This window comes from Polyodon spathula, chromosome 3 (assembly GCF_017654505.1).
Source record: "Polyodon spathula isolate WHYD16114869_AA chromosome 3, ASM1765450v1, whole genome shotgun sequence".
Taxonomy (NCBI): Eukaryota; Metazoa; Chordata; class Actinopteri; order Acipenseriformes; family Polyodontidae; genus Polyodon; species Polyodon spathula.
This window is the reverse complement of record NC_054536.1, coordinates 67,505,315-67,577,403: the sequence shown is the minus strand read 5'-3', so window position 1 is coordinate 67,577,403 and position 72,089 is coordinate 67,505,315. Positions and strand designations below refer to the sequence as shown.

Below are 72,089 nucleotides of genomic sequence, written 5' to 3'. Positions count from 1 at the left end.
TCTATTTACTTTAAGTCAGCAATTTATTTTTTAGCAGTACTGATATTGGTTGAGAATTTGTGTTCATAAAATTATAATCAGGCCTTTTTTTTTGTTCCCATCAGGTCAGTGTTGAGGTTTTGGTTGAGTACCCCTTTTTTGTTTTTGGGCAAGGCTGGTCTTCATGCTGCCCAGAGCAAACTACTCAACTGTTCAACCTGCCCTGCATCAAGTTATCAGTGGGAGATGTCTGCATCTCCCTAACCCTCAAGAACCTGAAAAATGGCTCTCTGAAGAAGGGCCAACCTGTGGATCCGACCAGCAGCCTCTTCCTGAAACCACCAAAGAACGACAGCCTATACGGGAGCAGAGTCAGGTACGTGGAGCACGAGAACGGAGTCAGGCAGAGAGGAGGTGGTGGCACTGTCGGCACAATCGGCACACAGACCATCTCTGAAAATGGAGAACTGAAGTTTCTTGAAAAGACAGGAGAGCTGGCTGATTGCAGACCGCTGGTTATCAAAACAGAAGCCAGCAGCAAGCCCACAGCCAGAAAGAGAAGGTGGTCAGCGCCAGAGAGCCGCAAAGTGGAGAAATGGGAAGAGGAGCCTCCTTTGACTCTTCCCAGGCTCTCTTTTATTCCTCAGGAGGTTAAGATTTCCATCGAAGGCCAATCTAATTTAGGCAAGTGAAGGCTCACAGGGACATTTTATGACGACGATGACAGCGAAAATTATCCCTCATTCATGTTTTTTTTTTTTTTTCCATCGAGATTACTGTACTGTAGGCTACATAACCGAGTATTTACATGTTATCATCTTATGTTAGGTTTATGTTATAATCTTGTAATAGCTGCATCTGATATTACGCAGGCAATTGGTGCATATTTTTGTTTCGCAAATCTTAGGCAGTAATTCAAGGATGTTGGCGCACCACTTGACTCCACAGGGAATGTGATTGGCAGGTCTGCAGCTCATTTAAAGCAATATTTATAAAAAATAAATTATGTACTCACCCTCCCTTATCCTTAGGCCTTGGTGTTGGAGCAAAATAGATAAACAGGGCTAGCAGATGGCTGGAATTCTGCAGTTACCACTTTATAGTTTGTTAAACATAACTTGAACAAGGAGATATGCAGAGCCTGTTCAACCAAACTTACTAACATACAGTATGTGAGGCTGAACTGTCAGTTTTGTTAACATTTTAAACATTACACTCTTGCTTAACAAGTTATTTTTCTTGTTCCAGCTTCTGATAAAGGAATATGAAATATGTTATTTGCTGTTATCTGTTTGAACACACCCCAAGCTCAGGTGTACTGCTGCACTAACATGTGTGGGCTAAGTTATGTTTAACAGTCTATACTTGGTATTTGGCAGAAAAAAAGACAAGGTAAAACAAAGTAAAAGATGGGCTGGTAGACTTACTTAGGAACTGTTAAAAAGACTATCTCTAGACTATGATAAGGTAGCTGTGCACCTAAGCTATGGAATTAACTGCTTAGAAGCAAATACAATCAATTAACTGTTTGCAATCAAGGTTAAAGATTAATTTAGTTGAGAAGGCCTTATCTTTGCAGTAGTTTAAAGTCTGGTTTGTAAAGCCCCTGGGGATGGCTGTACGTGAAAGGCGCTATAGAAGAATGAACTGTGAAGTGGGCCTTGGTTCAGATCCATGGAGTGGCTGGACGGAGTTACTTCCTTACCCACTTTCTCATTCACAAGGCAATGATGCCTCTGGTAGGGTAGGCATGATGTCAGTCATCCCCTGGAATTTGAACTTGCATCTCCCACGTTTCTTTGTGTGTTTATTTTGAGATCACAGACCATGTATTTCCTGAGAGGGGTGTGTTATTTTATATACAATGCACTAAAAGGAAAACAAATACATTTATTATGGGAAATTTTATTTAGTTTCATGTTTACAAGTGGACAGTGCAGGAAAGGAACACAGACAGTGTGGATGTGGTCTTAGTGTCTGTGTATGCGAGTCAGAGACACTAAGTGCTTGTTGTGCAGCAGAGGCCTTACATGAAAAGAATCCAGACTGGCCAAGGGAAAGCCTTTCATCAACACTCTATATCTTCTTCATTACCACAATTGTTTCCTTGTAAACCTGAAACATGTCTAGAAATTGTATTTTTTTTTTCTTTCTACAGCGCATTGTTTATTACCTCCCTGTATATAGGAGACCCCGTTTAAACATTCACAGAGGTAGCAGTATCTTTACTTGCTGATAACAAGCTTTTTGTTGGATCTGCAAACTGGAGGGACCCAAAAGGTGCCAATACACGTCTCACAAACAATACAAGTGCGTGTGTATGTGTGTGTCCTTAGCAGTTGTTTCTTCCCAAAGCAGGTTTCCAAAAACCAGGTCCAGAAAAGATACAGATGGTCCACTCAAATGAAAATTGCACAGTTATAGATAAAAAAAATGAACTGCCTGGGTTTTCTTTCTTCTTTCTGAGTCTGCAGCACTAGCCTGTCACGTCAATCAGGTATGCAAGCAATGTCATTCGTCTCTTAGGAAATGGAGAACGCTTTCACCAGTTGCTATGGATAAGGTGGAGAACGCTTTGTATCGTTAACTCTAGTACTGGTTATTTTTGTTGTTTTTTTTTTAAAAAGAAAACAGAAAAAAACCACAATCATCACTATGGATAACTGGTGCCACTTTTAACCTCTTTTCCGTTTAACAGAAGATCATGTGACACACAAGAAAAGGGTTAGGGGTGAAGAGAATGTCTTTAAGTACTTAAAATATCTGTCACGCCTACTTGCTTAGAATTGTTGTTTTAATGTAATTTTGGTCTGAGTATTCTGTATGTCATTTATCAGTTTATCTAGAAGAATAAGAAGAAAAAAACACCTTCAGTAACACTGTTACCTACAGAAAGACAGAAAGTAAAGGGTGATATGTGGGGTAAAAGGGATGAATGTGAACACTGAACTAGTATGTGACAGCAAAAAAAAAGTCTGTGGGACTGCTTTAGAAGAGGCACTTTCAGGGGCTCTAATCAACATAGCATGAGGGTCAAGGAAGGTTTGGAATATATATATATATATATATATATATATATATATATATATATATATATATATATATATATTACACACACATACATATACAGTAGTTATATGTATGTGAGTTAATGCATTACTTGTCCAGTGTTTTGTAAAAGTTGGACTTTTAAAGAATCTTGCAATTTGCACATCTGGAGAGTTAGTAAGTTTTGTTTTCAGCTGTAAATATGAGGAAGCTGAAAAGACATGTAGCAGTTACTTACAAGTCTGTCTGAAACTGTAGGTCCTTTCTTAAGGGACCACTCTCCTCTTTTTCTACCACTTAGTTGCATTCAATCTTTATCATATCTCTCTAGAAACCGGGTCTTATAGGAGCCTGCCATCACACTTCACCTTTTTAGGCATCTTGTTTGGAAGAGAGTTATCAAACTGAATCAGGTTTTATTTTTCTTTCAGTAAATTTGTTCGCTGAGGGTAAAACGGGAAATATAAATAATAGTAATAGATTTGCATTGCTTTATTTTTATATATTATTAAACAGGGTTTCATAGACTTACATCGTGCATACTCAAGTAATCTTAAAAGAGAATTTCATGCTTTTCTTTTAGTCTGTACACACAAGTGCTTTGTTTTTAAGCACATCGCAGGGAAAATAAAAAAAAGACTTCCATGCTCTTTTTCTACAAAACAAAGAATACATTGTGGAAGACTAAGCGTTGGTAGCAGTTGAAGGTGTTGGATTCTTGTCCTATGGGCCAAACTGGCCTGAACCTTTTAAAGAAAACCCCTATTGAGCTACTCATATCCCTCCATATATATATAGTCTTACTATACAGATATCCCAGTTTCCAAACTTACCATCAATTTATCACAAAGAACAGAGTGTAGAATCACATATTGTAGGAGATGGGGGCTGGTTTCAGTTGCAGAAAGACTGCTTTGTTTTAGTAAGCAAAGGAACCCCTCCACACCATATTTTCCAAGAGTGCTGGTTCACTCCTCCATCTGTGCATCCAAATAGCCAATGCGAAAGAGGCCCAATAATGCAAAGCTTTCAAATTTCGCATTTCAAACGGCGTAGCAGACTTAAGCACACGGTTTACATGGTCAGGTAAATCATTGTTAAGCACTGCACAACTGATAAACATGAAACGTAGGCCTCCCTTTTGACCATAGGCCAAAGACTGCACCTTCAATTAAAAAAAAGGTCTCTATTCTTAAACCTAAACAGAAGGTTTTACTTTTTTTTTCCCCTCAAAGTTACTAGAATTTTTGGAACCATCTTCCAAAATGAAAAAAAAAAAGGGGAGTTTTTGATTTGGCCCTAGACTGTGGCCGAATTAAAAAAAGGTTGCCAGCGTTTTAACCAAAAAAAAAAAAAAAAAAAAAAAATATATATATATATATATATATATATATATATATATATATATATATATATATATATATATATATATATATATATATAAAGCTTGGTATATTGGTAAGATTCTTTCCGATACTGAAGATCACACTGCTTGTGATCTTCAGCCTTTTCAGTTTATTAGCTTAAATACTTTCATATTCTCTGCTCAGGGCACCCACATTCTCTCAATGTAAAAAGAATGCACAAAGTCAAGCAGAAACTGGTGAAAACCACAGTAGACCTAGATAGCCATGGCTCACAACTACCACCGCTGAGAATTTATAATTGTACAATCCAGAAACAGATATAAACTGACTGACTATGTAACACTAAAATAAATGATTTATCATATTTAAATACAAGAAATCCCAGGTAGTTTGTCTCTATCTTTGTATTGCATCAGTTTCCCTTCTTTTTTTCTTACTGTATTTAGTATGTGCAATACCCTTTTTTTTTATTTATTACGTGCCAATTCAAAGCGGCTGGATGGCATTTGCTCTGCTTGTTTCCAATAAATATTAAGCAGACTTAACTCCCTCCCCCCAGACTACACTATAAATGGGAGAATATGTAGATACAGAATGAACCTTAACTGATTAACCACTTGCCTGTTTCAAATGTGTACGTAAAACATATATACAAAATTACTGAACACGGATGTTATGCTCCAGTTATAGTACTTTCTGTTAAACATAATCCCTGTATTAGGGAAGGCTGTGCAGTGCAGTATGTAAAATGTATTGACTGTTCATGACCCGTGCTATATTTATATATTTTATTTATTTTTTGGTCTGGGCCACACTATAGTTAACTCAGCCATTTCTGAGCATCTTTAAAATTGGTAAATTAAAAAATACCAACTAATTTTTTTAATTTCCCCTGCAATTTTATTTTTTTATGTTTTTATTTTTTTCAAGATAGGGGCCACAGAAAGTGACATCATCTATTTCTCCCCACTGAATATATTTTCTGTGTTTTTTCATAGCTTTTACTCAGGGATGGGGTTGGTGTATGTGTGTGTGTGTGGTGCACTCATGTGTCCAGAAGCAGCACTTTTACTGCCCATGAGCAGAGGGAAACGTCTTCGGATTTCTGAACCTCTCGCCAGGTTCTGGTTCTCACTTTGATTTCCTTCCCTCCACACCAGACCACACTATCCTTAAGAACATACAGTACATCACTGTTATATCACAGACCATGGTATTGTTGGCTATTAATAATTTTTTAATTAATAATAATAATAATAATAATAATAATAATAATAATAATTATTATTATTATTATTATTATTATTATTATTATTATTATTATGACACCTCAGAGAGTGGGGACCACTTTAAAAAATGCACATGTAAACCTTTTTAGGGTAGAATTAATAATACTTTATATGCACTTTTAAAACCTAGAAGGCCAAGAGCCTGTTAATATTACTGCTTTTTTTGTTTTGTTTTGGGTTTTTTTTTTTTTTAACAGAGCTTGGTCAATCCTAGGTCAAACTGAACTGGCAGGCAGAGTATCACCGTTTTTTATTGAAGCATGCAGCGCAGTCTGGTGAATCTTTTCATAACACACCTCTAAGGGGGAAAGGCCAGAATTTCAAACTGTTGTAACAGTTGATGGGGAAATTCAAAGGAGTTGGACACCTCTACTCCTGGGCAATTATTATTATTGTTATTTTTAAATAGATCTCGCTTCAAATATGTTACCTTACTGATAGGATATTTTTGTTTGTTTTCTTTGTAGCACTGTAATGTTATAAAGATATATAAACTTTTTTATGTTGTAACTAACTTGAGAGACTTAAAAATATGAAAGCACTCACAGGTAATTACAGGTAATGCTTTTTTTTTTCTCCTTAAATTGCACAAAAGAAAACTGAATGTTGATGTGAGTATTTCAGTATTTGAAAAAGGCATGTTTTTTGTTGTTTTTTTTGGTTTGTAATCGCAGTGATTGTCACACCTTTTGGGGAGAAGATGAGAAAACGAACACAAGTTAAGTGGTTGCTGTTTGTTAAGCACATGTAATGTGATATTAAAGGCTATCGCCAGAAACAGACAGGCTCAACTACACACTTCTGTTTAACCCTGAATACAATTTGTGTTCAGTTTAACTTGTGTTCTGTTTGTTTTTTGTTTAACCTTGTTGGAAATGGCAAGCCGTGCACCCTCGCAGGGAGCATTTGACCATGCTGAAATGAAACTCAAGCAGAGTATTTCAGCTCAGCATACTCCCGTCTTGATACAGAAAATTGCTATTAAATTGATCATTGATAAATCAGTCGCTTTGAGTGTTTATCAACCAGTCCAGCTGCAGGAAACAAGAAGCCATTTTCAGTGTTTTGTTGATGTTTTGTTACTCCTCATGTCAGACCCCCATTAAGCCAGATTGCATTGCTGTATTTCGAAACATGACACTTCTAAAGAAAGTTAAAATGTGCTGAATGTGTGTTAGTTTGCTTTTGACTATCATAAAAATATACAATCTAATCCGGCGTATATATTTTAATAAAATGCATTTAGAACTGTCCACACATTCAAAAGAAAATGTGATTAGCATTTTACATGCTTGTCAAACTAACACTGGCCAACCAGTCTAATTTCAGTTATATGAGTCAAGCTCCTGGGGTTTAAAGCACTACTCTAAATGTGTCCCATTGTACTAGTAGTCCACAACGGACACCAGTGTCTAAAACCACTGTTGTCAATAGGTGACAGGTGGAACCCTTGACGCTGACTCTGTGGATCAGTGTTTGAATATCCCTTTCATTCAACTGATTAAAAAAAATCACGTGGGAACTGGATTTTAGAGCTGTACCTCTGTACATTTTTACAAGAGCAATTGTTTTCATTAGTTTGAATACCAAATGGCAAATAGAAGAGAACTAGTTCTGGCACAGCAAAGAGATGTATGTGCTATTTCAGCAATGTTACTTGGAAATGCAGAATGACCATTTACCCTCCCACCCCACAAAAACTAAAACAAACTCGTTTCCAGTTTTCTGATGCTTTTATTTTTCTGTGGTTAAGTACCTTTGGACATGGGAAAGAGTTGTTTTAATGTTGTTATTATGTAGTTGTTATTGTTTTATAATGGGGAGGGGGGAGGTGGGGTAATGAGACAAACAAAAGAATAGACTTCAGCAGCCTAAAGTTTATTATAATTATGGGAGGGTTGATGTGTTAGAAGTCTTCCTGCAGAAATTAACTGGAGGCTGTGCTGTGAAGTCATGGCAGATTTGGACAGTAGTGAGGGGTCATGCGAGAGGGAATAATGTTTTGCACCTTACTGATAATAGAAGAAACCATTTTAAGTGAGTACAGACATAGTTAAGAGTTTTTATTGTGAAAGGAGAACTTTTCCATATGTGTGCATACTCTCTGTAATTCCAGTGTAATATATTGTACTTGCACTAGCTTTTTTAAAAAACAAATATAAACAAAAATGGAAGAATTCAAATTCTATTTTCTAATCGTGGTGTGTCTGTTTGTAGGATACACTCAAGTCTGTTCATTGGATTTTATGGTCCCTATCTTTGATGGTGCTTGCAGGTTTTCTAGTTAGAATTTATTTCATTATTATGAATAACAAAACAATATTTGATTCAGAATTTGAACAAATGTGTTTAAAAAAAAAAAAAAAAAGAAAGAAATTGTCTGTATACCAGTACAAGTCTATTGTTTCAGTATACTCGTACTAATAAAAAAAGTGCCAATTGCAAAGCTGTGTCTCTTGAGTTTTATCTGCTTTAAACAAACAGACAAATGTAAAATATTACAAATGTGGTAGAAATAAATGCCTTTTTGTCTGTTTATTTTGTATGTTTTGGACTTTGCCAATGTTGCTGACAAATTCCCATTACTGGTGACTTCAACTAAAAACATAGGCTTTAGTTTTTCACCTGCTCCTCTGTTTCTGCACACAGCTAACAACTTGAAATATTGACAAACTCTTATTTAGGGGTATCTGAACCACTGGAAAATGTCTTGCCTTCTATTATGGTTAGCCATAATGATTAGCTCTGTGGGAATGTGGGAGTGTTCGATGTTCTTCTGGTGGAGGAGATGTCAAATAAAACATACATGCTGGTTCACAGTTTCACAGTAGTATATCCTGTACCATGCTATAAAATAATCCTGCAAATAACACAATAAATTCAGTGATTTTGTCAGTAATCCCATACACATAAATGTAATTCTTAAAATTAATGTTTTAATTTAAATAATCTAATTATTTTTATTATTTACACATGGCTTGCCAAAACTAAAAATGAGAGTTTAGATGGCTTACATTCTGACACCGATGAAACCAATTAGTGTCACTTGAATGACCTGTCAAGCTACTTATAAGACAAATTTCAGGGATATAGCAGTTACGGCAAATAAAAATGTAGTGTACTGTAACAAGAAGGCAAGAGTAGTAAGACTTAATGAAGAAGAGAGAGGTTGAGAGAGCACAGCCTGTTCTGTTATTTGTTGCGTCTGTACTGCTATGTTCCTCTAAGAAGTGGAGTGTATGCAGCAGTCTTCACTCTGAGGTAAGGTATCAAGGGGAATTTAAACACTCAACACAGGTACATTAGGATAGTAGCAAATGCCTTTCTCAGTGTTGCTGAAGTCACTGTAGCCAAACCGTTTGTCTACTGGAAGTTTGACCTAAAAAATTATTGAATATATTTTGTGAACAATGGGGTCTGTAGGATATAGTAAAAAAACAGTTCCACCAAGAAATGGGAACAGCCAAGCTCTCTGAGAGTATGCACTCTACTGTACCATTGGGATACCATGGTAACTCCAGAGTATTACCCTCAAGAAACCCTAAAAGAACCTTTAGCAAATCACACCATTACCATCAATTGCCACACAATGGAGAAAGTGGTACTGCTAAGGCATTGCACTAATAGTATTTTCACATACGATACCCTTTTATTCCAAAGTTGTAAATCAATATTCATCGATTAATTAGAAGTCACTCTGTGCCTTCACAATAGGAAACTAAGACAGCAAATAACTTGTAGTAGCACATTATACCCCATTTGAGCTGCACATGATTATAAACACTGTAATTCAAATGCCATTCCCAGAAAGTAAGGAACAAGGGTGTACACTATTTTCACTGTACTGTGCTTGCCTTCACATAAACTACTACAGGCTTATTTTGTTGGTTTGTTTTTTCATTTCAAAACTGCCTTGAATTCCAGTGAAGGCAAACAGTTGATACCATATTAAAACCTTGTGTAAAAATGGATTAACGGTGGAAGTTGGTTCACACTATATGTTAAAATATGACAATGTTGTAGAAGCCCTTGCACTGCCATTGTCAATTAATGATCTACTGCATTGCCAGTGTAGATTATTTGATTTGATGTTTATCATAGTCATAGACATGCTATCTTTTCCACAATGCTTTCCACACATCGACTTTAACCCTGGAAGGATCACTATAGTTCAGACATCCTATCCCTGGGCTCTTTAAAAGAGAAGGGTGCCAGTTACAGATGTTTAACTTTTTGAAAACGTGTATTATGTCCCAGATTGATAAAGTGCTAAATAACATCCTAATGTGAATTGCAAACAATAACAAGTGTGTAGACAAAAAATAATGAACAGTGTGTTACTAATGGATACTGAAGTTGCTTTAACAGGAATCATAAAAACAATATATCAATCTAGCTAAAAACCTAGAACTAGATATTTTCTCTTAATATAGTGTCACGCAATTACCATTGTAGCAATGGCATGGGGCTTCAATACTTCAATACCCAGCATAAAATTAAAAAAACATTTGTGCTGAAAAGTAAATGAAAGAACAGAGGACACTGCAATAGCGAGTAGTGACAAGGGCAATTAAATAAATATGATTTTGTAATTTGTTTCTGAAATGGTCTTGTAATACCTGGTGTCACAAGTGACTCTCAAACCCCTTCTTTCTTGTATAAGTTATTGGTTCATTTTAAATGGAAGTCCTGGGCAGCCAAAGAAATTGGTCCTTTGATCAAACCAACTTCATTTCTAGAGGGTTTCCCCACTGATGATGGAGATGATAATAAGGCTTGGGAACCTTCTGATATGAAAAATAGAGAATTCTGTCCAACTCAGATATTTTGGATGAAAGGAATACTTAACAAAATAGCCTTCTGTGATCAAATTCAAATGCTTGAACGAAATAGCTATAAGTCCAGAACCATTAATCCCTGTGGGGAAACAATCTGAGAACTCTCTGAGAAGGGGGCACTCCGATATCTCGGAAATTAACTGGAAACTGTGTTCAAAAGATAAAAATAACTTCTGGGCAATAGTATTATTGTGAAAAAGCTATAGCAGAAATATTATTGCAGAAATCTGTATTGCCCTAAATGAGAGACTAGTTGAAACTATAACACAATTCAATACACTTGATGGGGCCTCTTGGAATGCACGTGTAGTTTCTTATTGGCAGTTGCAACTTAGGGCTTAAGGGCTTCTCACTTTATAATTTGTACTTTTCTCATTAACTTTAGTTTATGAATGAGCATTTGCACTGCCTGCAAGAAAGTCATGAATCAACTGTTTCAACCAATTAGTCTTGCCGTGTGCATGCTGGCATTTAATGTTTCAACCAGTCAGCACTAAGCATTGCTATGCGAGGGCAGGCATTCATTGTTTCAATCTATCACTGATAGTAGTTATGTGAGACACAGTGTTTACTTACAAATGTGTCCTAACCTAGCAGCTGGTTTCGATATTATAGTTGAATACCCCCGGCTTGTTAAAGAACTGATGTGATTATTATTTTTGGTCAACATTATTATAACAAAGAAGTGTCAGTTTACATAAATATAAAACCAGTGTGTGGTGCTCCCAGAAACTTTGATTAAAATTAAGATGAAATAGAGATAGACCATCAATTTCCAATTGTTCGGCTATTTTTTGCCATGTGGCATCCTTTTTTTTTTTTCTAACCACTGACACTGGCATCATAAAGAACATTATGTTTTTATTCTTTAATAATTAAATTCTCATTAAGGACCATTTTTTTTATTTCTGTGGTAATCTCTGCATGAGCGAGACAGTAACAGTGATAGACACTAACTTTGACCTTGTTTCTGATTAGTCCATTGCGACATGACCAATGCATAGGGTGAATAGAAAAATGTATTTATATATTTGCTCGCTTCATTCGCGTCCAGTGTGCATAGCCCTTTAACATTCTAGCCCACACCCATTGACGCGTTTGATTTGGCATTGTATGCTGCAGAGCTGTGCTTATATTCCAACTTTTAAGAATCTGTTAACATTTATGTATTTGGCTTAATCTGGACTTTTTTGATTAAATCTAGGAAAAAAGATATGTGATTTACATTAAATCTGGTAAAAAAAAACAGCTGTTAAAACATTAGTGATTTTTTTTACACTCAATACATGGAAGCCGCCATTTCAGTTCTGTTCACTGCAGTTTCACGGATACTCGCCACTTCAAACATAATTTTTACTAGTCCTCGAGTGATCGTTAACGGCTTCTTTGAAAGGTAATTAGCTGTCATTTATGTGTTTATTTAAAATATTTTATCCTTTAAAAAAAACTGCCCCTTTAATCATAATCGCACCCACCTTACTGACTAGAGGAAGGATACTTATCAGGAGTGATGTATAAAATACTGACCTGTCTGTCCTTGTATGAAATATGGGAGGTATCAAACACTTCAGGGTTGTTGGACACCTCCGTAGACAACAGTTTTATTAATAAATTAATGATTTTTCCTGCCAAGCATGTGTTGTCATCACTTGGCTGTGATTGGTTAATCCACCGATAATACAGCGTGGCAGCCAGAAAAAAAAATCACTCTGGATTCGATTTGAGCGCCACCGCTCAGCATCACCATGGGACTAGTGGTATCATCCCAATACTATAAAGCAATGGCAGCGATATAGGAGGCAAAATGCCTTGCGTGCCACGCCATGCCTGTCTATCCCAGGCATAAAGCAGACTACCATTAACCCCTACATGGTATAGGTATATAGCTTTTCTTTTGTCTGTCCCGGGTGTGTGATGTAACCATATTGCTTTAAGTATTAACACTGTTAATTTGCAAAGACACCAGACTGCCTGGATTGTCTATGAGCTAGGATTCTAAATAGATCTGCAATCACTCGATCCATTTAAGCATTAATACACCGAAGGAGTAAATATATACTCTGATTCATTAAACTTTGAATAACCAAGTCTGTGTGATTATTCTTGATTAACTGTTGCCTATGTATGTGAAATTCTGTATGCCAGTACACGAACAACGTACATTAGGAGTTTATATAATCTTATTTGCCCTCCTATTTGCCTCCCCTTACGCTAGTAGAGAATGAAAGAAGTGCACGAATGTGACACTGGGGTATGTTTACCAGCTGGCACACTAAAATAAAAGCTAGAGAAAACACCTGTTTGTAAGTTAGTAGATATATTTTATTTTCTCTAAATTTATATATACCTGCATTTGCATTCAAGTTGCATTCTACATCCACATTTTACATTAGCATGACACTTTTTTTTAATAGCATTCCCCACTTTCCTTATCTTTGAAACATGGTGTAAAACAAGCAAATCCATGTTTTCTTTACATTTACCATGTAAAATTTAACACCAAGGTAAATGAAAGAATCCTTAGTTCTTATTTTTCCTTTCTCCCTGAGACCTGGATGTACAGTACAAAAGAAAGAAAGAAATGGAGTCTGTTTCTTCCTCATCCTGGTCACTGAGCCAAACATGAATCAGGATTAAGGTCCCACAGTGAAGAAGTAGATTTGAATATATTTTGAATAAACAATTTAAACACGTGAACACAGAACAACGATTCTACTGTACTATTCCCACAGTGGCTCATTTCTTCAATATTAAGTCTAAAGTGCATTTACTACTGAGGAGTTTAACATTACACAAACATTTTTTTTCACCATGCCTTTTTTCAGAAGCACTAACTACAGGTATGATTCAAACCTGGCTGGGATATTGGAGCCAGTGCGACAGGAGTTCAACTACTGGTAATTTATTCATTTTCTAATACACAATATACTTATTCCTGAAGTACTTAAGCTGTTTGACAATACAGAATACAATTAACTTAACTTTGTATACTTGTGTTGTACACATAATAGAGTAGATGCCTCCCCATGAAAAAAAAAAAAAAAAAAAAAACTTTGGGATTAAACTAAGGCTGTAAGGGTTTAAAAGTTTAAACAGTAAACAAAAATAAAAATCCCAAAATGGCATAGTACTTTACAAAATGTTTAACATAAAATGACGATCTTGCATTGACTTTCACAAGGTTTCATTATTTATAGTATCATGATGCACTGTTTAACATAAAAACAAAAGTAAAATATAAAGCTGCCTATGTATACTAAATAATGTCTGCTGTTTCATTAAAAATGTGCATGACAGTTTAAATGGCAAACTCCTGCTTACCTAAAAGGTTTAAAATTTGTATTTATTATTTTTACATCCTTAGGTTAAACTGAATGGTGTTTTACACCCAATCTTTGGTAAAGAAACTATCTTCAAGGTGTGTGATAGTTATTCTCTCTGATTATATAAAGAAATAACCTGCTTTTGAAGGTGCAAAGCTGAATTTAACTAAAGCTACTGATCAAAAAAAGGTTTACGGAAATTCTAAACCAGCCTGAGACTGAAAAGAAATGTCTGTGACTCGTTTTGTTAAACTCCTGTAAAGAAATTCTGGTGGGTAATCCGCAGCAAAAAATCTGTGTCTGACACCCAGGTTAGGAAAACATGTGACTGGACTGCTGTGTGACCCGGATGAAGGTAGTCCTTCGACTCAGCTCCTTCAGCTTGGCAGCTCCCACGTAGGTGCAGGTGGAGCGCAGTCCCCCGAGGATGTCCCGAATAGTGTTCTCCACATCTCCCCTGTAAGGAACTTCCACCGTCCGGCCTTCCGACGCTCTGGACACAGGAGCACAACACAGTAGAAAACAGTACTAAAATCATTTAGGGCTTAAGTTTACAGTCACAGGCTTATCAAAATCACAAATGGCCCTTCACCCAGTCTGTTGTTTAGGTTCATTATTAAAATTAAACCCTCCTGTAATGTTTCAGGTCTATTTGACCTGAGACTTGGTTTCTATTGACCTGAAATGTATTGTGTGTTTACTATTTTGCCACATACCTGTCCAGCACTGTGTGAAACGCTCATTTGTGTTTTCTATACATGCACCATTTCTGGTACAGCGTTCAGAAAAGTGCATTTTTCGTATAGAATATATAGATGACGGTATGTCATCAAGAGTCCCTGGGCAATAGTAAGTTAGACTTCACAAGTTTTAAGCATTGATAAAATAAGCTCAAAGCAGCTCAATCCGACACCACTCCTTGAATGTCAACAGAAAATCTTCTCCCAAGCTCATTATATTCCACAACCCTTTGCGCATAGTGTGACAGAGGTCCCCATAGAGAATCAGTGGAGTTGAGTATCTTGGTGTAATAAAGCTTAAATGTGGACAGGTGTATTGCAACAGTTTTGTACTGGTGTTGCAAAGCGAGTTGGAAAGTGTTATCGTATCTGTATATTCTAAACTGAAACTAATTTGTTCCGATGCTGAACAGGGTATGTCACCGGAAACATTTCACATCATTGCTAGAGTGATTCACTTTTATAATCGTGATACCAGATTTTTAACTGTTTACAACACATACTGTAGTTCCCGAACAGGCTGACAAATCTGGAGATTGTGGTTGGCTTGCTCTATAACTGAGCTGACAGACAGTAGCACATTGCGACACAAATTGCCTTTAAGGTCCTGTAAATTTTCTCCAGTCTTTCTAGGAATTTCCCTGCCGTTTCATATTTATGCAAACTGTTTCCTTTAAGAGGTAAATTAAGGCCTGTTACAGCCACAGCCGTAGCAAACAGAGAAGCAGTAGTAGTTAATTGAATTAACTGAAATACTAACTATAATTTTAATTATGTATGTGATTACACTATTACTTGCAGAAGCCAATGAAAACAGATGGTTGAAGACTATGAGCTACCCTAAGGCTTCACTAATTAGCACAACTGGCAGCCTTGACACCAAAACGGGGTCCTCAATTGAATATTCACCGGTCTTGTTTTTCTCAGACAAGCAGGCATGTCCTGGATGTCATGCACAGGGTACATACAGCTGCCAACTGCTAAGCGTGTGTTTAGCGAACTGGGTAACTCCAGCATTATGGATGTGACATTTGCACGCAAAATGCAACTGTGTTAACAAACACAAGGGTTCATTTAAAGAATTAACTAAATATGATACACTAGATAATGTGCTTTTTAAACTGTGTCCTGTTAAAATGCTAAGGTTTGGGCAGCTCCTGAGTGGCGCATCCAGTAAAGGCATGCTGCATTGAGTGCAGAATGTGCCCTCTAGTCTGGAGATCACAGGTTCAAATCCAGACTATTGCAGACAGTGACAGGGTTTCCTAGGGGACAGTGCACAATTGCCCAAACGCCACCTGGGTACAGAGGGCTTAGGTTGGCAGGGCAATCCACAGTTCACTGTACACTAGCAACCTCTGTGTCTGTGGGTCTGCAGTGTTGTCCTCTGGTGGATTGTCAAGAATGTTTCAGAAGATGTGTGTTTCAGCCTCCATTTCCTGACTTGCCAGGCAAAAACTGGTTATTGATGAAAGACTAACAAGGACAGGGGTTAACCTTTCAGGATAATATACTTTAATTATTTTGTTATAGATACATATCTGTAAATTGTTGAAAATATCTGCAAACATTTAAACTGACATATATTGAAATATTTACTTTCTATTACAGTTATTTAAATGTCTTCAAATAACTAATTTCCAGCAAATATATTGAAATATTCAGAAACGATACTAGGTCTGTTGCAGACTATTAAGTTAATAAAGGTTTCATAATGTTAAAACTGGCAATTCAGTAAATACGACTGACAAGATTTAAAAAAAAACAAAACATTTTATTATAGCCTATAATTAATTATTTTTTAAAATTATTATTATTATTATATTATTATTATTAATAATAATAATAATAATAATAATAATAATAATAATAAAGAATATAATTTAGAACATGGGGTTCTCTTCAATATTAATTGTAAAATGTAGAATGTAGAAGGATCTTGTGTGGAGGAATGCAATATTCTCTGACCGTCCACTTCACAGCTGCTAACTGACCTCAGAACCCGTCAGCACTGACAGTGAGTGAGACAGAAAAACTGCAGCGGGAAAGGTTTTTATTTATTTATTTATTTATTTATTTATTTATTTATTGTTTTTTGGAACAGTGACCAATCAGATTACAAACACGCCCCCTTTTACCCATCAGTGAGGGAGTAGGCTGTGCGGACCAAAACATAGTAGACATACGACAAGCAATTGATAACAGAGCCAAAAACTATTGAATAAAATCATGTAAACCAGTACTGAAAAAAAACACACACACACACACACAAACACCCTGGAGTGTGTCCTCAATTGTTAATGCGAAGCAAAGTGAAAAGTGAAATCCTTTTGAAGAAGTTGAACATCCTCGTAGTGTTCCAGCTGATGTGAGCGATTTTACAACAAATAATATAATTTTAAATTATACCTTGCATGTATTATACGTGTGTTTTTAACACTTTGCCACAAACTATTTATTTATTTATGTATTTATTTAATTTAATAGCCATTGCACGATGTTACTAAGGAGGAGTACTTTTTTTTTAGTTCAGCAGATGAAAGGAAACATTTCAAACCCCAATAAGATTTCTGACGGATTTTCTGGCATTGTGATCTGTTAATATGATGTCATGACAATGTGCTAAGATCAGTAATGTAATTCATAGTTTGCTTGTGCATAGTAAAACGTATTTTATTTGCAATCTCATCAAGCATCTACTACCGTCACGTCCATAACGCTAGTTTGGGGCGATTATGATTAAGAAAGGGGTCGACATTTTTATTCCATAACGTACATTTTAAAAAGTTAGCTTTGCAGAGAAAGATTGCAAAAAATATAAATGTAGTATACAACTTTTATTTTAAAAAATAAATAAATAAAAAGAAAACTTTATTGGCGTGACATTTGGTTTTATTAGAAACACCACTATTTTTAATGACTGTAAAATATTTTCCTTTCCAAAAAAATTAAAAAAAAAATTATATTACTAATTGGTATTACATACCCAGAGTTAAAATGAGGGCGGCCTATTTACAAATGTATAACTAAAACATTTATCCTACCATTGAAACCTAAAAATGTATTTTAGTCGGATTTCTGAATGTTTCTTTTTAATTTTTTAACAGTACCTTAACAGTGGAAAGTAAAGAAAATGCACAGAGTGAACAAAAATAATACAGCATGCACAAATATACACCTTTTAGTAAAAATTAAAGAAGATGTTTTTGATATATGGAACTTTTGTTTTTTTTCATGGCCAGGATCACTATAAGACTCCCCTACAGCTAATTTTATTAGCAAACGTTTTTATTTATTTATTAACAGGCAGTTTCACAGACCTTGATTAGCACTAATCTTGGGCTATCTTTCCTAAAGTAACATAAGGTTGTCCAAGTTTAGTGCTACTCTGGATCAGTGAAACCAGCCATATATAATATCAAATTATATACATTTTACGATTAAAAGTAACCAACCTTTCAATTCTTACTCCTTTCCTCATAAGTATGCAGTAGAAGTTCTCATTTTATTTGCATTGTAAATGTGAACTTTTGATAGTAACCGATTTTCTATTTAATAACTCTGAAGTGTCTAACCCTCAGTACCTGTCATAGCACTGCCACCTGGTACAAAGGCACTATCATTTGTTGTTGGTGGTGTTGCGGTGCTCCTTGAGAATTGCAGGTCAAAGGTAACCACTTATTTAATTGATCTGGACCTATTTTGAGGCTTGTTTATGAGGCAACAATTACTTGTAGCTTATTCAAATTGTTAATTTGTTGATTCTACTACAGCATATAAAATGTTTTATAAATTTACAATGTTGAAGAAATGTGGCAGTATAAATTCATAAACATTCAGTAGTCGTAGTTGTAGTAGAACGAACGTGAGAGATGAAGTAATGTATATAATAAAATATTAACAGTTTAGTCTTTAAGTTCCAGAAACCTAAGAAAATAGGGCCTAAACTAGCGATCACTGACCTGTACTCAGCGACACCTCCCACATATTTCTTCATGGCGGTATCAGAGCTCATTCCATAGAAGAGCTTCACCTTTTTGCCATTCTTCTCAATGACCTCCCCTGCACACTGATCATGACCGGCAAACATCCCTCCCAACATGACAAAATCAGCGCCTGCGCCTATGAGACAGAAACAAACAAACAGGTTGTATGTATTAGCAATGACTCGACAGCTGCTGCTTCCAAAAACACACAATGATAACATTCTGTAGATTTATACGTAGATATAAATCTACAGACATGTGGTTATAAAGCTACATGGAAACATTTGGTTACTTTCCACTGTGGCATATAGAGGTAAATGTTCCTAATCAAATATTTCAATCTATATACTGTTATATGTGATGTCTGCATTTTTTATTGCAGCATCCACTCAGGGCAGGATGTTTTGAACAGCTGAGTGAAGCATATTCACTGCAAGGGCCTTATTGATCCCAGGCTCTACAGCTGCAGCAACATTGCTCTTTTTGGCTTTATAAAGGCGTATTCACGGTTCCTACAGTAGGTTCCTATTTTATCTGTGCTAGACTCAACTAATACTTATCTGTGAAAAGTGTAAGGCACTTGTCCATACAGCATCACTGGCAAGGCTGTTTCTACCAGGAAGTGAGACTCGGACACAGAAGCTGCAAGTTAAAGTGCTAGTTCGCACTTTTATTAATAAATACTAAAACAATAAACAAAACACTGGAACAAAACAAACAGGCACGGTGGCCAAAATAAACAGTTAAACAGAAACAATACAAACACTTTTAAATAAATACACATGGTTTCAGGCAGAGCCGCCACTTCCACTGAAACACCAACGATATACAGCACACCAACACATGCCTTCACTAACAAACAACATAGCTTCTAATATTAACACCCGTGATTACCCGTTATATACACCTGTGACTGGAGCCTAATAATCATTATTATTCCATGTACTGCCCCAGCCATATTCCCATGTGTGCTTCTGGCAGGGAGGAATTTAACCCCCTCCCTGCCAACCCAATATTCCTCACACACACCACACATTAATGGCTGAGTGAATGAGGAAATGTGTTTACGAGCATACTAAGAGGGTTCTGATTTCTGAGACAGCACGTGAGAAAATGCAGATAAGAGAAGCCCTTGTAAAAGCATTGTATGACAGAGCTAACATGATAAATCTGTGATAATTACGGAAAAACACTGTAAACTATGCAAAACCAACTTTTACACATATCCAGCCACATTCAGGTTGTGTGTCTTCTTGCCCAGATGCAAATCAAATCAGGAGTACTGGCATTCAAAATGCACGACTAATGATACAGGCGCTTGCATTTTACATGATTTGTCTTTTAACCTGTAATTTAGTCCTACAGTCACAAGATGTCGATATAGCTTCCACAGTAAGCCACATAGTGAGAAATCCATAAACAGCAATCCCATCACGTTACTTTAACCATTTGAATTGTCATCCTATTACTACAAAGTAGGTATTAGCAGATTAATAAGCAGAACACTCTAGATGGCGACTGACTTTTATTTAACCCTTCCATCCCTGTGAATACGGACAACAGGATTCTAAAAGGATATTTAAAAAAAAAAAATATATATATTGTTTCTGAGAACTTGTGTAAATATGTTATTTATAGGTTTTAATTTACCAGTACACTTTTATGCAAATCATTTTGTGAATATTTTTTATTAAATGTTCTTGACATTTCTCCAAAATCTGGTCAAAGAAATTCCACTACCGTTTTCTTTTGCATATAGTTTGTAACCCTCCATTTCTGATTTATAGTGAGCATCAAACCCTGCAGTACAATCTAATTGGAGGGGTTCTTTATCCAAACTACAAACATGCTGTGGGTCTGAAATCCTCACTGCCTTCAGAAACTTGTGAGCTGGTACAATAAAACGTGGTTTTATTCTGCACTGGTCAGGACTGTAGTAACTTGTACATTTTTCAAAAACTTTGTGGAAAGTTTTAGCATACTTTTTATTTATTCTGCCAGTGTTAGTATGTAGTTATTAATTCTGCAACTTTATTATACATTTGATGAATTCTAATGTTACAGCTTTCAAAATAAGTTCTACCCATCAGTGTGCAGCACACCAGGTGGATATCGCTGCATGCGATCTCTAAAAGAAATGCTTTTTTGAGTTTGTTGGTGCAACTAAAACAGCAAGTCTTGAGGAAAGCTTTTTTATAAACGCATCAGTTTCTAGAATGGCAATAATTGTCCCTCGTAATTAGGGGGTGTTTTCTAATTAGCCAGAATTTAGGTTAATTACTTAATTATTCTTTTGATCAATGTAGCTGGAGTGGCTACACAGACATCTTGAGGTTTAGGACTGAACTGCAGGTTAGTCATGTCGTTCTAATTCTGCCATTAATTTCACAATGATGAGAATGACTGCTAGCATTTTTCACCCAAGATAACCCTGAGATCCCACAACTCATTTGCATTCTACACCAAGTTAAGATTTGCACATTAATAACTTACCAAAGGCTTTAGCGACATCACCTGGGCAGCTGCAACCCCCATCCTTTATATATAAATACAAAAAAAAAATAGGGTTAGCACTCTACAGATAAAAGACAAAACCTCCATCAGATAATGGCTTTACATTAGGTGTTTTTATTTATTTATTTAAAAGTCCAGCATTATTTCTAAAAAAAAAAAAAATAAAAAATAAATAAAATCAATGACAAAAAAGACCCCAAAACTGCAGCGTTATATTCCAAAAAGTTTAGTATAAAATAACTGTTACATTGCCACATTGCTTAATTCATGTTTACAAACCATTGGATTACAGATGTAAGCTGTTACGTTGTTTTTGTTTACAAACCCCTTCTAGTTTACTTTTTCTTGTTTCCTTTAAATCAACCCATAAATTATCTTTTTTTAATATAATTAACAGGTATTTTTCTCTTATGAGAATAGGAACCAAAATATGTTTCATTTCAGGGTCTTGGATGTTGGTTGAATGACATATTCATTAATAAAGCTCTGTTTTTCACCAACTTGTGAATCAACACCTCTTCCTGCAAGCAATGCAAGGAGAATATATTGAGCATTACATTGACTAGACAAAGAACCCCTGGTGTGAAAATGTATTTGTGTTATATATAATGGTTTTAAATGTGAGCAATTAGGTTACTGGTAGTTATATATTGTTACAAATTCATTTTCAATGTTTCATGGAGCACAAGGGGAATGACTCACAGCCTTATAAAAGAAAGGCCTGAGAGCAGAGATATTTCCACAACATGTTCACTGCCAGCAAGCCAGTCCATGGAGCGATTCATTATAGAGTTTCCATTGTAGTTGAACAGGTTTAAGAGTAGCATCTAATGCTTCCCTGATCGTTCTTGCTTTTATCTCAATATGTATGCCACTTATTTTTAAAGGAAAAAGGATAACTAGTCAACCATGTATTAAACAGCTCATGGAAACATCTACACATGGTCTTTATATACTGCTGATGATTTAAAGCTTCAGTGTTCCACAAGCATGTTCAAGAATATGATTACTGCAACCTCCCACAGATCAGCATGCTATGCTTCATCAGAACAGGCATTAATAGCTTACTAGTGTTTTTGGTTTTTATAGTTTTTTTTTTTTTTTAGTTTTCTGATGTTGTTTTAGCTCCAACAAACATCCAGATGGGCAAAAAATACATGCTGCTGTATGGAAGTTTGAGTGCCATGTCCTCTTTGTGTTAAAACCACTACTGCAAAACATAAAGCAATACAAAAGTAAGAGTATGCCCCAGGCTACAAATGTAGTAAACAGGCAGAGAGAAATTATATTTTAGTTTAAAACTGGACACTACAGTGGTGATCTATAACTGTTCTGAAAAGCTTGTGTCTGTGCTGCCATCTCTAGGCCATGCACTGCAATTACTTGCCAGTCTTAAGAACCTTGATTTTCAGTGGGTACCAATTCTATTATTATTATTATTCGCAGTAGTAATAGTAGTCGTAGCATTGTAAATAAAATAGCATTCTCACAAAAAAATGAATATGCAATAATGTGGTCATATTTTTAAGATATGCCCTGTAAGCCTCACACCCTCCACAGCCTTGTAACTTCCAGCTAACACAGAAGCACTTTAGAAATCAAGTGTGGGCTTACAAAAATAGAAATTGCTATATGCATTTTAGGCTCAAACTAATCCCCAATTTGAAATGCCCACTGTCAATGTCTCTTCACTGCTTAAGCCCACTTATCATGTGAGCCTCCAGCCAAAAAAAGCAACTCTGCATGACTGAAAGCTCTCGATCACACAACCCTGCACTCTTTTAATAGGTGACCAACTGGATAAGCAGGCCAGTATAAGTAGGTCTAGCATTTTCCTCCACATTTTACACATAAAATGGCTCTTTAAACAGGGATACTAAGAAGTTTATAATTACCACTATATAATAATAATAATAATAATAATAATAATAATAATAATAATAATAATAATAATAATCTGTTTTGATTAGCTTTAGCAGCATATAGTATTTTGGGGGATTCACTATTCCAAGTACTGTACAGTTGCTGTTTGTTGTTTGTTTTGGGGAAATGTTCCAGGACTTGCAGAGTTTATGAAAATAATAGTGTAAAAGGGGGTTGTGGGTCATCCTCTGACATGTGCAATGCCACTCAGATGCACAAGATTTATTTACAGTATTTACATATTGTTGTTGCAGTTGTAAGGTTTGCTGCTGCAATGGTAGCACCACACCTAGGGCTGGGTAGCGCAGAGGAACCCATGTAACTGTACCAGCAATGCTACAGCTCCCAGGCACACATACACAAACTGGAGTGTAAACAAAAGAAAGAAAAAAAATTAAAACACAGTAGGAAAAAACAGGAAATAAAATATAATTGCATAAAGGCAGCCAAGTGCTGTTCCCACTAAAAATGGAGGTCTGCTCCAGGAACCTAACCTAACCCATTCTCCATACACCCTGACTAAACACTATTCTAATTACTAAAAGCAAGAGCCCGATTCCACAAGCGGTGGTCAATGGGTTGGATTTCTGTATTCACAAGGTTTGTTTTCCTTTCCCCCTTTGGTGGAGTTGTTACTGGTTCTTTTTATAGTGAGACGCTCCGCTGGGACACGTCCACCAGCCGGTCAAGGACCCACAGTTGTCCAATGCTTAGCTACAATTCCCTGTAAACAAAACTCGGCTGGTAGTCTGCCACAGGCGGAGTGTCTGGCTCTTTCCTGCAGACACACGCACGTGTCCAACAAGCCAGTGACGGTGGTTTGTCCCTGTTACAAATGGCCATTAGGATACCTTATTCCGGTAATGCAGTAGGTTTTGCATGTTTTATGAATGTAGTTGTCATAAGCACAACCTTTTAAATTAAACCTTAAACCTTTTAAACCTTTTAAACCACAACTCTTTTGAGATGGCAAGTTATGGTGTACTGTATGAGGTGTTAAATTATTATCTCAGTGCAAAAGCAAGAATTATATTTTTCAAAAGATGTTTGGTGTGTTTGTAGAGTTTGTGTGGTACAAGAAAGAAAATATGCACTGCGTGTGGAGGGCCCATGAAGCTTTCACAAACATGCTGTATATAAATATTTGGAATCAAATCAAATAAAAAAGGGTGAAATTACTCTATTCTGATTCACCATATTTTACGGTACATGATTTAACTATATTAAAGATGAATGATGATTTATTTATTTATTTGTTTATTTTAATCAAGTGTTCCAAATGACATTCTTCAGTACACCATCTTTGGTTAGAGTGGTCCAACACATTCAATATTTACCCTTTTCCCTGTAAATCAAGGAAAGGGAATTATACTGCAGAGACTATTTGAACAGGAGAGACCGCAAAGACATTAGCCTTTTCATATCTAGCACAGAGCAAGAGTGCTTTTAAAGCACCACCTAGCAACAAGCCATGAGCATATGGTAGGACAAGAGCGGAAGGTAATCAAATACAGTTTTATTAATAGACACACAGCATTTGCTGTCTTCCGTGTTTGATATATTTTTCACTGTGTATATATACGCATACATCTGTTTTAACATTCAGCACTTGCTGGTCAATAGTGACCTTGCCATGCGGCAACCAGTAGTGATGCCTTTGACAGACAATTTATTTAGAGGAAAAACATCTAAAAGGTGCTAATGCACTAATACCTGTTTTGCAACATTCTGCAATACAATAAGTGGCACTGAATAACTGGAATGTAGTGATTGTTGCTTCACTGGCAATAGGAACAGCTTTTATTTCATTTGTTAATAACATCAAACCAACCATTTTGTAAACATTTAATTTAAAATGTGGCATTTTTGAAGTTGCTAACTCCCTATAATTTTTCGATTTAAATGGTTAGAAGACAGTAATAATAAAATATTGTGGAAATATCCCACTATCCCAGTAATTGGATAGTTTATTTGGGAAACATTTTGCGTTGCACTCTGCTTCATCATTTTAGGGTAGTGCTCCAAATACTCAATCAAAAGTTTTGACTAGTGGCTTCATAACCCTGACGAATATGTACCTATGGGTACACCTGCAAATGAAGTAGAAGTGATTTAATAGCTCCCTTCACTTCTATGCCAGTTATTCATCCTGAACAGTAGGAGTGAAAATGACATTAATAACCCAAAGTAGCAGGGGTTTGTGAGGTAGTTACCATGTGTCTAGTGGTGCTATATAATATCTGATTCCTTATATTAATAATGTTATTGTTAAAATGATCCATGAAGTCATCACAGCTTGCTGGTAGTTGGGTATTTATGGTGGACTCCCATTTATTTGTTAGTTTTGCAATTATTTCAAAGAGAAAGTGAGGATTATTTTTATTCATTCCTATCAAAGTTGAATAGTATAATGATCTTTCCAGGCAACATAAAAAACCTTTAATTTGGTATTTTTCCATTTAGCTTCAAGCTTACGACATGTACGTTTAAGTTTTTGAGTTGTATAACTCAAGCATACAGTGCCTATATCTCAAGCATACAGTGCTATAGGAAGTATTCACCCCCCCTTGAACATTTTCAGTTTGTTGTGTTACAACCTGAAATCTTGACACATTTAAATTGATTTTTTTCCTTTGATTTACACAACGTACGCAACACTTTCAATGTGTCAAAAAATGGGGGGGGGGGGGGGGGGGGGGTCCATCTGTGTGCAATAAAAGTGGTTGACATGTTTTCAGATTAAATACACCTGTCTGTAAGGTCCCACAGATGGGTAGTGCATTCAAAGTAAAGATACTACCATGAAGACCAAGGAGCTTTCAAAACAACTACGGGATAAAGTTGTGGAAAGGCACAGATCAGGGGAGGGGTAAAAAAAACATTTCAAAGGCATTGAATATCCCTTGGAGTACAGTCAAGTCAATCATTAAGAAGTGGAAGGTATACGGCACCACCCAGAATCTGCTTAGAGCAGGCTGTCCTCCCAAACTCAGCAGACGGGTAAGAAGGGTATTGGTCAGAGAAGCCACCAAGAGGCCAATGACAACTCTGAGATGGGAGAAACATCCATGTGTCAATGTTCCATGGTTGAGATGGGAGAAACTGTCCATGTGTCAACCATGTGTACACAAATCTGGTATGTATGGAAGAGAGGCAAGAAGGAACCCATTTCTGGAAAAAGCCCATGTAAAATCCCGCCTGGAATTTGCAAAAAGGCATGAGGGAGACTCTGAAAAGATGTGGCAAAAGATTCCGTAGTCCGATGAAACAAAAATTGAACTATTTGGCCTAAATGCAAAGCGTTATGTCTGGCGCAAACCCAACACAGCACATCACCCAGGTAACACTATCCCTACTTGAAGCATGGCTCCCAAACTGAGCATCCGGGTAAGAAGGGCATTGGTCAGAGAAGTACCAAGAGGCCAGTGACAACTCTGAAAGACCTACAACGTTCCATGGTTGAGATGGGAGAAACTGTCCACGTGTCACCAATAGCTGAGGTACTCCACAAATCTGGCCAAGAAGGAAGCCATTTCTGAAAAAAAGCCCATGTAAAATCCTGCTTGGATGTGGCAAAAGATTGATGTGACAAAAGATTCTGTGGTCCGATGAAACAAAAATGGAAGTATCTGGCCTAAATGCAAAGCATTATATCTGCCGCAAACCCAATACAGCACATCACCCAGGTAACACCATCCCTACTGTGAAGCATGGTGATGGCAGCATCATGCTATGGGGATTAATTTCTGCTTTAGTCTTCACATCCTGGTGAGATTTAAAGCACACCTGTGGTCTCAATATAGCTCTGGAATACCAGAGTGTTGTCATTGAAATGCCGCCCCCCCCCGCAAACCTCCACCTCTGGAGGATTTAAGAAACACCAGATGTGTTCTATGTAGTATTTTCTACTAAGGATGGGACACTATTCGTAATTTGTTCATGCTGCTTGGCACTTTCAACTGTAAAAAATAACAAACACATTGTTATTCTACATTGCACCAGCAGGTGGAGGTCAAGGTTATATTTCTCAGCTGATACCAAACTGCTGAGCATTGCAAATTTAGCAGTAAAATATATGAGTGACACACAAAATGATTACATTTGAGGTATTTGAAAAGCATTTGCAATTGTTGTTACTACAGTCCTAGCATTTTCTGCAATGCCTTACTAACACTTATATTAGGCATTAAGTGTTACACCTAAAAAAATGAATTCCACCTTGTGGAGGGGGTTTCTTCAAAAAATAGTTTTTATTGATTTAAGTGATTAATTCTATGATTCAAATTAAGCATGTTGAAAAATACCACTGTGGCCTGCTGATTTCTGTCTTACATGTGAGTGAACATTTAGGATGGACTTACAGAGATGATGTGTCCTTTCAGCCCGTGTGCAGAGTCAGCGCACTCAATCACAGCACTCAGCTGGGGGTATCCCACTCCTGTCTTTATACGAGTGGTGCAGACTGAGCCTGGGGGAAAAAAAACAGAAGTCTATTGAGTAAAATAATGTTGAAGATGGGGTTCACATGAGCAATCCACTAGAATGTGACCCAGCACTGGTGTACTCAACTCAAACAAAGGATGACATTAACTATTTCAAAGTAAGTACATTGTAAACAAACTTTTCACATTTACCTCAAATAATATATCTTAAAGTGTAACTTGGTACGAATATGAATTATCAGTTATCTTAGTCAATGTATTATTGTTGCTCTTTAGATTCATTTTGTCTAATTTTTATTTCAGTCGTCACATCTTGGTGACTTTTTAAAACGTTGATATTTTAAAACACTGTACACCAGAGTACAGTAATCTGTATCGCGTATCCACCCATCACTATCCCTAACCGTTTATCCATCATGATCAACCTCTTCAGCAATGTTAGTTTCTTACTGAACAGAGAAGATCAGTTAACATAGTGTAGATCCTACCAAAGTGTCCTACCAAACACCGTGTTCCATGCGCTGTGTTCCATGCGGAGTATTGACTTCAACCTCCGTCTCATTTCCCTGCACGTCACTCAGCAGTGAATGCACACACCCCCAGGGCAGACGCCTACCCTGTCACAAGCATTAATACCCTGTATCTTTCTAAACAAGGGATTTAGAGGAGCTCCCTAACAAAAGCTTAATCTCAAAACAATAAGTGTGTGAATATAGTAATTGTTACAGCTGTGTATAATGGTATTTAAAACAGGATTCATTCATCCACCTTTTTACTTATCTGCCTTTACTCTGGTCACGCCGCAGTCGGATATGCGACTGATTACTGTGTAACCATTACCACGTCCCCCTGCAACTCTGCCTCTAGTGGATATAAGAAACGCCACATTTGTTCCATTTACTGTGGTACTTTTACTGGTGTATTTCTTACACTCACTAGTGCTGTTGCAGAAGTACAGGTTAATGGCTACTCTTGTTGTACCAGGTGTACTTAGACATGATTCTGAGAGTCTTGAATGTAACGACTGAAAAATATGAAGTAAATCCGAACAACAAAAATAACACATTACTTTTACTGTAATAATCCCCCGTCATACCAAATCGCAATAAAAAAAGGTTTGTTCGTTTTATACTTTTTTTTAGCAGTGAGAACAGTAAATTACTTTTAAGGAATCAAGAAAATGTGCAAGCAAAATAGTTAATAACCAGGTGTAATAAACAGCTTGATACGCCTTCACTTCTGGAGGCCTGGGTTCAAATGTGGCTCATGAGAAATTAGTTTGGTGTTCTCAGCCTAGTTCAAGTGCGCACTAAGCAACATCACAGAACCCAGTTCAGTACTTGTGTATACACACAATAAGTTGTGGATAACATTTCAAAACATTTTGATTAAAAAGCAATTTGCAACAAAACACAACTAAACATTTAAGCAGTGGAAGTCATAAAAGGTTTGAATGGTTCATTTATTTAAGCCCGTCCTGTACCTGGTCCAATGCCCACTTTAATAATGTCAGCTCCAGAAAGAATTAGCTCCTCGACCATCTCTCCTGTCACCACATTGCCAGCCTAAATTAAAAGAAAAAAGTGCAGTTTTTTTTTTTTTTTTTTTTTAGTTTTTCGAGATTTACGATTATACTGTAAATTTACAGTATAATTGTAAATCTCAAAACTACTCACTTCTAAATCTTTTGTAGTCATTTTTGTATTACATTAGTATAAATAAATGTTAATTTGGATTCATATGTTGTTTTTTTCTGACTTTATGTGAACGAAAAGACACAAAAGCTCCCGTTTTCTCATTGGAAATAGTGATATTTCAAAATATCACTGTCCTGGTCACAAAAGCAAAGTTTGTGGGGAATAATAGCCATTTTCTATACTTTTGAGGCATAAGCAATTAAGAAATAACACTTACTACCTAGGAACAAAAAAAAAAATTGTTACACGGTGTTATCAGCCATTTCACAACGGTACAATAATATTAAATACAGACATCAATACAGTATGGGGCAGTCAAGACTGTCATGAAGGGGAGTACCTGATACGAAACATACCGTTAAAGTAAACAGTGTTTTGACATTTTTAATAAAAGGTGAGCTGCCCATGCTTTTACTATGGAAAACATGTATAAGGGCTTTAACAACAGGCTAGAATAGTTTAAACCATAAACACAGACTTTAAAAAAAAAACATTCTTCAAATAGCTCACAAGTTAAAGCTTTGTAAACAGAACAACTTGATATTTTAAAATATTACTTCATATTATCAATTTCTGGAGAAATGATCCCTAATAATCTGCCTACCATGATTGTGTGATTGGGGAATTTGCCTCGGACAGTTTTCACAAATTCCACAAAGTGCTCAGAGTAACCGTTTGCAACATCGAGACAGATGTACTTTATTTGTGGGATCGACTCCAGGATGCTGCACAGCTTCTCCAAGTCAGCCTTCCCACTGCCTGAGCTTGCAGCCATGTGCTAGTGGAGAAAAAGGCAGAACTTAATAATAATAGAATATATTTATTTTTATATAGCACCTTTCATAGTGGACCACCATCACAAAGCACTTTACATAGGTAGGCTGTGAACTGTGCATTATATGCAGAGTCACTTACAATAGGACATTGATTTAACATCTTATCTGCAGGATGGAGCACAAGGAGGTATACCTTTAACCATGCTGGTAGAAATTTGCTACAGTACACTATTGTAATTAACTTTTCATGAAATACTGGTTTGTATTATGTACTGTTTAATGTACATTATCAGCTTCCATGGTAGCTTTTTTTATTTACACTTTACTCTAGACTAGGTCTGTGTTCTTGTCATCATAGCCAGTGCACCACTACAATATGAGCACTGTCTTATAAATCCCATTTGCAAGACAGTCCTGTCAAGATATAAATATAAATTACATATTAAAATATAAAAACAAACAATATAAAAATGAAACAATCATCTCAGCTTAAAATTGGCACAGTCACAGTCACTTATGAATGATTCACAAATTTCAAAAGACGCAAGCAAACCTGTTTTAGAAATACAATAAGGGACTCCCTTATTAATTAATTGTACTCCCAAAAGTAGATTGAACTAAACTGGTTACAGTTAGGTAATGTATGTATAGAGCAGTATACATTTTGCAAATCAGTATCTGCATTGAAGTTTGTAGTCCCACGCAGATCAAATTAATTTAATGAGATGTCCACTACAGTAGTCTGGAATAGCTCATTACTGTGAAATAGACAAGGGGCATTTGGACATTAACAATTGAATATTTAATTAAAATGTCAGTGAACAAGTGTGTATAGTGTGTAAAAACAATATTTCTTATTTAATATATTCCTATTGCCATAGAGTAAAAACTAGGGCAAACATTAACCAATCGTTCGGCCCACTTAGGAGACAGCTTACATTAAAAATATTACTGAAAAGTATGAATTCCAATGCTGATACATGTTCAATACTGGACGCTGGGCAGCTGGGAAGTTGATATTCCTTCTGGCACTGTGACTGTTGCTAAAATTCACATCCGCACTGAACTATGACTGTTTGTAAATCAATCTGTATTTACACAGACTGGCATTCTTTAATTGTAAATGGAGGACGTGACATAACGTATCAAGCATCCATATGCAAATGACACACAGTAACATACGATGAGGCTCAGTGGGATCCAAACAATATTACAGTAAATGTCTATGATTGGGAGGATATGAGTTCATATCAAGAGGTGCGCTTCTGCTGTCAATGCTTGGCAGCAGATTAAATTATTCCCTGCTGCTGGAAATGATGGCCACAGTTGAGATTGAGTAGTTAAACCCAAGATGTCAGTGCTTGTCTGGTCATTCCTGGAAATTAACATTTTATTGTCCAGACTTAGCAGGTTATTTGCTACTGTACATGGTAAATTTATTGTTATTTATAGTCAGGGTTTTAATGAGAAAAAGACATATTTTCTTTGTAAATGTTGCAAAAAATTTATTTAACATAAGACTTGCCATTTACTCATTGCTATACTGTTTGACGTAACACTGTAGTATACAAACCATCTTCAATGGCATTAATATTGAGGATTTTGCACATACCTCTAAACACTCTGGGAAGCTGACTGCAAATTTTTTCCACTCTTCCACTGAGTAATGTTTCTGCATAGCAGTGAACAGTGAATGCTGCATGGAAACAATGATGAGGTGTTAATAACCAGTACGGATTATCTTTTGTTAGTTTGTAAAGTTATAGTATACACTGAAAACAAGTTTAAATAATCCAATCAATAAATGATATCTATATATATACAGTGCCTTGCAAAAGTATTCAGACCCCTGACCAATTCTCTCATATTACTGAATTACAAATTGTACATTGAAATTTCGTTCTGTTCGATATTTCTTTTTTTAAACACTTAAACTCAAAATCAGTTTTTGTAAGGTGACATTGGTTTTATGTTGGGAAATATTTTTAAGAAAAATAAAAAACTGAAATGTTTTGCTTGCATAAGTATTCAACCCCCACACATTAATATTTGGTAGAGCCACCTTTCGCTGCAATAACAGCTTTAAATCTTTTGGGGTAAGTATGTACCAGCTTTGCACACAGTATCGGAGTGATTTTGGTCCATTCTTCTTGGCAGATTTGCTCCAAGTTGTTCAGATTGGTTGGACGACACTTGTGGACCGCAATTTTCAAATAGTGCCACAGATTCTCAATGGGATTGAGATCAGAACTTTGACTGGGCCACTGTAGGACATTCACCTTTTGTTCTTGAGCCACTCCAATGTTGCTTTGGCCTTGTGCTTGGGACCATTGTCCTGCTGAAAGGTAAATTTCCTCCCAAGCTTCAGTTTTTTAGCGAACTGAAGCAGATTCTCTTGCAGTATTTTCCTGTATTTTGCTCCATCTGTTCTTCCTTCAATTGTAACAAGATGCCCAGTCCCTGCTGATGAGAAGCATCCCCACAGCATGATGCTGCCACCACCATACTTCACTGTAGGGATGGTGTGTCTTGAGGCATGGGCAGTGTTAGGTTTGCACCACACATAGCGCTTTCAGTTTTGGCCAAAAAGCTCTAACTTGGTCTCATCTGACCACAAAACCATTTCCCACATCGCAGCTGGGTCACTCTCATGCTTTCTGGCAAACTCCAGACGTGATTTCAGATGGTACTTTTTGAGTAACGACTTTTTTCTTGCCACCCTCCCATACAGGCCAGTGTTATGCAGAGCTCTTGATATGGTTGACTGGTGCACCATTACTCCACTCCCAGCCACTGAACTCTGTAGCTCCTTCAAAGTGATTGTTGGCCTCTCTGTGGCTTCTCTCACAAGTCTCCTTCTTGTTTGAGCGCTGAGTTTTGAGGGACGGCCTTTTCTTGGCAGTGCCTGGGTGGTGTGATGCAGCTTCCACTTCCTGATTATTGATCCAACTGTGCTCACTGGGATATCCAACACTTGGATATTATTTTGTACCCTTTCCCTAATCTATGCATTTGTATTACTTTATCTCTAACTTCTGTAGAATGCTCTTTGGTCTTCATTTTCCTTCAGATTCACAGCCTTACCAATGATCCTTCAACAGCTGGGTTTTTATCCAGAAAATGTGACAAGAACTTTAATGGTTCACAGGTGGAGGCCAATGGTAAGGTAATGTGTCCTCGTTAGGGCAATTTCTTTCATCAGTGCAAACTAGGAGCTTCCACAGCACAGGGGATGAATACTTATGCAAGCAAGACATTTCAGTTTTTTATTTTTCTTAAAAATATTTCCCAACATAAAACCAATGTCACCTTACAATAATTGATTCTGCGTTTCAGTTTTTTAAAATAAAATATCAAACAGAACAAAATTTCAATGTACCATTTGTAATTCAGAAATATGAGAGAATTGGTCAGGGGTCTGAATACTTTTGCAAAGCACTGTATATATAATTTTTAACAAGATAATCATCTTGTGCTGCAGCAGATATTTCTTGATCTGATTCCTTGTTTGTTTGTTTTTTTTCCTGGGGGTTTGCTGTAATTTAACCCTCATTTTGCAACCCAGTCTGAAATTCCCAATTTCAGTGTCACTTTACAGATACAACCCACTGATCAAGAGGGCTGAATATCAACTGCCATGTGACCAGTAGCGGGTTCTGAACAAGGTGAACCGAACCCAGTTGCATGTCCTTTCCAACCCACAGGAACCCAAAGGTCAATGCATCTCTGTGGGCCCCAGCTAAGATCGGCAACTCAGAAAGACCAGGATTCGAACCAGGGAGCTCCTGATGTAGTGACTCACCCAGCATTTCAGTGTAGCAGAGGGCCTTTACTGGATGAGGCATTGGGGTCCCTTTAACATCAATATCAATAATACAAACTATAGTACAAGAAGATTCCCAAAAGAGCAGGCTTATGAATTTAGGGACAACATATCAATAAGTTCACTGTTTAGCTTTATAAGCTCTTTGTTGTTTGTTATTTACTTCACCTTTTATAACTTGGTACATTTATAATGTCAAATAAAAGGTTTAGAGTCATTTAGCACTATCAAAACTATCTTTGACGTCAAGCCTGCGTATTATTTCAGTGTCTCTGCAGGCATGAAGGCACAAAGAAAGTTGGCAGCACCTACTTTGCTTAAAACCTGTGCCATTTCAAAAGTCCCAGTCGTGTCCATGTTTGCTGCAATAATAGGGATTCCAGTGTAGGTCTGCTTGGAGTTGCGGAATGTGAAGGTCCTCTGCAGATCCACCTGTGGAGAAAGAACTGTTAGTATAGAAGTAGTCTCCGGCTAAGAGAACAGCCCTCAGGAAGAAAGAGAAGTGTTCTCTTAGCCGAAATGTTCTTTAAGACAGAGCTGACCACTAACCAATGTCATGAATCAATAAATCAATAAATATTTATTACTTGTCACGATGCACATGCATCAACATAGGAAACGAACAGAATAAGAGAAAAGCAATAGGCAAGTGTTTGTTATTAAACTATAATAATAAAGTAACAGACAAACTAAAGTTAATAAACTAAATGCCAAACTAAATTAACACAGCACCCCTACACACATTAAAAAATACAGCAGCAGCTCTAACTTAATTATGAATATCTGTACAGGAGTGTAGCAGGGCAGTAGGAATGCCCTGCACAGAAAAAGGGGGTGGTGCAAAGCCCTGCTGTGTAAATATATTGTTCACTTATTTTTAGAATGGGGTCTCCCCCTCTGCCCCTGTGTCTCTTTTGTGTTTGTGTATACTATTGTTATTATTTATTTAGTGTAGTTGTTTATTTAAATGATAGCTGTGTGTTTTGTATTATAATTTGCAAAGCTATGTGTGTGTGTGTGTGTGTGTGTGTGTGTGTGTTGGCAGAGGCGGGTTTGGTAGCTCGTCCTCTACCAGTAAGATAAAAACCTTGTGCAGAAGGTGGCCATCTCCCGAGTTAATTAATTGTTGCTAAATGGGAGATGGTCACCTGTATAAAAACCCTGCAGTCCTCCCTGCTGGAGGTGGTGTGTTTGTGATTTTGTTTTTGGTTCAAAAAATGATTTTGCTCTGTGTGCAAGTGTTTTTTGTGTTTAAATATTTATTTTATTTTTGCATGTTTATTTTAGTTTAGTTTAAATAAACTGTGCACGCGCGCCTTTTGCCCTGCAGGACCTGTGTGTTTTGCTTCCTGCTTCTGGCCTGACGTCACCACTTAGCCAGCCTGTCACAAGGAGCAATATTCAATACATGCACAAAATGATTTAAGAGAATGGTGAAGCAACTCACCAGCGGAAAACACCAAATTGCTCAGTGACTTGTGTCTGATTCCGTTTTTTTTTAGGAGCTTGAACAATTTCCAACTTTTTGTAGCAAGAGAAACAACAACGCATTTTGCCATTTGTTTACATGCCATTTTTTTAGAGATGAAGTTGCAGTCGTGGAAATCAGAATACACAACAAGGCAATGATAGGACGGCAGTTCTGGAAAGACTGAATAAACCAACCAATGTCCCTCTCGCGATGACAAGTCACATTTGAAAAGACTGAATAAAAAATTGGAATTTAAGTTTGGTCAGGTTACAAAACAGTACTGTGTCAGTTGTGAAGGGGTCATTAGCAGTGCCAAAAAAGCACTTATTTTAAGCAAAGTTTCGAAGTTCCTGTTCCTTTACGTGAAGCATTTACAATGGGAAAAATCAAGTTCACCACAAGGGTGTTATCTTAGGTGAAGTGTTCTCTTAAGAGATTTTCCTATACAGGGAAACTACTGCAGTATAAATCAAATCATGCACACATTGTAAAACTTCAGACCTGTCACTGATATATCTGATGGCTAACACTAAGTATTGTGCAATGGACTTCATTGACTAAAGACAACACAAGGCACGGATACATCTCTCAACCCATCTGTAGAAATGAATACAATCTATTAACATGTAACACTTAAAATAAAGCAAAGATATATGCAGGTTTGGATCTTTCAGTAGTATATCACATTTTGAAAGTCATACCACAAGTCTGATAGAATTGGTTAACAAATCACAGATATGTTATTTCTTTGGCAGAGTTGAACGGTCAGATCCATAATTAAGTAGTATCACTGGGATTTGTTTTGGAAGGTCACATGATTATTTATTTAAAAAAAAAAGTTTATATGTAAAATAATAAAAAATATATATTTATCTGGTTGGAATATGTGCAACAATAAAGGTTGAGTTTATTGCTAATTGCATATTATCAGAATACTATTTATTGTTTGACTTTTCTAAAGGATATTACTTTGAACATCTGTTCTGATGAAGATATCTTGAACATTTTGTACATCGTATTTCAGATTAATATTTTTGTTATATATTTATTATTGAGATGTAGTATTGGGATAAAGTACATTCACTTCATAAGACTACAAATACTGTCTACAGTATGTTTAGTCAGTGCAACTATTAACAACTATTATTTACACTTTAGAGTCCACCTAATGTTAAAAATACCAAAGGTGACCTGGTCCTTTAACTCTTTTTACCCAGGCACTCTAAGAGAGAGCCCTGCTGCACTGTTTGAAAGCGCAGATGTGGGTGCGTTCATGGAGATCATTCTGTGCAGATTCTGACTAATTTATCCAATGATCTTCTAAGAATGATCTCCTTGAACGCACCCATTGGCTAAATTGGTCAGATTCTGCACAGAAGCTGCACAGAATGATCTCCGTGAACGCATCCTCAGACTTCAGAGCTTTAAAACTAGGTCATATTCATGTATTTCTGGCAATAGAGCATGTCAGGAGAGAGCCCTGAATGTGAGTGCTTTACAATGTTAATGCTGTGCTGTAAGACAGTCCTACCTTGGTGCAATAAACAAACATTTTCAGACAAAATCTTTTGAAAGGAAGAGAAATGGCGACATCAAAGGCACAAGGACCTATTATACATATTAGTTTTTGAACGACAAGTAAGTCAGATGTACGACAAGTTAACTGTTAGGGTTATGTTTTAAAATTTATATTTGGGTCAATTAGATTTCACTTGAAAATGAAGTATGCCAGCCGAACAAAGTTACACAACACCAGTGTATCTCTTGAATGTGACTGGGATTTATACAGAGATAGATTTAACAAAAACATTAATAAGATTCATCAAGCCTAACACAATCCAGAGCTGGACTTGTATATGCTTTGTCACAACTGGTATTTTGGCTCAAGTTGTCTTTTCATGCTTTATTTCTTATAAATCACTGAATTCTCACACTTTAACAGTGCACAGTAAGGAAATACAGCTTAAAAATCCTGATCTTGACTTCCAAAATCTGTTTATCTGGTAGCAATTAATTTATTGATTTAGTTCTCGTACAGTTTTTCCCTTAAAATATATAAGAGCCGTGTATACTTAATAATGGACACAATGACAAATCTACACAAAGTGAAAAAAAGGCCTGCAAGACCACATTGTGTAAGTCCTATAAAATACACTCAAAATGTAGTTTTGAACATATTTGTATACATGTGGACTAAGTGTAAGACTGGCCTATGGTGTTTACCTCTAAGAGAGAGAACAAATAATGCATTGTTTGTGAGAGTAAAAAGATCCATTTCGACATTTAAGAATTCTGTTCTTACTATATTATTCAATATTGCTCTTACTGTATTAGCCAATATTGTTTAATTGATGATTATGCAACATAAAAACATAAATCACCTGCAACTATAAAACAATCCCACTCAGTTTGAGGGTCCACCACCAGGCCAACTGAACAAGATTGCGATGGATCAGGGGTGCACAACTCAGGTCACGGAGGGCTGGTGTCCAATAAAGTAATTTTGGGTGCAGCTGGAATAAAAACCTACAGGGACACCGACCCTCCAGGACCACTGCCATAGATTGAACCAAGTCAGGTGCTGGTGCTGCTGATTTGCAAATTACTGAGAGTAGCAGGTATACTAGATCAGCCATAGTTGACACAGCCCAGCCACTGTGTGGATGAGACCCATATCTGACTGAAATTAAGAAAGGAATGCTTGTCATGAACTGTAGGCATCTGGAAGTGGTCCATCTTTAACTAAAAGGAGCATGTTTTGGCGTGGTGCCAGAATCATTAACTTTGTAATTTATTAGGTGTCTGCCAACAGTGGAAGTTGGAGTGATCCATCATGGCTGCTTTTGGCATGGATCTGATATCTCAAATTTAATGATTTAAAACAAAATACAGCACACATCCAAGGATACCATTAGCAGGGGTTTGTGGAGTCACGTGCACCCATAGTAAACTACCCTGGATTAGACCCCATAGGTTTAAATGGGTCCCAGATTTGTTGTTGCTTTATTTTCTGTAGCTGTGAGATAGATAGTGTATGCAAGGCCTAAAGATGGTTGCCAGCAAAGCTGTATGAATTGTTGCAGGAACTCGAGAAGATCAGTAACGGGGAGTGATAGAAATGCACCAGGAGCTCTGTTTCCAGTTTCAAGTGGTGTGGTTCTGTTGCCTTGTCAGTTTGTAGATGAGGGGTTTCTAACTTTGAGGTTCTGTTGTAACTGAAAAGTCATTAATGTCCTTGTTTATCTGACCCACCCCTCACAGACCAAAAGTGTGTAAATTTTTTAATAGGTGGCGTAGCCATAGATACAAAGACAAAGAAAGTTTACAGTTGATCAGTACGCTATAAAAAAATATCGTATTTTTATGGTACATTTACCTTAATATTGACGTAATATATATCTACTAATATTGAACAACTTTCACCGTAAAAGAAAAAAAGGAAAGCAATCTACTGTGAACTTCATTATATGAATAAACAATTAAAACCACCAGTGGAGTAACAGTTTTGTTTTAAATGGAACATCAGAAAACTCATGTGGAATACTATACGTGTTGCTGTGGAAACCCTTTCCTGTTTCCCCAAGACTAACAACTTACCAGTAAGATCTGACCATGGTTTCCTTGGAGATTGTATTGCCCCCTGTATTTTGTTGGGACTCTGCTTGAATTATTTTCATATTTGCAGCTCTCCCATTTCAATATATAAGCAGCATTGTTTATGTTTAATCATTGTCTATATGATGAATGTGTTATGATTTTTGTCCCTAAGTGTATAAAATAATTTGAAAAATGCATTTGGTTACAGCGAAGCCAGAATTCCTTTTCTTTTTAACTGTTTTTCTTGGTATAGTAGTGTGCTTTCCCGTTAACAATACTTTGATTTGGTTAAAGTTTTTAGAATACCTTATATTCAGTGGCATGAAGTTACAATGGAGCCACAAAAACTATTTGTCAAGAACAACGACAAGATGTTCTCATAGTTTTCTAACACCGTTAACAACAGGACTATGGTATCAAGCAGAGTACCCGAAGCAACTGCTATGAAATTCAGTCTGTCGGTGGGCTACAGATAAAAGAAGGAACAACATATCAATTTCTACAGAATTAGTTGGATCCATTTTTTTCCATTGCATGGACTGTCAGTTTAGCAGGAATGACTTGCATAGGGGTTGAGTGCTTACTATATGGACTTAATAATGGCTTCAAAATAAATCTTGTTTGAGAATGCTTGACTATTGGTTTTATCCTGGGTTTGGTTTATGAAACTTCAAGCTTCAGTGATCGTAATGGACTACTTTTAGATTGAGCTGCCGCAAGTTTTGTTTTTCTATGTAAAGTACTGAAAACAATACTGCCTATTACCTTTGGTCTGCCTTTAGGTTCCTTATTCTAAACTGGACTAATGAAGGATTTTCATTTTGAAATGGAGCACATACAGTGTTCCAGGGGGACACACAACAATACTATTAAATTAAATAATTAAAGAGGACATCATTGCACAGAAAAGGTGAATGTATTGTTAGTTTCAGACCCCAGTTACCACTAAACTTGGACTAGATGATGATAACACTATGTAACACAATTTTTGTTCCTGGGTAGTAAGTGTTATTTCCTAATTGCTTATGCCTCAAAAGTATAGAAAATGGCTATTATTCCCCACAAACTTTGCTTTTGTGACCAGGACAGTGATATTTTGAAATTTACCTATTTCCAATGAGAAAATGAGCGAATTTGTGTCTTTTCGTTCACATAAAGTCAGAAAAAAACAGCATATGAATCCAAATTAACATGTATTTATACTAAAGGAATACAAAAATGACTACAAAAGATTTAGAAGTGAGTAGTTTTTCGAGATTTACGATTATACTGTAAATCACTTTCACGAATCAGCCCCCAAATGTAGTCTCCCATCATGTTCTCGTTATACTGTCCTTGGTAGCGGCGTTCAAAGTCCAGTATATCCTGGTGGAAGCGCTCGCCTTGCTCCTACGCTCCCATGTTCTCCTTGAATTTATCAAGATGAGCATCAAGGATATGGACTTTGAAGGACATCCTACAGCCCATTGTGCCGTAGTTCTTCACCAGAGTCTTAACCGGCTCCACATAGTTTTCGGCCTTGTGATTGCCCAGGAAGCCCCGAACTAAACTGAACTGGTGGGCTTAAGGCCCCTGTATTTATACTACTATTTATATTACTGGAAAGTTCTAGAAAGTTCTAGAAGTTACTCCAAGTTTACTCAGCACTGAATCTATCTGGAATGTTCTGGAAAGTAGGTAAATTTCAAAATATCACTATCCTGGTCACAAAAGCAAAGTTTGTGGGGAATAATAGCCATTTTCTGTACTTTTGAGGCATAAGCAATTAGGAAATAACACTTACTACCCAGGAACCAAAAAAAAAAAAAAATTGTTACACGGTGTAACTTATGGGTGTGTGAAACTAGCAGTTAGAATTCACATTTATTTTTGGATTAAGTACTTTATTACATTTTTCATTTGGGATTTTCTTGGTTGCATGTTGTGTACCATTATGACACACAATAATTGACACGGTTTGCTCCAGAGTCCAGTAATAAAACAAATACTAATACCACTATCCGAGAGATGTTTGTTTTGGCTAGACTCTTGTGTGTTGAGGTTTTTGATGACCCCTGATTACAGGTTTGTATGAGATCATGTATCTCTATCCCTCAGTGAAACAGAGATAATTTAGATTTGTCCTTGTTCAGCAATAAACACATGGAAATGTCTATATGATGATCTAAAACAGTGATCCCAATTCTGTGTCCAGTGGCAAATATGGCTGCAAGACCAGAGTGTTATGCCTGTGATGGTAGTTGACATTATACTGCAATACTGGTGGTAGGGAAACTAAGACAGATGCAATCTACTGCTCTGTGTTCTCAATCTCTGCATTTGTGCTATTTCATGTATATGTATTTTAATGTCCTTTTATTTCACATCTTGGAAGTACACCCACCCCTCGTTATGTCGCCCCTCGCTATACTGCAGATTTGTATATATCGAGGTCCAAGAGTTGGCTCCCCATTTTTACTTTCTAACTGTGTATGACAGCTATACATAGACACTAAGAATTACTGTTCGTTTTATTTTGTACTGTACATCACAAACAATATGCAAAACAATTAAATAAGGCATTAATATCGTACTATTATCATATACACACGTATTGCACAATAATACAAAACAAAGTAACTATCTACTTGCTGAAGCGGTTGTAACTTTAGCCAACGAGGTGTTCATGTGTGGCAGCAATGCACTAGCAAAAGTCACAAGGCAGTGACGTCAGCTCCCTAGCAACAAGCCTCTTATGTTGTGAACAGATTCTTTCAATGCAGCGGGTTTGTGCATTTGAGAAAGGAGAGGAAGACTGGTGAAATTAACTGCTCAAGTTGATTAGAAGCAATTACCCTCTGCTGTACGAATTAAGATGGTGTGCTGCTTTTTATACGAAAAATTAGAAAAAGCAGGATGCGTAGAGCTGTAAATAACCACATCATCAATATACGCTGCCACATATTCATGATGTGGGTGTAAAACCTGGTCCTTCAGTCTCTGAAAGGCTGTGGGCACACCATGAAGCCCAAGCGGTATGGTTTTGAAATGAAACAGCCCTTCTGGTGTTGAAAATGCGGTTTTCTCTCTAGAGCTGCAGGTTAAGGGGATCTGCCAGTATCCCTTCGTCAGGTCCAGAGAGGAGATAAACCTAGCCATTCCTAGTCTATCGAGAAGTTCGTCGACCTGAGGCATGGGTTAGGCATCGAACTTGGCAATAACATTTACCTTATGGAAATCCACGCAGAAGCAATTGGTGTCGTCCTTTTTGGCAACTATCACAATTGGACTGCACCACTCACTCTTGAAAGGCTCAATCACCCCAAGTTCGAGCATCACCCATACCTCTTTGCTAATGCCACTTCGTCGACTTTCTGGGATCCGATAAGGTCTCTCTCGTACTGTGACACCTGGGGGAGAGTTAATGGCGTATTCAACAAGGTTAGTTATACTGGGCAGTCAGAAAAAACATCATTGAACTCCTCAATTTTCACAACCTTCGTTGCTGATCAGGAAGTAACTGTTCCCCCATCGAAATGTCTTCAGTGCTAGAGGTCTCTAGACCGGGGCCTAAATCATCTTCTACATTCCCTGGGGCTATAAATAAGGTTCCTTTGCCTGCTAGGGCTTTAATAAATTTACCTGATAAATTTTGCATTCATCATGGCGATCGGGCTGTCTAATTTCATAATTCACCTTTCCTATAGCCCGAATCACCTCATATGGCCCCTGCTATTTAGCAAATAATTTTGATTCTGAGGAGGGAAGAAGCAGCAATACTTTGTCTCCTGATCGCAAGGTTCAAATTCTTGCATTTTTGTTATAATGCTGCTGTTGCCAGTGCTGAGCTGATTTGAGATTATCCTGGGCCAAACTACTGACCAAATCCAGGCGATCTCTTAATAGGAGTACATGATGCACTACATTTTTACACTACAGCCTTTGTGCTCTTCCCACCCCTCTCTCAACAGATAGAGGATGCCGCGAGGTTGTCAGCTGTACAAGAGCATGAAGGGGGAGAACCATGTCGAACTCTGTGGCACCTCTCTCACTGCAAAAAGAAGGTAGGGGAGAAGCAATGCCAAATGTTTTTGCTCTTGGTTTAGGATCTGCTTCAGGGTCTGATTGAAACTTTCCACGTTTAAAAACTCTACTCCGGCCATAACTCGAATAACTCGAGCAACAACAAGCTTCCTCAACTCGTTGATTAATAGTGTACAGTTGTGTTTGGTGATTTCAATGGATCGCTTTGTGGTGCAAGTAATCAAAGAAGGCGGAGCTGCCACCAGAGCGTAACATTAATGAAAGGCGGGATCTGGAATTTGCCATAACGTTTTCAGCACTGACCGACCTTGAAGTCAAAATCTTAAAGGAAAAAATGGTAAAACCAAAGCGTGCAAAAGATCACACTGAACTTGAAGGATTTGTGCTCTTGTTTTTGCAGAAAACAAAAAGGGGTACATGTGTTTCCTTAACTAAGATGTTTCTTTCATTTTAATAACATGTAGGTGTTGGCTTTACGCTATGATTTTTATTGCATGAAAATGTCACAAAATACACAACAGCTTTCAGGACTTCCATTTCCTCGGATACAAAAACGCTTCCTTTTCCATTTATTTAGAAGTATAGTTCGTCCTTTCTTACACTTGCATTCTGTTTTATTCAGTTTTTTTGTTCATTGCTACCTTAAAGTATTGGTGACCACTGGCTTAAAGCTACATAATCCCAATTGGTCAACAAATGTTTTACTTTATTGTACTCGTGTTCACTTTGTTGATGGTGGATCGCTGCACCCATTGAGAAACAATACTTGGTGTATTGGCCACCACTGGCTCAGACTGGCTAATGTTCAGTCAGACTTGCACAGGACAAACTAGTCTAAGGAAATTTAATGTTAGATCAGTATCAGCATTCATATAAACCGCAAAAGCAGTATTTAAATATCTGTTAAAAAAATAAACAGACATATACAGAGGGTCCTGTATATAATCTCAGTGCAAGGTGAAATGTACAGTATTTAAAAATTCTATAGGAGGCTGGGAATGTAAAATTTGTTGTAGGTTGGTGCGAAATCAATAAGCCATTGTTAAATGAAATGTATAATGTAAATATTTAACATTCTAGATAATGTACTTTATAGAACAGTGCAACAGTTTAAATGTTGATGCATTATATGCATAGGCGTGGGCTACGTGGGTATTTTAATATAAATTTAGTGGAACAACAATTATTTTCTAAATGCCTGTTTAATTGTGGATATTATATATATATATATATATATATATATATATATATATATATATATATATATATATAGATATATATATATATATAGTTATTTGTTTCCCCCTTATATAGCAATAAACCACAGCTAGTATTAGACTGGTCTAATCGTTTTAAGACTAGTGTAATTCCACTGAGCAACTGGCCCCAGCTGTCAAAATGGTGCTGGACAGCACAGTGACATCATCATGCAGCAAGAGGGTCTGATGTTCTCTAGAACTGTACACAACTGTGTATGTGTGTAAAATGCAGCTTGGGGTGCATCACAAAACTGAAAGGTCCATAATGTAATGAATCATACACTGCACCATTGTTCAAGTAAGGGCGTGTCCTCCTAACCATTTTACATAACAATAGTGTATTATAAGGAAACTGTATAAAAATGTAATATAAAGAAGGTATTGCGCACATGAGATGTGTCTGTTTAACGTGTTGCTTGTGATGGTAAGCATTAAGACAGTATAAAAGGCAACATGTTGATGCAGCTTATTCAAAATGGCACAATTCCATAAAACAACATATACAAATACATAGTAAATGAAGCAGCTTTGCTCTGTGGAATGCTGACAGCAACATTAGTGAGTCCTTGTGGCGTCTAACTTTTCATTTCTATTTTTATCAGCTTTCACTGTGCCACATGGTTTGATATCTGTTACTTCACCTTGACATGTTGATGTTAGATTAACCTCTAATTATGTTACCAGGTAAACTATCCATTAATTCAGTGAACCCAAAGCTGAACGTTAGCTTTCTATTACAAAAAAAAGTTAATAATGTAATACTAAGGTTTTAAAAGACCCATGTAGTAAGTCAATGAACTTACTGTTGCTAGAAAGGGAATTCCTAAATAAAAAGTGCTGCAAAATGTGCACTTCTTTCTTGCTTCCTAAATATGTATTATATTACATAATAATAATAATAATAATAAATAATAAATAATAATAATAATAATAATAATAATAATAATAATAATAATAATTGAAAGATATAGACTTGTCTTGATGATGTATACTATGTTGTCAAAAAGAAAGAAACTCACCTCAGATCTGCTTTTAAGACTGCTTCTTTTAGGTCTAAGAAGGACATCTTTAAAGTCCAATTTGAGGTCTGCATCCACTCTCGGCATGGTTATCAATTTGTGAATAATAATTTCCCCCTTTGTGTGCCTCAATAGTCAGTGGTTCAGAGCTCCAGCATCCAAAGCCTGTTCTCTATGCAGAGAAAGTATTTATAGTGAAGGAGAGGATGTCGGTATCCAAACCTCCCATTGCTTTATTTGGAGAGGCCTGCTCTGACTACAATCCTTCTCAACCAGTCCTATCATTACGTTTAGGACAGCAACGAAAATGCGCAGACTGCAGATATGATGTGAGCCCACAGCACTGCAGCAAGCATCTGCATAATTGTGTAGGTTCGTGAGCCGCGCTCTCTGCTCATCAATCAGCATTCCTCAGGGGACACAATGAAATCAACAGTGCACAGACACTAGTTTCTGTATATTGTATAACCGAACTGACTAAACAGTTTGCTGTAGCTGCAGAAAAAGTGTTCTCAAACAAGGTTGTCAAGAAGTAGTTTGAAAATGCAATAGAATATACTGTATACAGATATCTTCTCACTTATGTTGTATATATTTGTCTATTTATCTTATAACTGTGCATGGACTGAATACTTAAATAAATGATATCCTTTTGCTACTCAAACGCCTACAATCTATCTGCATTTTTATCACAATTTTCGATCCACAGTAACCACTTAACCTTGAGAAATGTTCAATGTCTCTTCTAGCCTCATGCACCAGCTATATTCTATTTCTAAAACTGCTGCAGACTGGCACATTAAATATACAGCATATATTTGTAATCCTCCTTTCTATTAATCTCCACGAAATTTGGTTGGGTAAATCTTAAGACGCTATTTACTCCACTGCTGTGCAAATTAAAGAAAATTGCACAGCTATAAATCAGACAGTAATTAACTTGGATTTCCTATACAGTAGTAACTAATCCTAATTGTAATGTTTAGGTTTAGGCTTTTTTGGTTTAATACAGGGTAATACAGAAAGATTAAGGGAGTTTAAACTAGGATTGTGATAACTGAAATAAATAATATTGTGCTGTATTAACATAGGTAGTGTAAATGAGTGTATATAGTGACCATTTTATCATTTGCATTTCATTGTAGTTAATGCATATTGCCTCACTATTTACGCATCGTTATTGTGTACTATATTGTAGCAAGTTCTGTGTGTACTCAGGAAAGAAGATGCAGGAATCCAGGAAAAGCTTTTTATTAAACAGATCTGGCAGGCTGTAGCAAGATGACTGGGTGATGGGATTTCACAGACCAGGAAGATAATAGACACAGACAGCACTGGGGGGAAAGGAAGCGCTGTTGCGCGTTTTAATTATGAATAAAAAAGTTTAAACAAAACAAAATCACACAAAAGGCATGACGGCCAAAACAGACATACAAACAAAAGACTGAATAAACAAGTATCATGCTGGTCCAAATCTAGCACAAGTAGCAACTGCCTATACTCTCCAATTCTTAGTTCTTACTTTAATGTTCCTCTTCTGAACACACTCAACCTGTTCAGCCAAAGCTGCAGGTTTTTTTGTTATATATATTGTGGCCGAGGGATTAACTTAATACGTACACTGTGTTTTGTTTGTTTTTATTTTGTTTTTGTTTTTATATATCTATGGCCAAAAGTTTTGCATCACCCCATAGAATGAACACATTTTGCCTCATAAAGTCGAATGAAACATGCTGAATAATGTTACATTAACATATTGAATTACATTCCACTTTGTAGTTTTCTATATACTAAACAAAACACTGATTTTTTTTTCTGAGTCGCCATCTCTAATAACCTGCGTAGAAGGGAAGAACACACACATGTCTGTGATACAAAAACGGCCCTTTTTCTAACCTTCAAAAAACAAGCAGTTCTCCAATCGCATAGCTACATTTCCTTTGAAAATAAACACAAATTATCATTATCTGTTGGAATACCACTATAAATGTCAACAGATATCTTCAATCCACAAGTCGGCCAGTCTTTGAATTGTCTTTCAAAGACTAATTGTCCTATAAAATGAAGCTTGCTCACACCTTCTTTGAAGCTAAGACCACAGCTAAAAGATACTGACCCCAACCCCAGCTAAAAGATACTATTTCTATAAGATTACATTTAAGTTTGGTAAAATCCTTATAATCTCATACATTTAAACTGTAGGAAATTGTATCATGTATCCGTCACACACTCCACTCATACGCACAATAATGTTTAATAAAATAAAGGTTAAAATATGGTTATTTTCTGTGGTTGAAACAACAAATTGTTTGCCAGTAAAATAAAACACACAGAAAGTAATAGCGGGAAGGGGTGGGTGGAAATAGACAGCCACAGGTTTAAAGAACAGGGACGGAACAAGCGAGCATGTGGAAACATGACTAAAACCACACTGTGGATTGTGACTGATTCTTTGAAAGATCAACTGCAGAGGAATGTGAAATTTGAAATGTGTTGGTCTATGCGTAGGCAGAATATAACCAAAAACCTGAATGCAAGTTAAACTGACGTTGAACATCATGAATTCTTCCTAATCAAGTTGCCACACCCTGCACAAATCATATTTTGTACTTGAAATGAATGTAGTATGACCTTGTAGATTGATAGAAGTATCGGCTTATCTATCTATGCTCAACATTTATATTATCAATGTTTGAGCAAAGACAGATTTATAATTCAGATTCCCAGAAAACTTATAAAGTTCCTTGACTGACTTCTAAATTTAACCATGCCTGTACCACATCTGACCGCTAGATGGTGCAAAGCAAAAGGAAACACAGTGGTGAACTGCAGGAAAAATCAAGTTCTTACGCATTTCGGGTCAAATTAATACATTTTCAGGGAAACGTCAGTAATGAGTGGAGAGAAGTGATAGCTGTTTAATGTGGATAGAAGACTTTTGTCCTGAAGATGTCCACAGTCAGTGCTGTGTTAAAATGGTGTGTAGAGAGTTTACTGTATAAAAAAAATTCAGGCTAAAAATGTGTATTAGGAGGTGGGGGAGCACATTAGAGTTAAAAACAATTGCATTCCCTTGTCCACATAAATCTCTACTAGATGCCAAGTTTCACAAAGACTGACAATAATGTACTGCATGTTTAGTTTTTTCAATATAAGCAGGATTTTTCCTGCTTATTGCTTGTATTCTATAACATTTAAAAGCTGTCTTTGCATGGTGTGTTAGTATCTCCAGATCTGATCTGATAACAGTATAATGACATTCTAACCTTTGGAATAGTTGTGGCAAGGTTTTTCATGGTATTTTTAGTGATGTTGATAAAGAGGGACAATAAATCAGCAATTAGTGACCCCAATATCTGACACTGAAATTAGTTAAATGTAACAGGAAGTGTTGTGTGTTATGCTGCCATAAAGCTTTCTGTCCCATCAGTGAGATTTTAAGCTCTTTGCCATTGTGATTGAGACGCTTGCTTGCATTGTGCAGCGTCGAAGGCTCCCAGCCTGCACCCTTTTGTCTAAGCACCAAAGGATGGTGACCAGGGTTGAAAAACCCTGATATATAAATATAAAAGAGCGGGGCACTAATGCAGAATGCAGAATAATAACTGCTCTGAGACATTCTGTCAGCTGCCAGTATCTGCTGGTAGTAATTTTTCTTTCTTCACCGCATAGAATTTCACAGTTGTTGTTACCTATTTGTTACCTTTTGTTATGGCTTGCATATATATCCTCTAGATATTTACCCATAACAAACTAACAATGTAGTGCCTCTGTAATGGCAGTCTGTGCCTAACAGTAGCACCAAGACAGCTACATTGGTTTAAGCCATTAGGAGATGGTAAATAACAAAAGAGGAAATGACAAAACGTAAGTGTGTGTTTTTTTCAGTTTCATATTATTTTCTTCAGTGCATGCTTGAATACATTTCAGCTAAAATAGCAACAACCTTTGATTTAGGGTTTACTGATACACTTCAAAATACAGGTGCATTCACTGCACATAGTTATACATTATCCTGTTTACTGTGTGCTTACTATGCATTATGCACTCACAATATTATTGGATGCAAAACCTGTTTAACAGTACATTAAACATGTTTTTTTTTTAATCAGTTTGGCATCAAGTACATGTGCTAAACTGTAAGTACATTGTAGCTATAGTACAGTAAGCATAGTCAATGCACCTATATTTTGAAGTGTTCCAGATATACTATACTCAAATGTTGCATGTCACAAGTATACTGTATGACTCAAACCCTGCTGAAGGGTTATTCCCTGGCCTTGAACTTCCTTTTTTTTTTCAACTTGAAGCTTTTATTTTATATTTAAGGTACTTTTTCCTTATTTGTTGCTACATGAAAGGGGATGGACAGTGGCACAGTCAGTCATGGTTCTACCAATCTACCTTGTGACCTGAGCCAGCTTTGAAGTCCTCCATAGGTAAAAAGCATGAAATCAATGCTGTGTCGCCTAGCCCAAAAAATTACGTAATTCAACCCACTTGGACTATAATGTATAGTTCACTGGTCTCTCCATCAATCGTAGTCTGATTTGAAGATAAAGATCACACAGCATCTGTTTACTTTTATCTGGCAAACAATAGATTCCACCTCATTGAGATGACTCAAAGGGATCTTTATCCAACACATGTAATCATTTTAGGACTCCAAATCTGCTTTTTATTTTAGCTTGACACTATTTGCAGTAGCTGTCATGTCTTGCTCACTGAAACCAGTTCAAGATGAGTCCAAATCAATCGATCTATATAACCAATGACAAAACACAGTGCACCTTGTCAAGTTGTACAAAAACAAATGGACTTTAAATTGTATTTAACCGAGCTCATTCAGTAGGAGAGTTTGTTATCTACGTGAACTATGCAAGGAAAACATGCAAGAAAGTAAGCTCTACTGACATCTTATCTGCTGGTCACTATGTCTGTCAGCTTTCTGATAAGCAGTGTGATCCAAGTATAGCATCAAAGTAACTTCTAGATAAGACTTGTATTATCTGATAGCATATATGTGCAAAATTAAATATGGTAATGTGTCAGCAAGTATGTGCTATAATTAAGGATAAGCCTTTAGGGCGAAGTCTGTTGCATTGCTACTTTGCAATGCATTTTTTTATCTTTTTCATGCGTTCAAAGCTATGTTCGGCACTTTTTTAAAATATTAGCACAGCACAGCATTTGCCAAACAAGCACATTTTCTGACACCCTGCAATTTGTTTTTGAAACGTAAAGAACAGTGTCAAAAAAATCAATTGCAATTTCTTATGCCGCTAAGCAGAGCGGTACCGCAGTGCTCAAATATGACAATATATTTCTGTAGAATGAGAGGTTCCAACTTGGGTTTCTTAAAGGGGTTTATGTTTGCGTTTTTAAAAACTTTCTAGAGAATAAAATCCCATTCACTTGCAATATGGCAGTATAGGAAGCCAGCGCTGTTGTATAATAATGACTAAATGGGTTTGCTATTTTTGTTCAATTCAAAGACAAATACAAAAAAGTCACTTCAGGTCATTTAAACTACTGGGTAATTAATCTATTTACTTTGTCTGATAATTCCTCCCACAAAGAAGATGTACTTTTGCCAAACTGCCAGTGTGCTTGAATGCATGGTGGTACAACAGGTCATTTGTGCTGTATCAAGAACAGTGGACTTGCCATCATTTCAATAAAACCATCACTGGCCACAAAGACACCCCTTGTTTCACTAGCCTGACAAAAAAAAAAAGTTTAAAATCTTAACTATGAACTGACACAGACTAGTTATTGATTTTCCCCAGATGAGAATGTTACCTACTATTAACCATACACACATGCAGACATACAGAATCATTAGTGAAGAATCACTTCTATATATATATAATATATATATATATATATATTATATATATATATATATATTTCACACTGGTTTGAAACAATGAAAACAATATCCAATTATGGTACTGTATACAGCCAAACTATTGGGAGCCCAAGTAACAGAATTACCCCCATTCCCCATGATGCATTTCAGGTAAATTCCAGAGCTGCTAATTTGCTAGCGTTTCCGCCCTGGGTCCACTGAAATATAAGGCTGAATGCTATGGAGCAGCTCTCTCAGAGTGACACTAATGCTGTCAGCCAAAAAACTTCCAGTACTGCATGTGATGCGGGAACACACATTATTTTCCTTCACAGTACACATGACCACATGACAAAAATCATATTTAATTTGAGTATGAGTATGGGCAAAAAATGGCCTTTAATGCAAGACCCCTTTTTGTTATAATAATAGTAGCAGACTACAGTCTACTACTGTTTTTCACTTACTCTTTTCATGGCTATATGATATACTATTAACTTCATCAAGTACACTCTGTGCCACACATTCAGTTGTTTAGCAAATGTAGTCAAAATACCAGAATACAAACTATAATTCATGTTATTATTATTATTATTAGGGGTCCAAGCAATGAAGTTGCTGGAACCCTATTGTAATTATTATTATTTTTATTATTATAATTATTATTAGAGTTGAGTTTTACAGGTGTGTCTTGAGAAGGCGGAGGAAGGTGGTCAGGGACTGGGCAGTCGTGACATCTATAGGAAGGTTGTTCCACCACTGCAGGGCTAGGGTGGAGAAGGAGCAGGCTCTGGAGGCAGGGGAACGTAGAGGAGGTACAGCCAGTCTTCTAGTGCAGGCGGAACGGAGAGGTCGGGTGGGGGTAGCTGGGTGCAGTCTGGTCAAGACATCAGTAGCTGAGTACCAGAGTCTTGAACTGGATGCGAGCGGTGATCGGGAGAGCGGAGCAATGGCGTAGCATAGGAGAAGCAAGGCAGAGAGAACACCAGATGAGCAGCAGCGTTCTATATATAATATAAAGGTCAAATGCAAAACTTGCTTATAACTCCTTATAGAGCAAATATGGTAATGGTTACCATGGTACACATATAGCAGCCCATATATGCCCTATTCAAAAATTGCCTTGTGACCTTTGACCTGTCCCTAAGGTCAAATGCAAAACTAGCTTATAACCCCCTTACAGAGTGCAGATAGGGTACTATGAAACACATATAGCAACCCATATATGTCCCCTATGGTACAATATACTACAAAGATTAGTAAAGGCTAGTGGGCTAATATGCCACATGTTAAATGTGGTCATAGGTCGCATGGTCTGGTGCTTGGACCCTGGTCATTGCTGCATGCAGCTATATTTATTATTATTATTATTATTATTATTATTATTATTATTATTATTATTATTATTATTATTATTATTATGTTGTTGTTGTTGTTAGAAATCAACACCATTGCAAAACTGAACTCTGAAAAAAGAGGAAAAGGACTATTTTCATATAACCATCAATAGCAGCAGTTGTTTTTATGAACATTATACAGTGCATTCAGCTTCCACCAGTTCCAGACTGTAACTGAGATCCAAAAACTGGTATAGTGGTTGTGGTACTGTTCTTTTGTGCAATTGTAGAATGTTGTGTATTGATATTTACTTTCTCTCCCCTTTAAAACTGTCAAAGTAATATTAATGACCACTTTCACCCCAGAATAATGAAACATGGTTGGTGAAGGGTACTTTAGCTGATTCACAAGAGTTTCCCTGATGACACCAGTTTCCAGTAGTATTTTAATTGGTGTAAACAGGATACAAGTGGTGAATAAAGCCTACACTGACATTCTATGTTAAGAACAAGTAAACTATAGGGTTGTTTGGAATCCTATTACAAACCCTCCTCTCCCTACTTAATGAGTAGGGAGAGGAAACTTCTGTCCACCACTTGCATATACTGTAGAGTTTTAGATTGATAAACTGCATGTAAAGTAAAGAAAATGCTGCAAAACAACAAGAGCCTTGTAAGGTTAAATTTTAAAAAATGGTGTAACCACCAAGTCTTTATATTGTTTTAGTGCAATAAAGTTCCTGTGCGCTAACGTGTGCTTTTTAATTGAGCTGGAATTTCCCAATCCTGAAGCTGCAGTGAAAATGTTATGTCGGTACAGTACAAGGGTTAGGCAACTACATAGCATGCCACTGATTACATACATTGTACAGTGTTGTGTAGATAACTAAGCAGATTTAAAGTGTACAGGAGCTGGAAATACATTTTATTCAAGCTGAGATGCAAGTTGTGTCTCAACAGATAATGTTGCTTATGGTAGCTAGACAATAAAGTCATTCAGCAGATTACATTCCTGAACTCCAGTGTACTGTATGAAGAAGCTGACTTGAGTTTAAAACACTGTTCCAGTCACGCTTCAGGGTGATTTTATTTTAAGAGGCGATAATAAAGTGTGAGACGACACTTTAAAGTAAAATAAAATGCAATTTCTGTTATACACAGACTGGTTCCCTTGCCTGGATCCTGCTGAAATGTAACTTATAGATACTGAACCTTCACTGAACCACAGTTCTCTACAGACTTTCTCAAAACTAGTTGTGCTCTGTATATACAACTCGGTATAACCCATTTATAAAAGACTATTTTTGTGTTAAAGATTACATACAGAAAATACCTTGAGGTCTACGTCTTTCCAGAACCTTCCAGTACCAGCAAAATATTATGATTTGTTTTTTAAAAAATCCTGTCACATTATATAATTCTTTTTACCAACAATGGAAACATTTGTAAATTCACTACAATTCACAGTGACCCTCAGTATCAGAGCTAATTTATCCAAAAGTCTATTATCGCTTGGAAATAAAATACTTTTATTTTAAACTAATTTAGATTTTGCCAGCTACAAAGGTTCAGGTGATACTCTGCCATTGCAGATTCTGTCCCGTTGGTGAAATGGGGTGTAATCAAACCACGAGCCCTGCTCTTTTGCACAGTGGTTGAGATGCTTGCTTGTGGTGTGCATGGTCGCCGGTTTGCGCCCACCCTACACCCACTCAACACCGTATGTAAAAATAATATGGGTTAAATCGCTATATTGCTACAAGTTGGTGCACAGATATTCGAGTCCCCCCATGCTTTCTGTACTGGTTAGAGATTCCTTTGAGGAAATGTTTAACTATTCACATTTAATCTGGATACCACACCCTGTTGTGTTCAGTTTTAACAGGAAAGGGGCTCCATTCATCAAAGAGAGCATGATGGGATGAGATGGTTGTCCAATAGTTAGACTTTTCAAAGTGAAGAAAATGTATTCCATTTTTTAACTTTCAGTGATAAGGGTATACATGAAAATGGTATTGAAACTAAGAAAGAGAAGGTAAGTTTATTATCCAGAAATGTCTTCAATTTATGGACTTCAACTTAACTAATTTTTGTTGCTCTCTTTACCCATAATAAATAAACTCCTATTCACCATGTCCGATCACTATAATAACACAACAGGGTCAAGCAGTATATAGATTTGCAAGTTACAACAAACATTGAGTTGTGTTTAAAGAAACTGGTATACAATATACAGTACCTTGAAAAAGTATTTGCTCCCTGTCTGATTTTCTGCATTTTTGCACATTTTTCACATTGAATTTGGTCAGATATTTTTGTGGGTTGTAGTAGTATATAGAGGGAATCTGAGAGAAAAAAAATGACACCAAAGTTTGGGGCTTCTTTCATTTGTTTGGTGTGCTAGATAATCAAACATGCAATCTTCAGGTGTTATTGCCCCCCCCCCCCCCCCCCCCCCCCCGCCCCCCCCCCCCCCCCCCCCCCCCCCCCCCCCCACCCCCCCCACCCCCCCACCCCCCCCCCCCCCAGTTAACTCAACCCAATTAAAGGGATAATTAAGGTCAGCTGTTTGAATACTTTGGTTAACAATCAGGCCTGATTTGGGCCAGCCCTGCCCAATATAAATCTGACTAACTTTCGCCCTTACCATCAGAGTGAAGTTGTCAGCACACAGGTTCTACAGGCACATCATGCCACGATCAAAAGAAATTCCTGAAAACCTCTGGGAAAAAAAGTTGATGCCTCTCAGTCTGGAAAGGGTTATAAAGCCATTTCTAAGACTCTGGGGCTCCATCAAACCACAGTCAGAGCCATATTGTCCGAATGGAGAAAGTTTGGGACAAGTAGTGAATCTTGCTAGGTGTGGCGCAATTACTTTTTCACACAGGGGCGTTGGATGATGCACAACTTTCTTTAATAAATAAATGAAATAAGTATCAAAATGTTGTGTTATTTGTTCACTTAGGGTCCCCTTTATCTAATATTAGATTTTGGTTGAAGATCTGATAACATTCAGTGTCAAAAATATGCAAAAATGCAGAAATTCACACAGGGGGCAAATACTTTTTCACAGTACTGTATATACACAGTAGCAGACTGTCACGGCAGAGAGGCCCTGGCAAAACTCCCTGAGGGGCCCCTACCTATTTTAAGCTTCTTTGATGTTACGACACTAAGAGGGCACAAATAATAAAAATACAATACACGCCCAAGCTAAATACAATAGCGAGATTTATGCAAGAAAATATTTGTATAAAAGACAGTAAATCATAGAAATAAAATGTTTTGCTCTCACCACACTCAGAAGAGATTTCTCAGTGTAAGGAAAAGAAAATCTGAGAGGTGCAGACACATGAGACACTGCTGCTGATGTTGGTGCTACTGCTAATGGGGCTGCTGACACTGGTGTTACTGCTGCTGCTGACACTGGTGTTAGTGCCGCTGTCACTGGTGATCACTATATGATTTGATGTGGAGCAAGCAGGATTCCAGCAACCTGAATGCACACGTCGGACACTTTTTACATCTCTTGTTTGTTCTGCAAAATGGTTCTAAAGTGACCTTCTTGGTACTTTCTTCTGGTATTAGAGATTTGGAGTCTTCATCTTCTTTCAAAATCTGTTCTTCAATAACTGTATAATCATCAGATAAGTTTCTCTGCATTTTGTCATAATTTCCAGCAATGTGGGTCAGCTCCAATTTCAGATGTGCTGCATCCACACTAGGCATATGTTGTACAATGCGACCAAGAGCTCCCTCTGGCAAGCCATTTTTAGAGATGTATGCAAAGCTCTTTGGATCACACTGCAAGTCAGCATACAGTTGTCCATGTGAAGAAAACCTTTTGTCAATGCTACGAGTAACAGTCATACTTCACTACAAAAGCCTGAATTCTGTATCTATCCAGCAAATTATGTGTTGCACCTTCATCTGAAGTACATTTATCAGGCATGAATTTTTTCTTTGTTTTGCGGAACTCTGGCAGTTCAAGAGATAAAAAGATTTCATTATGCTCTTCAACATCAAGAATGCTGAGCCAGTTTGTACTCTCCAATTCCATGTTTGTGTTACAGATAAACTGATTTACACGCATTACAAGGTCATCAAATTTGTTTCCTTGTTTTTTCAGCATGTTTGATGCTTCTTCAGTCTGTCTGCAGGCCTGAACAAGATCAAGGCCGGATGTCTGCAAGTATTCTGAGATGGGCGTGATCTCATTGAAGATGTCCCGAAAAATGAATGCAGTGAGAATGGCATCATACTTCAGGAAGACATCTAACATGGATTTTATCTCAGTTCTGCTGGCTGTATCTTGTGACTTTGCAAGACAGGTAATCAAATTCACCAATAATGCAGACGAAGAGCATTTTACACCAAATATACTTGTAAAAACAGCTGACTTTCCAGTCCAGCATGTAGTTCCAGTGAGTTTGAATTTGTACAATTTTTCTTGCCCAACTTTCTTTTCAAGCTTAGATGTCCATATGTTCGTTCTCTTGTAGGTTGCTTTGAAGAAAGTAGCAACCTTCTGAAGTAAATTCAAAAGAGATACAGCTTCAATGCATTCTTTGGTTGCATCTAGAACAACCAAGTTGAGCACATGTGTGGTATCTGCCTGTGATAGTTTTACATGAAAGCCATTATACTCTCCATGGCAAGCTACAGCTCCATTGGTACTGTCTGAAATGCAGTGCCTAATGTCTATGTGAGAGGGTACTACTGCAAGCAGTCTCTCTTTTACCTCTCCATTTAGTATGTATCTTACAACAACTGCACACTGGTCAGCAGTGCAGTCCTGGCTTGTATCTAACTATACAGGAAAGATCTTTGCTTCTTTTTTTTATCTGAAATAGCCTGCTGTAACTTATTTTCAGTCATATCTATCAGTTTATAAACATGTTTATAAAAATGTTTTTTCTTCTTGTGAATACAACAACCATTTTCTTGTAACTCTTCCGTCTGCAAATTCACGTTTGTAAACAGCACAATCAAATGGAATGACGTCTTTTGGCTGTATGGGGTGTTTTGAAAAGATCTCATGTTGTAGTTCAGGTTTTGATGGCTTCACAAAAAGACTGATATCTTCCAGCACATCTTTAAAGTACTTTATCTCTTTGTACTTGTATTGGCTCAATGTGATCAGCAGCATTATTATGAATGTTTGAGGTTTCCTCAAATTGAAAATAAATATAATCTACAATTAAAAAGCTAAACGTAACACTCATCCATTGGAGCTGAAGCTTTAGCTCAAATTACAAATGTGATAAATCCATAATTATAATGTTTCTTGTCTTTTTAAATTCCTGCCTGAGTATGAGGCGCTGTTTCAGACTAAAGTCTGTCAAGTTCTGCACAAAAGGCTAAATTTATTCTGTGCAAATTTCAGGTTATGTATGTGTCAGCTCTAGTACCTTGATCTGCATAAGGGACGGAGCTGAAGGTATAAGAAAAGGCTGGACCTGGTATTTTGTGTGAGTGTGTGTGACCTGAGCAGCTGACAGAGCTGTGGGCTGGTGAATAAAAAGCATTAAAAGAAAAGCAAGCATCTTTTCCTGTTTTCTTCCTCCTGTAAAACACTATAGTATATAAACAAACTTCATTAATACATGTCAAAACAACAACCCAACCAGCACTATGTGTGTTTCTATGATACAAAATGTATTCAAATTAGGTTCTGGTTTTTCAATATATTACAAATAATAACTGAGTTACACATAAATATGTAAACATACACACACGCATATCAATGATCTAATAATGATAACACAGTAGAACCTCATTTATCCACAGCCCAGTTCACCCATGGTTACTTTACGAGTTTTATCTCTGAAACATTATTGTCAATGTAGCCTTAATGCCCTGCGGTGTATGCATACACATAAAGATGCATGTGTCAGTCTAACCTGTGGAGTCGACGCTAAGACAGCCGCGCTACAGATGCCAGGATTCATGTCTTGGTATGCACAGCAGAAAGAGAGAGTTACTTAGGCCTCGAACACACACACTGCGGTCTGATCGACAACAGTAATAACAAACAACACTCGCTGCTGTTGTTTGTTGTACACACACGCCTTCATCACCGAAGTGAGTGCACTCCCTGTTTAAACCACTGAACTCGGACCATCATTACACGACATTTGTTAGGTTTGTGCGGTGGCAGCATGGAGACTCTTTTTGTTTATGATTTTGGAAGAAAGTACAGTACGAAATCGATCGAGAGCTCGTCAAGCACATCTATACTCTTCTGAAAATCCTGCGGAGATGCCATTTTGCTTTTTCTGCATGGCTAAATACGGTGGTGAATTTAATTTACTGCCATCCAGTTTAGCCTGTACCCCCATGCCCTGGCCAAACATTTATTAATTTCTTGGTCTCAAGTGAGTCCGCGGTTGTTAGCCATGTTTATCACACGGAAATGTCTTATAAACGACGACATCATTACTTGCGCAGAAATCCACTGAGCACCTATTGTGGTTGTTTTAGGATATGTACACACACAGGGTAAATGCTGTTGTGAGTTCACCTTTTGCTCTTAATATGGTTTGTGTACATACACACACACACACACACACAGTGTAGTTACAAAGAGCAGTGACAACCCCACCTGTTAATCCTTTTCAGAGCAAGTATTGAGTGTGGTTATTAATTCAGTTTGGTTAGTTAGCGCGCACTAACTGTGTGTGTGTGTATTACAACAGCTCTAGCACAACCGCAGTTGGTGCTCAGTGGATTTCTGCACAACTAGACATTTCCATATGATAAACATGGCTAAAAAAATATATAAGTGCCTGATGAGCCAAGTTGATTTTTTAATATGAATAGTAAATTCATAACAATGGTAAATAGTGCATACATATAATGTACTGTTTTTATCAAAGTACAGTTGTATAATATTTTGTTGTAAGAAAAAAAAGTATTTTTGGTTTTGCAACTTAAATAAAACAATATGGGACAATTTGTATCCCCAAACACCACAGTGCGACCGCAACTCGTTTTTCCACCGATACCGAACGTCTCATCTGTGTGTTTTGGCACTCCAGGAAATGAAAAAGAAGCATATACGACTACTTAGTACATTTTTTATCCAGCCATTTGGAAAGCACTCAAGTCGTTCCCACCAGTCTTCTGGTTGGAAGATAGCCCAAATGTTTTGATCTACCATAATGGTACTGCAGACCGTCGCCACTGTATTTAGCAGTGCAGAAAAAGCAAGACGACGTCTCTGTTGGTTTTGCAGAAAAGAGCATAGCTGTGCTTGACGAGCTTTCAATCGATTACGTACTGTACTTTCTTCCAAAAGCATAAACAAAAACACAACCTCCCTGTTGTCACACAAAACCTCACGATCGGCATGTAATGATGACGGAGTTCAGTGATTTGTTTGAAGAGGGAGTGCACTCACTTCAGTAATGAGAGGTGTGTGTATGTAAAACAAACAACCGCAGCGAGTGCCGTTTGTAAATACGATTGTCCAGGCAACTGCAGTGTGTGTGTGTGTGTGTACATAGCCTTAGTGCACTTTTAATAAACACATGCAGTTGCTGTGCTTTACTGAACTGAATTAGTAACAGAACTCGCTACTTGTTCTGAACAGGATTAACTAGTGCGGTTTTTGCTGCCTTTTGCAACCGAACTGTGTGTTAAGAGCAAAAGATGAACTTGCAACCACATTTAGGCTTTCTGTGTGTATGAGGCCTTAGTGAAGCCCAGAAAACTCATTTTGCCTCACTGAAACAACAGACTATGATGGACTTTGTCAAGGTTCAAAAGAACGAGTTGCAGCAGTGAATTGTTTAAAAAAGTTACAAAAAACCCACTTATGTTGGTACCTATTTTGTTGAAATGTAAGACAAGTTTAAATTACACAGCAGGTTTGTTTATTTAGTTTTAAAGTTTAAAAAAAAAAAAATGAATACAATTGTATTTTTTGTTTGAAATCCCAGAAAACAAGCAACACTTAGCGTCCATTAATTAATATTAATGCATGGAATAAATTGGTGATACATTGTGATATTTCTAGCTGCTAGCCACACGACTTAGTTTACAGGAAAATTGAGAGCTCTGATGGGCTGAATAGCTTATTCCCATCATAAAATGTCTTATAATCTTGTAGCTTTGTACTAGATTTATTTTTTATTAGTATGTTTTCCGGGCCCCATCAGCAACAACAGAGAAGGGCCTGCAACAAAAGTAAATTATAGAAACTTATATAAAAAAACAAAACAAAAAAACAGTACCAACATGGGTAGATGTGTGTTTTGAAAAGCACTACGGGTCAGGTTTTGTGGAACCCATGCTAAATAGATTGGCCTATTTACAGAGAGCTAAGAATCTGGGTTAATTTAATTGTTTGGTTTTCTTCTTGGCTCTGATGTTCAAATGGAAACCCATGGCAATGTTGGCAGAGGTAGGAATGCCAGCCATTGATTAACAAAGTGTTTGGAATTGCTGTGGCTAAAAGGGCCATATTGAAGTAGTGGCCAAACCGCCTCCAAACCGGTAGATGACATTGCTACACTGACACAACAGGGGTTTCATCAAACACCAAAGTAAAGAAAAGATAGGCTTTAGCTGTTTGACAGACCCTTTTTAGAAATACACTTGGTTGGTTACATTAATTAGGCATCTGTTTCACACTTTACAAATGTAATCACTTTTACACAGCAGCTTTTCTATCGTCAGTAACTGAAAAGGAAAGATTAAAAAAGGATTGTTTTGATGTAGCAAGACTTGATGCTACTTGCTTTCTAAACCTTCCTTTGCTGCTAGTCGTTAACATGAGGACCACTTATTTGAACCTCTGCCAAAGACCTATTTTTCACCCATAGTTTGACATTAAAATACTAGTTAGACAAAAAAAAAAAAAAAACACAACACCACACCTACAGGTGAATATGTTTTTACAATCTTTTATTAATACTTTTTCCCCCTCTTAGAAATATAAAGAGACAGGAGTTATTTATTTTACAGACAGCTGGTGCTTTTGCTCTGAAACCGAAACAAAACCCATTTGTACAAAGTGAAAAAATAAACACCTCTGGAAGCAAGAGGCTGCTGCTGAAAAAATATGCCATCATAAGTCAAGCATTTCTCTTCTAGTCGACAAGAATGTCTGTGCAAAGAAACAGAATGCATACAAAAAAATACTGTTGCTACATTAAGGCAAACCCTATGAATAATACACTAAGGAAATGTCCTTGGTAAAGTGACAGTGTAGATCTTTCTCCCCCCGACCCTCCCCACCTCCCTACCTCCCTTACCCTCTAGCCTTTGAGCAGCTAGTATTGCACTCACAGGTCTACTAGCACCCTCTATCCAATCCAAGAAACCACTAGTGACCAAATACCAGAAAAGAGAGAAAACCAAGGACTGGCGGATTGAAATTGAATTATTAAAACAATATTACCAACGATTGGATAAAACCCCAACATGAATATTGATACGGGGAACTAGAATGGCAAAGTACAACTTCTCAATGAAACTCCCAACCTCCTGTTAAAAGAATAGGTTGCTTGATCAACTTTCACTTGTGTTCAACTCAAGTCACATTTAAAAATCAGGGAATATTTCATGAAAACATATATAAAATTACACACATACATACATATACACACACACTTTTAAAACATATTTGGACATAACTGTTACAGAAATACTAAATTTAAACAAATTTGTACCAGATTTGTCCTTGGTTTTTCCCACTTTGGCATTAACATTGGTATGAAAACTGATATACAGGATTAAACAGTCAAAACACCACACTAATATATGAAATGTAAATGTTGCCGTATAGGATATGGAGTTTTCTGCATTTAAAGCAAAGATTAAATTTTAAAAGAAAGTTCTTAAACAAACATTCTAAAAAAAAAAAAAAAAAAACACAACAATACTAATAAAATACATGCTTAAGTACAGAGTTTCTAATACAGAAAAAAATACAGAATTTCCTCCTCTCATACAATTCATTTTAGGCAATGCTCCAAAAGCCAAAAAATGTATAATAAAATGCAGGATTAGAATACAAAGAAAAAATGAAAAATAGATTATATCACTATTCTGATCAGATCAACTGATACCACATTTCTGAATGAATAATAACACAAAAAAAATAATAATATTTCATAGTTGTTTTTTTTTTCAAAGTTCTTGTAACAGCTTCTAGCTGTTCACACAATGCTCACTCTATGAAAGTCTTGCTTTTTTTTGCCTGAAGAAAACACAGGAATAATTGCTTTGTCTTATGTGTAACATAATATTTCGATTGCTTTTGTATAGTCTTTGTAGTGCAGTTGGATTTAAGAGGCCATGTTGCTTCATGCTGAAGTGTTACTGACCCATCAGATCATAGTCAGATTTAGAAGGCTGGTGCAGGTAGGCAAATAGACGTGCTGCACATGTTCCACGTCTGATCGACACACAGGACAGGACTGAGGAAAAAAAAAAAAAAAAATAGTTTGATTCAGTTCAGCAAGTACATGGAAGCCAGTTTTAACAATAGTACTGCAATACAGAATTCTACAAAATGTTATATATATATATATATATATATATATATAATATATATATATATATATATATATATATATATATATATATATATAAATTACACCTTGACTAACAGAACTAGCAGGAAGCCACTTCTCAAAGGAGGCCAGGATTTTAACAGATCTTTCCTGTCACAGAAGATTACGCACATCACCTCTTACTGAAGATTTCTTACTTCCCCATGTCCATAACAAAGTAGATTTATTCTTTTAAAACAAATATCGGGCAAGAATGAACCTAATATTAAATGTTGCATTAACTAAAAGCTAATCTGGTCCATTGTATATTTAATGTGTTAATATTGAAATTAAAATTCTATTTTTTTTTTTTGTATTCTTGTTTGTAGCAAGAATGTTCTTTGTTTCTTCAAGCCATGTGCTACAGGCAGTATGCAGGGAAAATGCTTTACTTATGTGACTGTACAAACTACACAACCATCACAAAATGGTTTCGGATATCAGTAATTGCCCTTCTGCCTTAATTATTGTCTGGCTTAAAATGTAAACAAAACATTTTTCAATGCATATACTTGAATCCCACACTTACTACACATTCACAATGCAGCACCTCCAACTACTTGATGTTCTTAATAAAACACACTTCAGGTTCTGCAACATGCCCTCCTTGCATAATCAAAAAACTAAAGATTTAACTTTAAGTTGCTTCCAGTGGGTTGCATCATTATATCACTGAAACCTTCAAAAAAGGACAATATTCCCAGCTCAAACATTCTCTTTATGGGCAACTTGTGATGTCCCCAGGTGGCGACTGAATGTGTCACACAACCTTTTGTAGCCTAGAACCCACATGAAGAGCTAGGCTCCTGAGAACAACCAGGTTAAAAGCCAGTCATTTAGAGGGATTGAGTGCTTGCACAAAGATGAAAGCCTCTGATTCACAGGGTATTGGTAGGAGAAAAAAAAATCATAGCAAGCAAATTACCTGCAACTGGGCAGCACAGGATTCGCAGCAGACCATGTGTCCACAGGGACAGAAGGCAGAGTTGATCTCCTCCTCACAACACACAATGCACAGCATGGCCTCCTTCAGCTTCTGCAGCTTCTCCTGCAAAGCTTTGCTCTGCTGACAGCTCAGCCCCTCACAGCTTGCGCAGTTCAGATCGCTCCTGGAAGACTTGAGCGGAGAGTTTTGGGAGCTGCCGTCTGTACGAGATACAAAGTCCACAATGCCAGCATTGTACAAGGCCCGCCGCGCATGGTCGTACACCTCTTTGGACGTGCGCTTGATGTCAAAGACGTATTTCTTGCCCAGGTTAATGTTCTCGTTAAGGAATAAAGACGCCAGGTGTCCCTTAAAGTCCCGGCTGTATTGCATCATTACAGCATTCGTTACTGTGTCGCACCTGGAGCCGAAAGAAAGAAACCATGAAGGCATTAGCTGCTGTAAGTGCAAGCATCATTTACATATAGAGAGACAACTGAATAATTAACATGATCTTACGGCAGTCTCCACAAAGATTTAATAGTTTTTTGTTTTTTTTTAGTTTTTTTTTTTTTAAAAAAAGTGGTAACAGTTTTAAATAGCACGCTATACAATTCAAACATTATGCCCTGTGCACCAGTTCCCAAGCATCAAGTTACTTTTAAAGAACAGTACATTAATTCAGTTCAGCAAAGCATTAGGGCAATTTGGGACTTTGGAACAAGTATAAGCTCTGCTTAAAAAAACAAAACAAAAAAAAAACAAACAACCAAGACCTCTAGCCAGGAATAAAAACTACTGATGTGCAATTTATCATCATAAAGCAAAGTTAGCAGTTCTTTACCTGTAGAAAGCATGGGTTTCAGTTATTGCCCTGTAAAGTCCGCTCGCCGCTCGGGTGCTGATGAGCTTGAAGACAAGTTCTTCGCTGTTGATAGTTTCCTTGGTTACTGTCAGGTAGACGTTCTTTCCAGATTGGGTAGCTATTTGAATTACTGGGTAAGTGATTCTAAAGAGAGGGTATAACAGTAAATTGGAATTATATCGTTTTGTAAATGAGCATTAAACAGCTTGACGTACGTAGTCTCTTTTTTTATACCTAGGGTCTCCAGTCCAAAACAGATGTACCCATTTTACATACTGTGCAGCTTGATTTTAAAAATCAATAAACAATGTTTCACACCAACAGTCATGAAATCACCTCAATTTATTTTAAGCAGTCTCCTAGCAACACATTGCACATCTAGAAAATGGCAAATTCCATGTATATAAAAGCGTGCAACTGCATAGTTAACTGTTGCACCCTCACTCAGCTACTGTTGTTAAGATATGCAAACTCCAGCTTTCCAAAAGTTCCTTTACCTGTTAATAAGACTGAAATCCTCGTTGCAGACCGATATTCCATCTGGTCCCACTCCAATCACCTGCTTACGCCCTTCCCCGTCTCTCGACCAGTGCCACTCCACACCATAGTTCTCCAGAGTGGATACACTCTGCAACACCTGGTACTCCACTGATGACTGACTCATTCCTTCCAGCGCTTTGTGCTTTGCAATGATGCTGTCAAAAACAGAGAATATTATAAAATAAATAATAAATATTAAAAGTCTCCTTGTATATCTGGCCATGTTCAGGCATACAGTCTCTCTTTCAGTCCCATCACACTGCTTGCCAATGGCTTTTCAGACGCTTCATTTTGCTGTTGCTGCCAGTCTACTCAAGCAATTTACACAGCCAACTGGCAGGCTCTGGTCCCTTGGGGTCAGAACTTTATAACCCACGGTTAATACCAATTCCAGAAAAGAAGCCAGAGCACTCATTTGAGAGCGTTTAGGTGCAAGAATCAACTATACCGTCCTCCAGAGAGGGCAGCAGCAACACAGGAAAACCCTTCCACATAAATGACCTGCTTTCCATTAAAACAAAATTCCCCATTTAAATATGGAGACCATCTAATACCCCATTATAAATTATGGCTTCTGTTTCTCTGTTTTTATTAATTTCATTTTTCTGTGCTTATTTTTAGCGATTTTCAAGAGATGTACAAGTCGTTTTGTTTTTTTTCCCCAGACTTTTGCTTTTTGTATACTGTATGCTTTGGCGTTTATTTTTTTCTGTCAAAATACGTATAGTAGAAACTCGACAGTACTTGCACAATTAAGTTGTACCTTTGTTCCTCTGCTGACTTACACATCATTTTAGCTTAAAGAAAATAGTGCTGGCTGTTTCATTGTGATCCCACTGTTTGTGTGACAAAGTAAGGGACTAATCTTTCAAACAAACACACGTTTAATTTTTTTTCTGTTTTGCTTGCCTGCTTTTATAAACTCTAGCTGGTATAGCACAATCCTATCCTTTCACCCTCATGTTTTCTGAGCAAAGGAAGTTAAATGTTAAAGCCTTAGAAATGGCATGGTCTATATAAAATGGATGGGACTAACATGATTTGTTGACCTTTTGATCAGCCTATCAAAAGTAGGCTATGCCTTTTTTTCTGTCCTGAGATTCTGGCTCGCTCTAAAAGCAGCACAACACATTTTTGTCCCAGATGGCTTTCCATATAAATCACTATGCTTGCACACACATAATCTTGTTTGTTTACTTTTGCTGTCTAAAACTTTAATAGGAGGCTCAAGAGCTGCTGTGTGATTGTGTTTTTTATATATATATATATATATATATATTATATATATATATATATATATATATATATATAACAGGTAACGGATGTAGCAGGACAGGGGACCTACAATTTAAGAATGTTTTATGGCAGGGAGGGGGTTAAAAAGCCTCCCTGCCAAGCTAATTGTTCATTATCACCTGCACCTGGACGTTATTGTTAATCAGAGCCAAGTGCAGGGTTTAAAAGGAGAGCAGCTAGTCTGCTCAATGCTGCTGAGTAGAATGACATGTGAAAGAGTACTCTGTGTCTGAGTGGTCCTGTTGTAAGTACTGTCTGGTGTTTAGTTTTACAGAAGGTAAACAGCTTATCTGTCCTGTCAGTCAGGGACCTGCTGTGTGTGTAGTCAGTGCTCGTGAGAGCTAGGTTTGGTTTGTTTATTTTTAATAAAAGTCTGCAGTAGCGCTAAAATCAAAGTTTTATCTCTGGGTCACATTTTTAAAAGGGGCATGAACCTGAAACTACGGCCAAGCTTGTTGTATGTATGTATGTATGTATGTATGTATGTATGTATGTATGTATGTATGTATGTATATATATATATATGAACATATCAGACAGACCTCTTTTTCATTTGCCATTTGTGAAATGGTAAATAAGTGTAAAGTATTTGTCTAGTGAATATGAACACTAGATTTTTCTATCTGAATGTCAAAAAAAATATGTTTGAATATTCAGATTTGTCCCAGCACTAACTTACATGCAAAACAGAATTGTCAGTTTGTGTGAAATGGTGGAGGTTTCTCACTTAAGTCATAGGCCTGTCTTAAATTTACTTTAATTGACATACCTGTAGCTTAAGCATCTTTGTTTCATAATTTAATTTAAAAACAAGAAGCAAGAATTGAAAGACTAAAAATTGGAAGGTCTGATGTTTAAACTGCAAGACAATCCATACATACATAATATCAATCCCTTCAAGTGTTGGGCCTTAAGAACTCCTTCGGGATTATCACGTACCTGTTTTGCACCCTTGGGCTGGGGTCCTTCCCACAAATTTCTTTATAGATGTACACGGCAGTGTTCTGGTTGTAGTCTCCAAATTCTGCTTGAGCCACCTGCGCACACAGCTCTTCTGCCTGTTCAGGCAAACTCTGCAAACGACCACTGTGAAGGTCCTCTTTTACATGCAGGAAGAACAGATTCCTGTAGAAGAGGAGACATCATTGAGGAGGGTTTAATGAATTTATTTATATTATTTGGAGGTACTACTATATCTGTATCTAAACACAGTAAAAGTAGAATGTATGATTTTCTAAACTAATGAAGCAGATTCATCTAAATTTGCATTTGTTACCCCATTTGTGAATACTGGTTTTACTTTTTGTGAGAGTTGCTACCTAGATTGTGTTTCTTTGTGAATCGATGTGTAAGCAGCACAGTTTAGATTGCTATACTACTGTACATATTATTGGTAGTAAATGTAAATTTAGTTATTTACTGGAACCCAAAAGACAAAATAAGGATAGGCTCATAAGTAAGGCCCTGTGAATCACAATTTGTTTAATTCACGGTAGTGTCACAAGTATAGTTTTTCACAAATGTGCAAGTAACTATCTTATAAATTGTGTACAGATTGGTGTTTTCAAAAAATAAATTGAGAGAAATGCACTGGCATCATCCAAATTAATGTCAAAGTTATTCAAGCACTTTACAATAGCTTGTGAAACAGGGCTGTAATTAACAGCCTGTAGGTAAAGTATATCTGCAAGGACAGCTTTCAGTTCTATGTCAGATACCTGTTCACCATTTAGGTCTTGCAAAACAAATACAATGTGTAACACATACTGATGTTGGACATCAGTCGACTCCTCATTGACCACTGACAAGCAACCAGACTGGGTTTTACCAATTCCATAATCTGCTTGTGATACTCTGTAACTTTAGGGAAGTATTCATGTCTCAGCTGGGCCGATGAAGGAATCACTCCACCATCTGTTACTTAGTCTGAAGAATTCATGTAACTTTTGGTTGTCCAAGTTTTCATGAGGGATATTTTCCCAAACAAATGCTTCTCGGGTCAATTTAATGCATTTCGTGCATCCCTGGTTTTCAGTGAACTTTTGGAACATGGAAGTCCCAGTTGCTTTCTTTGCAAGTAAAGCAGCTATGGTACTACTGAATTTCTACCTTTCTCTCTGTGAATACTTGAAACTAAATGCCTGTCAACAGACGATTTTCGGTAGTGATCTACAATAATGTTGCAGGATGTACAGACGAGCGTACCTCTGTGGCTGTGTAAAACTCCTGCTGGATACTGCTTTACATGATCTACTGCAGACACTTTTAGCCTTTTTAGAGATATCCATTTTCTTGTTTAGTGTGTAGTATTTGGGGGGGGGGGGGGGGGGGGCAGTGGCCCACAATAACCTTAAAACCAGGACCCCACTATTTAGCCTGTACAGAAGAAACATCTGCCTGTACATTTGAAAAAGCAGACTTAGTTTGAGGAATCTGGCAACGCTCCTGTATTACTAGCAATTCATGACCTTGGTGCCCTTCCAAAGTACTGTTTGCAGATAAAATGGTACATACAGTACTTCAGTGTTGTACAGAAAGTGCATTACCCGTAATCCTGAAATCTAAAACACTCAAGACTCTGAAAAGCTTGGCATCCCCCACACCAAAACGACCGACAAACTAAATGGCAAATACTTTGTAATAACTTTCACATAACATCCAAAAAAAAAAAAAAAAAAAAAAAAAAAAAAAAAAAAGTGTTACACTCTGAAACAAACTGTTTGAAAACTTGGTAAACACTATGGCCTATTCACATGGAAATAATTATTTCCTTTTTTTTAATTTACTGTTGGGGTTACAATTTATAAATTATCGTATTCCTTCAAATTTAAGACGCACTTCAACCATTTTTTGCTTCTCAAAAATAGCCTGCGTCTTAAATTAGAGTACAGTATAGTGATGCGTGTATTAAAAAGAAAATAAAAATATCAGCAACAAGAAGTAACTACCCGAGTACACAAAACAGCAACTTGACTAACTGCCAGGAAAAGACAACAAAGGCATCTACCCGAATACATTAGCAGCAACGTAACTTACTACTGGGGAAAAAAAAAACAACCAAGCTTCCTCAGGAATTCTAAGAAAAACGTTTACAATTTCAGCATTTCTAATAAACAGTACCAGCTGTGACAGATCGAAAATGCTGATCAGATCCCTGTATTTTTCGACATGCCAAACAATGTTCATTTAAATTAGTTCTGTGGTTAATCTACAACACCACTCAGTACGTTTACATGACAAAGCAGAAAACAGATTTTCTTAACATCACTTTTCTGTGTTTATGTGATTAACGATAGAAAATCTAATTAGAATTCAATTGTATACATGGATTGAAATTTTTGGAAAACGCAGGACATTTTTGCACGCAAAGTACTGTAGTAGCCAAAGTACGATTTGAAGACCGGACATTTCTGCGACAGAACTGAGACCAATCCAATAACTTTATCGAAGTGCCTGGTCTTAAATTCAAAGATTACCACCCTATACCTCTATTCTGATTCCCCACACTGTGCAATCAGCCTTTCCAACAGCTCATCCAGTTCTATATTACCAGTTTCTTTCAGACATTATTTTAAATTCTCAAGTCATCGTAAAGCTGGAAAACGTTTGCTAGTTCACTATAGGATATTAACAAATACATACAGACTTCAACAAATGTATTACTTTATCCCTAACTAGACAAATAGATGTATGCAGACTGACTGCAGATTATTATTATTTTCTGTTTTCTAAAACCACGTGCAGGAGAAAAGGGTCAAAGTGTGCACATGCGCAGGATGCTATTTCAATAAGTTTTCCGAAAAGTGTGTTTACATGATATACATTTTGTTAGTTTTCTAAAGTTATTCGGAAATTTCTAGGTGCCACTTTCCAAAAACTGACTTTCGGAATATTAAAGATACATTTTGAAAAACTGTGTTTACGTGACTTTTGATATCGGAATTATTTTTCCGAAAAAATCTTGGAATTCTTATGCTCATGTAAATGCACTGAATGTTTCATTGGATCATATGTGGAGCTACAATCCAGCCGCATTTAGACTGAGACAGCAATCAAAAACGAAAAAGTTTGCGGACAGTGCATTGCTTCAAAACGAAAAGGTTAAAAAAATAAAATTCTGAAACTGCATGTGACAGCGTAGTAATGTTAAATAGGTTGTGATCAAGACAGACTACTACAGTTTGGACCGGGTTCAAACAAAATATGTATAAAATAAATAAAGCAGGTTACCCTTGATCTCTGCATCTTTACCCTGTATTTGTTCAGATGCATACTCAGTGACTTTTAGAAGCAACAACACAGATTACGTTCTTGATAGTAAATTAATATATACAAGACACGTTTTTAATTTCATTAAATATTCTATTTCATTCAAATATTATCATGGGGTCCCAATTGATAGATAATCATCATTGTTACAAGCCTAAAATATATAGAACGTTGTAATTGGGAGCCACAGTTGACTGTGCTATTTGTGTTCCGCCTTATAACGAGACTCCTAGTGTTAGTGTTAGGCATTATGGGGCATATGGGAGGCATGACTGTACCACTTTATAAAAGGGGGAACAAGAATAATAAATATATATAAAAACAAAACTTTCTTTTAATCCACTCCTTTGTAGCTTTATGGTATATACAAGAGCACTCTACAAGAGGAAGCTCGTATGGTATAGTAAACAATGAACAGAACCCTACAATGCCTACAAAAACATTGATCGGTACATTGGAGCTCATTCTAAGCCTGTACTTTTCACTAAGCAGTGGCTGACTTGGCACACAAATATGTGACAGCATTATTTACTGCAGGCTTATACAAAAGGTAAAGTACTGGTGGCAGAGAAAAAAGGGTTTAAACTTTCTCAGCTAGCTTAAACTGAAGGTAAAACAGCTACTGTAAATACTGGCGCTAACAATAACTGCAATGTCTCACTACTTGTGAAAAAATGTGCTTCTGTTGTTTTGTCCAAGGGGGGCTTTTGTTAGAATCCTTTCTGTTGGTCAGATTGGGGCTCATACTCCTGTCTTTCCAGAGAGAGAGAGAGAGAGAGAGAGAGAGAGAGAGAGAGAGAGAGAGAGAGAACGAGAACACCATACAGTACAGTTCTCTCTGCTGTCTGCACTCTCCTAAAAAACGCCTGGACCACAAACAAAGCAAGCACCTCAAGGTTACAAGGACACTACTGTTTAATGACTGGGGGTGGGGGGGGATTACATGTGAACATTCAAGCTTTCCATTTTTGATTAAAATCGAACTGGTAATCTTTTTTGAAAAATGTGAAAATTCATAAAACTACTAGTTAACACACTTGTAGTTGTGCAACATTAAGCTTGAGGCTGTATAGAGATAGTGTTACAACTGCTATTGAAAATGCAGCGCTACTGTAAAATGCAGAGACTCCAATTGCTTAAACCAAAAGCTGCATTAAAGTTATTTGTTTGCATTTCCACGAATAGGCCTTTTACATGGCTAAAATAGAAGAACTGGGTATTGGTGATATTAAGCAAAAAATAAAATGTGTAATGTAAGAACACTATGATACTGAACTGCAAAGCCTAACAAGAAATAGTTTATGTTTTACACTTTTGTAGACACTTTGAT

General features: G+C 36.9%; 3 protein-coding genes across 5 annotated transcripts in view; 1 reads left to right on the top strand and 2 right to left on the bottom strand.

Moving 5' to 3' along the window:
* The window catches only part of LOC121313343 (ataxin-1-like), a 139,579-nt gene extending 136,558 nt beyond the window's left edge, over positions 1-3,021 (top strand). For all 3 annotated transcript variants that reach the window (XM_041245755.1, XM_041245757.1, XM_041245758.1), the window contains one exon: positions 105-3,021. In XM_041245755.1, coding sequence (XP_041101689.1) covers positions 105-671 — 567 coding nt within the window. In that variant the 3' untranslated portion in view covers positions 672-3,021. The remainder of the gene's footprint in view (positions 1-104) is intronic.
* Positions 3,022-12,821: 9,800 nt separating this feature from the next.
* Positions 12,822-45,460, bottom strand: LOC121313342 (GMP reductase 1). The gene is made up of 9 exons (XM_041245754.1): positions 45,115-45,460; positions 34,058-34,177; positions 31,535-31,618; positions 29,751-29,924; positions 28,933-29,014; positions 27,369-27,475; positions 21,064-21,106; positions 18,547-18,706; positions 12,822-14,337 (listed from the first exon to the last, which is right to left on the bottom strand). The coding sequence occupies exons 1-9, from the start codon at positions 45,199-45,201 to the stop codon at positions 14,157-14,159; spliced, it is 1,038 nt and encodes a 345-aa protein (XP_041101688.1). The 5' UTR covers positions 45,202-45,460; the 3' UTR covers positions 12,822-14,156.
* Positions 45,461-61,206: 15,746 nt separating this feature from the next.
* Positions 61,207-72,089, bottom strand: part of LOC121313341 (E3 ubiquitin-protein ligase MYLIP-like) — a 20,727-nt gene continuing 9,844 nt past the window's right edge. The window contains exons 3-7 of the mRNA XM_041245753.1: positions 67,430-67,615; positions 65,152-65,349; positions 64,634-64,798; positions 63,790-64,210; positions 61,207-62,729 (exon numbers count right to left, since the gene is read on the bottom strand). Of these exons, the coding sequence (XP_041101687.1) occupies positions 62,640-62,729; positions 63,790-64,210; positions 64,634-64,798; positions 65,152-65,349; positions 67,430-67,615 (1,060 nt within the window). The 3' untranslated portion in view covers positions 61,207-62,639. The remainder of the gene's footprint in view (positions 62,730-63,789; positions 64,211-64,633; positions 64,799-65,151; positions 65,350-67,429; positions 67,616-72,089) is intronic.

Coding starts and splice junctions, on each gene's coding strand:
- LOC121313342 (XM_041245754.1), bottom strand. CDS start 45,201: ATGCCGAGAGTGGATGCAGACCTCAAATTGGACTTTAAAGATGTCCTT. Junction 29,015..29,750: donor TCCCCAATCACACAATCATG/GTAGGCAGATTA, acceptor CTTTTAATTTAG/GCTGGCAATGTGGTGACAGG. Junction 14,338..18,546: donor GGAGGTGTCGCTGAGTACAG/GTCAGTGATCGC, acceptor TCCTGTGTCCAG/AGCGTCGGAAGGCCGGACGG.